At 46.2% G+C, this 72,089-nt stretch overlaps 1 protein-coding gene across 1 annotated transcript; it reads left to right on the top strand.

Moving 5' to 3' along the window:
- The first annotated feature begins 8,612 nt into the window (after positions 1-8,612).
- On the top strand, positions 8,613-36,043 carry LOC101953985 (antigen WC1.1-like). Its single transcript, XM_065553065.1, has 10 exons — positions 8,613-8,694; positions 9,504-9,572; positions 9,669-9,818; positions 10,270-10,581; positions 15,922-16,239; positions 19,195-19,509; positions 22,496-22,810; positions 32,741-32,833; positions 33,872-33,943; positions 36,039-36,043. Exons 1-10 carry the CDS (start codon positions 8,613-8,615, stop codon positions 36,041-36,043), a joined length of 1,731 nt encoding a protein of 576 aa, XP_065409137.1.
- Positions 36,044-72,089: the final 36,046 nt, after the last annotated feature.

A 72,089-nucleotide genomic window follows, 5' to 3' on the forward strand; every position in this document is an offset into this window, starting at 1 on the left:
CTATAAGAGAGCTCACACTTTCCCACATCAATCTTGGGACTCTTTTACTTAGGAGTTTCTTTATTTTCTTCCTTTCTGCAAGCTTTAGCATGGTGTCTTCCCCCCCCCCCTTTTTTTTCTTTTTTTTTTTACTGTATGTTCATTTAGCACTCCTTTTCCCACATTTATCTTATGAATGCATAGACTGGCCACAATACTAACAAATACCATTATCATTTACTGTGCATTTAATGCATATGCTGAAGATTTATTTTATTTATTAAAACAACTGTTAGCTGTGAGCCTGCTCTGTGTAAATGCTCTGATCTGCAGACACAGCAGAAAGAATTCTACATTCTGCCTGCGCTGACTCAGACAGTCCTGCCATTGCTGCTACCATTTTCTATATTTAAACTCAACTGTGATGGCTAGAATTTTTCCCTAAATTATTTATGCTTTTGTGTCTGTCCAAGCCACTCCCCCTTCTCTTACCATCTCTTGCATTTCCTATTAGCCACATACAGCGTGCCATAGTCATCTCCTGCCTGGATCACCTCTGCTGGATACAGGGATTCCCATCCTCACTGCGGGCAGCCTGGCTTCCATCCCATTGGGAACAGTCTTGTGTCTACATGCAAAGGTGACAGGGAAATGGCAGGCATCTTGGCTGAGATCAGCTGGTGGCTTCTGTCCTGCTGAGGAAAATAGGAGATAGTGGCCATTTTTTCATAAAAGCAAAAACTATGAGAGGGCCCCAGATTTTCCTGGGAACATGGCAACTTTAAAAAAAAAAGCATATAGGTTCACGAGACTCATGTGTGATTGGGCTACTTTGAGACTGTCCAGTCATTGCTCTTAATGCAGATCCTGTGCTGCTGGGCACTGACTCTGCTGGTAACAGCAATGGGGGTGGAGCACAGTGCTCTTTGTATTCTGTTCTGTCTCTCATTGTAGGTGCTGATGAGCTGAGGCTGGCGGATGGAGGCAGCCACTGTGCCGGGAGAGTGGAGGTTAAACACCAGGGTCAGTGGGGGACAGTGTGTGATGATGGCTGGAACATGGCAGCTGTTGGAGTTGTCTGTAAGCAGTTGGGATGTGGAGCTGCTGTCAGCGCCCATCGTGATGCTCATTTTGGAGAAGGATCTGGACGGATATGGCTGGATAACATTGTCTGTCGTGGTACTGAGTCTGCTGTCTGGGCATGCGAACACAACAGTTGGGGTGATCATAACTGCAAGCATAAAGAGGATGCTGGCGTGACCTGTTCAGGTAAGGAATTGGCCAATTCAGTCCTAAAGGCAATTCCTCTGAGAGAAAAAGGCTTAAACCCAGAGGTGTCATGGGCCTGTGACCCTAATGAGAAATTAATTAAAACTAGAGTAAGTTCTGTAATTATTATCCATCTTACTGGATAGTTTAAAAACCTTGGGTGATTCCTATCAAACGAGAATTCCTATCTCTGAAGGGTTTTCATTATCCCACTCTTCATAGTTTCAATGCCATGTCTTTCATTTTCCTTTTAATGGTGGCAGAGGGGTGTTTAGCCCAGGTGCACGAGGCTGAACCATGGACCTGCGGGTCCTCACAGGGAGAAGACCCTGATCTGTCCGGCAACTTCTCTGCACTGCAGGGCTGAACATCTTTGTGGTGCAGTTCACTTAGCCAGGTCCAGTGCTGCCTGCTGTACAGGGCACTGTGGCTGATTCCTAGAAACCGAGAGCAGAGACAGGATGAAAGGCAACCACATGATCGTGGGGAGAAGGGGAAAGGGAAGAGGCAACTAATGGCCCTCTCCCTACCCACACAGATTTGTAGCTGCAGGATCAGATTTCCCCCATTTCCCATCCAGCTCCATTGATGGGAACTGGAGGAAGATTATAAGAAAGTAGGACTTCCCTCTATCCCCTTAATAGTGTCCCCCCTGCTCTCCCTTCCCCTTTTATTCTCCCTCCCATTGGAATCCCATCCATACCTTCTTCAACAGATGTCCACCTGGTACTATACTTCCCCTCCCTGCTCTGCTTCCTTAAGCATGTAATTCCTGTTGCAAGGGAAATTACAAAAGTAATAATAAATAATTCTTATTTGGAACAACAATTTAGAATTTCAAAATGTCTGTGTAATGGGAATGCTGAAATTTAATTTCAACCTTATGGAAACATTTTTGTTTCAACTTTATCTGCTCAACTATTATGTATTATATATAAAATAAAAAGTTTAAGTTAAATGTTTTGATAAGGCTGAAATGAAATATTTTGACCTTATCAAATCTTTCTGATAACTTTTCATCTAAAATTTTGACAAAATGTGTCTATTTCTGCAGAAAGTTTTGATTTTGTCAAAACCAGCTTTTTCAGATGGAAATCTGTTCCATCATAAAAACATTGAGCAGCTCTACTCTTTCCCCTAGGTGTCTTAATTTGTGCCTCCCTATTCTGTTCTCTCTCTTCTCCTCTTCCTGTGTATGGGATATATATCTCTGTATCTTCAATTCCCTCCCTCTCCCTGCCCTGAAGGTCTCGTTTTCTCTCCCCCAACCCCATGCGTGGTCTTCATCTCTCTTCAGAGCATAGAGTAATAGAGATGAGGACTCCTTGGTAGAAATTATATCAGACTACTCCCTGCCCCAAGGAGTGAGATTGACGGACACCTCAGGAAGGAAGGAAGTATGAAAGAGGAGGGTACCAAGGGAGCGGGAGAGTGGAAGACAGATGAAAGAGTAGAAAATAGAGGAAAAGTAGAAATGCAGGGAAAGAAGAATGGAGTCAAATCATTCTCCTTTATCTGGATCAGCTGTTAGTCTTGCATTTCCATTTGATTGGCTGAAGTTTAAGCCACTTGGCTCATATTGGGTGTACACAGATAAAACAGTCCATTTGCAGGTTCCATAGGAGGCTTGGACCGTGGAGAGCTCAGCGTTCCTCTGTCAGTGTGAGCAAGTAACTGAACACTTCCTCAGAGTTGGTTCCCTGAGATGTAACTAGCAAGGAAGAGCTCAGCTGCCGCTCAAACAGGCAGAGAGGAAGCACTGAGCAATTGCCCTTTGCTGCCCTGCTGTTCCCCTCAGGGGTTCCCTCCTTGCTAGGGCTGGATTAACCTAATACAGGAGCCTAGGCTCACCAGCCTCTGAAGCAGTATCACTCTGTGTGCGGTGGTGGTAGAAAGAGTCAAGTATGCATGAGCTTTCTGAAGAAATAGTGGGTCCCTGCCATTGCCACTGGGGCATCAGGCTGGCTAGAACCTCCCTTATTCCCCACTCCCTCTCTTCAGGTAGGCTGGGGTCTGGTCCAGGACAAAGGTGGTCTCAGGTCCCCACCAATCCAGGACAGGACCCTGTTTGTGTGGAGGACAGCCACCACACACAGTCACCTGACACAGCCCTTTGCTCTGGGACATGGGGGGTGCCATACACAGGGCCCTCTGCTCCAGTAAGTTGAGGAGCAATGGCAGGCTGGAGGCCCCCTCCATTCTAACCCCTGCCCCTCCCCAAAGAGCTTTAGGGCAGCAGCATCAGAGGCAATGGGCTTGACCCGGTTGAAGAGCAAGAGTGACAGCGCTAACTCACAACTGCTGCAAGGGGGTAGCATAAGTGATCTCTGTGGAGAAGGGAGGTCCCTTGGTACCTTATGATCCAACCACAGAGGACCCTTGAAAAGAGTTTTTTTAACACGGTTTGCTTGAATAAATTTCTGTCAATGGAGCAAGGATTCCTTCAGAGCCCTGCCTCATTCTAAATGCATCAATACATTGAATTAGATGGAGTTTTAAAAAAAATTATTAGTACAGTTCCAAGTTGTTACATATACAGATACAGTGATGATAAAATATTGGAGATTATTATTAAAACATCTTTATCATTATTAAAATATTAGTGTACATGAGCAAAATACATTTCCATGGCCTTATAACTCAGCCAAATCAGAGTGGATCATCACCCTTTATACCAACTATATTCTCTCCAAATTTCAAGTTTTTTGTCCTATTCCACTGAGATGCCAGAACTGTTCTACAAGCTCAAAAGTGTACTTATTTCACTGCTTTCTTTCTCAAAAATACCTTGCTCCATCTTTTTAAAAGATTCACATTTGACAGAGGACAGACCTGGAAAATTTCAGGCCAAAAGGTGGTAGTTTAACAATGCTATAAGCAACAGAAAAGGTGTTTTATGATGCAAAATGCTTAGGCAACATTGAGTAGAGGCACAAGTTATACACACTGCTAAGAATGCCAATGGCTGCTACCCCAGCAATGAAGTCTACCCACTTATAAAGCTGTACCTTCACAGAAAAGCAGGAACTGCCATAACAGATAAAAGGTCTCCTGCCTGTTTGAAAGTATCTCAGTGCTGGTATACAAGAAAGTAAACTTAATTTTAGTCAAGTGTGAGGGAGATTATAGGATGTCAATGTAACTAACACATGGATTTATTCACGGTCTAGGACGCCTTGAGCCCCAGCTGATTGGAGGGAACACTGCCTGCTCAGGACGTGTTGAAATAAGACACGGAGACACATGGACCACAGTCTGTGATTCACACTTGGACCTCCAAGCCGCCAGTGTTATCTGTAATGAATTAGGCTGTGGAACAGTTGTATCCACCCCAGGAGGAGCGCACTTCAGTGAAGGATATGGGTCAATCTGGTCTGAGAAGATCCATTGCTTGGGGAATGAAACACACCTTGTGTACTGTCCCAGAGCACTGCATCCTAATGAGACATGTTCACACTCGAGTGATGCCAGCATTGTATGCTCCGGTAAGGGTTCAAAGTGATGGCTTTAAAATAACTGTAATGTGTCCTACAGCTGGGGTGCTCAGCAGCTCTCTAAACAGATCACATATTCATCCATATTTTTCCCCTGAGAACCCACAAGCCTTTGCATTACTGGTTACAGTGATACTTCAACAGACTCCTGACTGCTAGGAGGGATGACTCCACTCTCTTCCTCTCCCAGTGCTCTAGTTGCCAGGAGAGGATCAAGAAGAGCATTATTGTCTCTATCCCTTGTCCTTCTGTTGAAGTGGAACAGTTCTGCTCTCCTCTTCCCTACTGAGTGTGGTGTTCCAGCAGCGCTCTCACTCACACTCTGTCTCTTCCTGTCCCCTCACCTCTGCCACAAGGTGCATGTTATTCAGGGCTTCTTGGATGCTAAGCATGCCCTACTCTGCCATGTTTATAAAGGGAGTGATATTGTGTAAAGGTCAAAACAGAAAACCAAGAATTGGGAGACCTGATTTATTTCCCGCTCCGACACTGACTCTGTCACTCAATCTTTGTTGCAGTTTACTCATATGGAAAATGGGGCTAATAACACTTCCCCCTCTCCATCCTATTGTGAGGTTTAATCCATTAATTTTTATAAAGAGCTTTGAAATCCTTGGACGTATGGTGCCAGAGAAGCACAAAGTATTATTAATTTAAAAACTTGCACGATAGAGTTGCTAGTTGCAGTCACCTTTATTTGCTACTGCCCTGTAACTGTCTCTACTACCCATTGATACTGATGTAAATGTTATGAATAATTGTGTACAAAAAGTCTACCAAAAATTAAGATTTTGCATCCAAAATTGCAGGAAATGCTAACAGTAAGGTTGCTCATGCAATCTTAACTCTGCCCCCTTATGCTTTATCATATAATATTTAATTACATGATCACATGCTATTGTTTCCCATGCTATCTTGCCTCATCTATTGTGTGTGTTGTCCCTTTGTCTCACACTTTTGTGCTTCATAAACTCACCTGGCTCCTATAACATTCCCATATTATTATTGTTATTTAACAGTTATGTTTAGGGCCCTACCAAAATCACGGCCATAAAAAACACGTCACGGACCATGAAATCTGGTCTCCCACTGTAAAATCTGGTCTTTTGTGTGCTTTTACTCTATATTATACAAATTTCATGGAGGAGACCAGTGTTTCTCAAATTGGGGTCTTGACCCAAAAGGGAGTTGCAAGGGGTGGTTGCAATATTAGTTTAGGAAGGTCATGGTATTGCCTCCCTTCTGCAGTGCCTTCACAGCCAGTTGGCCAGAGAGCAGTGGCTGTTTGCCAGGCACTCAGCTCTGAAGTCAGCGCCCCGCCAGCAGTAGCACAGAAGTAAGGGTGGCAATACTGTACTATGCAACCCTTACTTCTGCACTGCTGCCTTCAGAGCTGGGCAGCTGGAGAGTGACAGCTGCTGACTGAGGGCCAGCTCTTCAGGAAGCAGTGCAGAAGTAAGGGTGGCAATACCACACCATGCCATCCTTACTTCTGCACTGCTACTGGCAGCGGCTCTGCCCTCAGAGCTGGACTCCCAGCCAGCAGCCACTGCTCTCCAGCTGCCCAACTCTGAAGGCAGTGCCGCTGTCAGCAGCAGTGCAAAAGTAAGGGTAGCAGTACCACAACCCCCCTGCTCCCCGACTCCTTTTTGGGTCAGGATTCCTACAATTACAACACTGTGAAATTTCAGCTTTAAATAGCTGAAATCATGAAATTTATGATTTTTAAAATCCTATGATTGTGAAATTGACCAAAATGGACCGTGAATTTGGTAGGGTCCTAGTTATGTTGCAGTAATGTCTAAAAGTTGCAACCAGGTTGAGGCCCCATTGTGCTAGACACTACACAGACATAGAGAAAATAACAATCCCTGACACAAAGAGCTCACAGTCCAAGACATAACAGGGGGATGAGACAAGCAAGATACGAATGGGAGGAGATGGTAATAAAAATAGTGTGCGCACAATTTTGTACCATTATTCATAGGCTGTGGAGCCAGAAGGGCCACCCAGACCATGGTCTGACCACTTTTTGGCCAGGCCAAACCTGAGTGGTGCCATGACCCTGTGTGGCAGGTTGCAATGCTGTTCACTCACATTAGGAGGGTGTGAGTATAGGGGCTCATGGGCCATAGGGGCTGCTGGTAGGTGAGGGGCACCAGAGAGGGGAAGAGAAGGGTCAGGTGGGGGAGGGGGCTAATCTGTGTTTCCTGCACACACACTTTAATGGCACTCTGTAGCCCATGTTACAGGACAGTAATGACAACTCACCAGTTGCCTTACCATTGTCAGGTTGCATGTTGCTCTATGAATTATGGAAAAGGTGAGTTTTGAGGAGGGACTTGAAGGAGGATTAGATGATGGTGTTATGGATTTTGACTGGGAGTTCTTCCTACTCAAGGGAGGATCATGCAGAGATGTTTAAGGGAGAAGCAAGAGATGAAGGCTGCCTTCATTGACAGAGCAACAGTGGGAGTTGTTAGCTTGATAAGTAGAGTTAAGCAGATAATTGATTTTTTCAGTTCAACGACCAAAAATAAACACCTGAAAACTAAACAAAATCAAATTTAAAAACATTGTTTTGGGCCAAATGAAACATTTTGTTCGTCCCAAAATAATTTTATTTCAGTTTTTTGTTTAATTTCATTTTTCAATTTTTTTCACACTTTTGTGGGTTTTTAAAACAAATATAGCTAAATTTCTAAGCAAAATGTCATTTTGAAATGAGAAGTCAAAAAATTTTCTGAAACTATTAAGCAAATGCAAATCAGCAATTTCCTGTGCAGACAGGACTATAAGGCTTTGAGCAGTGAGTCAAAGATAGCAAAATGGTTCCTGGGATTGCAGGTGGGGAATCAATCAAGGTGGAAAAGGAGAGTTGCTTGGCTAAGAAAATGGCGGATTTGAAGGAACAGAACATGAATGTGTAGTGGAGGAAGTCAGCCTGGCTATAGGATTTCCACCAGAGATGCTCCGCTGCAGGAGAATAGGAGTGCTGGGGCTGAGGCAGGGCTGGGGGTTGGCAGGCCGGACCTTGCAGAGGGACAGTGGGCCTAAAGAGTCAAAGGTGCAGGAAGCAACCACCATGTCGCTGGGGGAAAGAAAAGAGAGGAGAGGCTAAGCAGGTCATTGAGATTGATGGACTGGAAATCAAGTAAGGATCAGACAATGAGGCAAGAAGGAGGAGACTGGTGGACAATGCTGGAAGTGACCAGGTGATGGCCAGAGTCAGGGAACAGCAACAGCAATATGCAAATGAGAACTATGCTTGTTGAAGACCAGGTTGAGTGAATGTCCCTTTAGGGGAGGGGGAGAGCTGATCCAGGGCTGTAGGTCAATGCAGAGGGGAGGGCAAGGAGACAGGCAGCTAACAGGTTAGAAATTGAGCTTGTTTCAAATTTTTTAACAAATCCTTCTTTCATTGGAAAATATTAATTTGTCAAAACTCAAACTGCGGGAAAGGTTGGTTTTGGCAAATTTTCTTTTTTAAAACAATTTTGAAGAAAGTTTCAAAATTGTTGAAATGTCCCATTTTGATATTTTTGAAATGGAAAATTCAAGTTTTGGGGTCAAAATGATTTTTTTTGTTTTGAAAGCAAGTGACTTTATAGTACCTTTTTACATTTCAATGTGTAAATCATAACTAAACATTTAGACATTATGAAAACTGATCTAAAAATGTTTCAATTCACCTGATCCAAAAAAAAAATATGGATATTCAGTTTGTGAAAAAATTTGAAATTTCAGCATTTCATTCCAGTTCAGTATGGGAAAATTTATCAAAATCTCAAACATTCGTGAACAGGAAAATTGTTTCCCTTCAAGCTCTAGTCAGATGGGCCATTAACATTGGCGATAAAGTCTCCGGGCATGAATGTGGAAGATTGTGATAAGAGGAAGAGAGAGATCCAGGAGCTGAAATCACAGAGAAAGGCTGATGAGGAGGAGCTGGGTAGGCAGCAGCTGACAGTAACATAGAGGGGGAGAGGAGAGAAGAATAGGTTGGAGTGCTGCTCAAAGGAGAAGAAAATGTGAGAGCAGAGAAGTCCAACACACTCAGCTTGTTTCTTTGCGGATGATTCAGGGCTGGGATTGTGAGAGGCGGAGAGGCCTCTAAAACTGCAGTTGCAAAGGCAATGTCAGATGGAGGGATGCAGGTCTCTGTGAGAGACAGGAGCTGGAGTGAGTGAGTGATGAAAAGGTTGTGGGTGTTTGTGATCTTTTTAGGGATGCAGTGGGCATTCTAGAGACAACAAGAGGAGGAGGGAAGGAAGGGGGCTGGACATGAGGTTAGGAATGGTGGCATGAGAGGGGATGATGGGGATGGGTGTGGAAGGTGGAGACGATGGGAATGAAGGGGGTCCAGGATTGGAGAAGTTGTAACCGGAAACCAAGAGGAGGAAGCAGAGGAGGATGTGGGATCTGGATGGAAGTTGGTGGTCAGGCTCAAGCTCAGGCTTTTCGGAAGAATCACAGCTGGAGGGGTGCACACAGGGGCCCAGTGGCTAACTGGACTTCTTGATCCACATTTATTTTTTTTATTTAAAAAAAATAGCCTCTTCCCCAAAACACACTGTGTTAAAAGAAAGTAACTTAGGTTACAAGTTGAGCACTTGAAAGCTAGGAAATGCCAGAGTTAATGTGACCTGGGCAATCCCCATATGTGTGTAGATTATGATACAGATTTTATTTATGTGATCACTTACTATTTTTCCACAGGAAAACACTGTCTCCTCTGATCTCCCTTCTCCTTGTTCTCAGGGTACGGCGGGTACAGACTGGCAAACGGCAGCACAGGGTGTTCGGGGAGAGTGGAGCTTCTCCACGGAGGTACCTGGGGAACTCTCTGTGACTCCCAGTGGGATTTACAGGCTGCCCACAGCCTCTGCCAGCAGCTTGACTGTGGATTCGCCCTGTCAATTCCAGCAGGGCAGCTCTTTGGCAAAGGAGATGGGCCTGTCTGGAACGGCACATTTGGCTGTGAGAGGAACGAATCCCGCCTGAGGGACTGTCCTGTTACTGCGCTGGGCACAACTGAGTGTCCCCCTGGGAGCGAAGCCAGCGTGGTGTGTTCAGGTGAGCTGCAGTGGGAAAGGAAAGAATTGGGGATTGGGGAACATCCTCAGCCAGATCTTCACAGTGTGTCAATCGGCCAAGCTCCATTGGGCTCAGTGAGGCTATGTTGATTTACACCAGGTGGGGCCCTGGCCCCTAAATTGGCGCCCTGTCCCTGCACCAGCCAAGTCTGCTGGAACTGATCCCTCTGTGAAATGCTTGTGGTGCCTTGAGTATGGACTGTACCAAGGAAACCAAATTCTGGTCCCTTGTCCTCCCTTCGCACTAAGTAAGATGGATCAAGTATCAGTTTGTGAATGTGCTGGTGTGGAATAGCCCCACAGCCCCCACAGAGTAACTGCTAGTATTGAATATGAGCAACAATCCCTTCCTGTTCCCCACTCCCCTCCCAGTCGTTGCCCTTAACTCTGATCACTGCGCCACCTCGACACTCACTTTTCCTCGTGCTCAGGGTGCCCGGGTGGCAAGTTAGTGAATGGCACCGAGTGCTCCGGGAGAGTGGAGATTGGACATGGAGACACATGGGGAAGCCTCTGTGCCTCCCACTGGGATTTGCAAGATGCCAACGTCCTCTGCCATCAGCTGAACTGTGGCTACGCCGAGTCGATCCGGGGAGGAGTCCATTTCGGGGAAGGGAACGGAACCGTATGGAGTGACGCTTTTCATTGTGAAGGGACTGAATCCTGCCTGTGGGATTGTTCTCGCATGGCCCTGGGCAACCCAGCCTGCTCCCCCAGAGACACGGCCGGGGTTATTTGCTCAGGTAAGTTTAACATAGACTGTATATGTTAGTTACAGTGCAGTGTACTGCCCAGATTAGGATCATCATGAGTAGTCCCATTGACTACTGTACTTAAGGTAAGTAGGGGTATCGGTATGTTGCTCTCCTTGTTTAAGTTCCTCAGATCAGAGACTCCTCTGGGTGCAGTGAGGGATGGCAAGGTGGATCCCAGCACTACGCTAGCGTGAACCGGAAAGAATGGCTCTGTGCGATAAACTTGGGGTTTGTGATTCACAGATTCCCTCAGTCCCAGCAGGGCTGACTCAGCCCTTCATCAGGTTGAGGTTGGTGTTGCAGAAGCAACCTATACACAGAGATCTCATCCAAGCTGTGGGGCCATTACAATCCCATTTCACTCTGGAAAAGTAGGTGTTTGCCCTGGTGTTCCTGGCCAAAATGTCCCCCTCCCCGTCCATCCCGGGTTGTGTGCTGGTGGACTGCAGCCCTCAGCTGCAGAGTTTGCTCAGTGGCTGTGTAGGTTGATAGATCATTAATTCCCCACAACACTTCATAGAAATAGTCACTTCTTTTCCAAAGATCCCGGTTTTCAGATGGCTCCAGAGCCAGCTGGGAACTTTCACAAAGATGCTGCTCTTAGTGAGAGCAGCTGGTGCTTTGATGAAGATCCTCCTCTACAATGCAACACAAATACTCAGGGGTCCTTTTTCCTGCAGGCTTCTCCACAGATTTTCCCTCATCCAATGTCAAAAACTTCCTCATAGAATATCACGGTTGGAAGGGGCTTCAGGAGGTCATCTAGTCCAACCCCTTGCTCAAAGTAAGACCAATCCCCAGATAGATTTTTGCCCGAGATCCCTAAATGGATCCCTCAAGGATTGAACTCACAATGCTGGGTTTAAGCCAACCAATGCTCAAACCACTGAGCTATCCCTCCCCAAAAATATATGGAGATATACCTATTGTGATGGGTTGGATCACAGAACCCTCCTTGGGAGCTGCCACCTGATGTACCAAGACTACCCCTGCTCCTGTTTTCCCTGCCAGCTCAGAACTCCAGCACCCTGTCTTGCTGAGCCAGACACTCCCGTCTGCTCCAACACAGACCCAGGGTCTGAATAACTTGCCCCAAAGCTGCAAGTTTACCTGAAAACAGGTCACAGAAGTGTGCTTGTCTTTAGCACTCCGATGCCCAACTCCCAATGGGGTCTAAACCCAAATAAATCCGTTTTACCCTGTATAAAGCTTATGCAGAGTAAACTCATAAATTGTTTGCCCTCTATAACACTGATAGAGAGAGATGCACAGTTGTTTGCTCCCCCAGATATTAATACATACTCTGAGTTAATTAATAAGTAAAACTTGATTTTATTAAATACCGAAAGTAGGATTTAAGTGGTTCCAAGTAGTAACAGACAGAACAAAGTAAGTCACCAAGCAAAATAAAATAAAATGTGCAAATCTATGTCTAATCAAACTGAATACAGATAATCTTACCCTCAGAGATGCTTCAGTAAGTTTTTTTTCTCAGGCTGGACACCTTCCTGGCCTGGGCACAATTCTTCCTCCAGGTACAGCTCTTGTTCCAACTCAGGTGATAGCTAGGGGATTCTTCATGCTGGCTCCTCTCTCTCCTCTCACCTGGTTCTGTTCCACCTCTTTATATATCTTTTGCATAAGGTGGGAACCCTTTGTCCCTCTGGGTTTCCACCCCCCCTTCCTGGAAAAGCACCAGGTTAATGATGGATTCCATTTCAGGTGACATGATCACATGTCACTGCAAGACTTCATTACCCACTTGCCAGCACACACATATACAGGAAGACTCACAGGTAAAAAACCAGCCATCTGCAGACAATGGTCCTGGTTAATGGGAATCATCAAGCTTCCAAACCACCATTAATGGCCCACACTTTGCATAATTACAATAGGCCCTCAGAGTTATATTTTATATTTCTAGTTTTAGATACAAGAATGATACATTTATACAAATAGGATGATCACACTCAGTAGATTATGAGCTTTGTAATGATACCTTACAAGAGACCTTTTGCATGAAGCATATTCCAGTTACATTATATTCACTTATTATCATGTTTTTAATAAAACCATATAGACTGCACAATGTCACACCTGTATTTCATAGAACTGGAAGGGTCATTGAGTCCAGCCCCCTGCCTTCACTAGCAGGACTAAGTACCAATTTATGCCCCAGATGCCTATGTGGCCTCCTCAAGGATTGAGCTCACAACCCTGGGTTTAGCAGGCCAATGCTCAAACCACTGAGCTATCCCTCCCCATCTTAGAAAGCAACACTGGCTGATAGATGGCAAGTTATCTGAGGGCTACCCATAGTGGCATAGGCCCAGATTTTTTAAGGTATTTAGGCATCTCTGCACTGATTTAGGAGCCTAAGTCTCATTTTCTAAAAGGATTTAGGCACTTACCAGCCTTAATCAATAGGATCCATAGGCTTCACATCCCTGAGCATTGTAGCTGTGCCAACCTAACCCCCAGTGTAGACAACAATAGAAGAATTCTTCCATTGACCTAGCTAGCACCACTCAGAGAGGTGAGTTACCTACAGCAATAGTAAAGCCTCTTCTGTCACTCCAAGAAGCATCTACAGTATGGTGATACAGTGTCATAGGTGGAATGCTGTAGCTGTGTCACTGTAGCACCTGTAGTACAGACATGACCTTAGTAAAACAAACGTTTAATGCACACTGAAAACATCGTAAATAGTATTTGGAATACTATGAATAACTTTAAAAAAATCTGTTAGACAGTAAATCTACTGGTTTTCCTTATACAGCCTTCCCCTCTTTTGTTTGTTACAAGAAGAACAGGAGTACTGGTGGCACAAGTACTCCTGTTCTTTTTGCGGATACAGACTAACACGGCTGCTACTCTGAAACTTGTTTGTTACAAACATTCAAATATAAGGTTTCAACTTAACATGTTCTGTACTTCAGCACACACATCAAAACACATTCCCCACTGATCTTCTCTCAGAGATGATTTCTCAGGCTTTGCAGTGCAGTCATAACATGTGGTGTGTGTCACCTGGATTCTTCTGAGTTTGACAAATGGCAGCACCTCAGTCGTTTCAAACACTTCAGAACTTGGTCAGCAACCAACCAGTCTGGGGATCTCAGCTGCTAGCAGTGTTCCAGCCCTTGGGTTAAGAGCTCACTGGCTCTCAGTTGCTGGTGAAACAGAAATCTGTAGCCTATATTTAATGTGGTACAGGGATTGGAAGCAGCCCTCACAGCAGATAGATCTCTCAGTCCTTCATCTATGAGCCACAGAGGCCACAGGGCTGCATTTGATATAAAAAAATTAGGTTGACCAAGCTACATCACTCCGGGGTGTGAAAAATCCAGTCCTCTGAGTGACATAGGTAAACCCACCTAACCCTTGGTATAGAGAGCACTAGGTTGAAAAAAGAATTCTTCCATAAACCTAGCTACTGCCTCTTGGGAAAGTGGATTAACTACAGCGATGGGAGAACCCCTGTCATTGGCCTAGGTAGTGTCTACACTGAAGGACTACAGAGGTGTAGTTGCAGCACTGCAGCTGTGCCGCTGTAGCCTTTCAAGTGCAGACAAGCCCTTTAATTCCACTATTTATAACCCTTCTCCCATTCCACTCTATTGGCTCAGCCCTCAAAGGGTGACTAGGGTGTGACCTGCCAGGTTGGTTGCCCACAATGTAACAGAGGCCCAGAGTATCCAGCTACAATCCATGGCCCCTCCCCACTGCTTTTCTCCCTTCCTGTCGGAGAAACAAAGTCAAATGCTGCAGTGCGAAGAATCTGTGATGTAAGTGAGGGGAGAGTACACTGGGTCCGATTCTCACTAACCCCAGCTACTCAGTGTAAAGGAGCCTTAATGGGAGAATCAGACCATATGTAACTTAGTCTGCAGAAGAGAAGAGTGAGGCGGGATTTGATAGCAGCCTTCAACTACCTGAAGGGAGGTTCCAAAGAGGATGGAGCTCAGCTGTTTTCAATGGTGGCAGATGACAGAACAAGGAGCAATGGTCTCAAGTTGCAGTGGGGGAGGTCCAGGTTGGATATTAGGAAACACAATTTCACTAGGAGGGTGGTGAAGCACTGGAATGGGTTACCTAGGGAGGTGGTGGAATCTCCATTCGTAGAGGTTTTTACAGCCCATCTTGACAAAGACCTGGCTGGGATGATTTAGTTGGTGTTGGTCCTGCTTTGAGCAGGGGGTTAGACTAGATGACCTTCTGAGGTCTCTTCCAGCCCTCATCTTCTATGATTCTGTGTAACTTTTTAATAGAAAAGAGTAGTTGACTCCCTGTCTTATGCACAACGTTAAGCCCATCCTGAGCTATGAATCACTACTAATCTGTGTATGTATATTTATTTAGGAAGTTTTAACTGGTTTACAAATCATGCTTTGGGAGCACATTGGCTCCTTTTAAATGCAAGGTGCCGTATACACTGTATAAAAAAATCTCCAATGGTAGTAAACACATGAAAGGGTTTTGGTTTCTCCCACAAGGAACTCCAACAACTTTGTGCTCACAGTGGACAAACTTTTAAAATGAAATATATATATATATATTGAAACTTTTAAAATGAAACATATATATATATTTGAGGAAAAAATGGGACCTTCTTTCCCATTGACCAGTGGTCACTCACCCCTCCAAGCATCATCTCCAGCCAAGCCAATAGCTAGAGTACATGGGAAAGGAAACTCAAGTGTTCAGAGTTGTAGACCTGGCCTGGAAAAACCCTGCTGGGTGCAGAAAAGCCTTTTTTGTATTAGCTCCTTATGAGTTTGGAGCTGAGGTGGTGATCACAGGTCACCAATGTACATTGAACAGTGAAAACAGGGCAGGGTTTTCTTTAAAGGAGCCACGTGTCCTGGCAGTGCTGGATCTGGGAATTGCAGCAGGGAAGTAGGCCAATACCCAGACTCCTGTTGTAAATCACAGCGATCTCACAGTGCTTCCGCTGTCAGTGCATTGTGTGAGCACGGAGGCCTTTTGTACTGGGACCTGATCTGCCAGGTGTTCCTGAGCACCTTCCACTCACAGTAACTCCAGAGAGAAGTGAGAGCGCTCTGCATCGTACAGGAGGGGCCCAGCTCCTCACAGGATCTGGCCTCAGAGCTGGGGAAGCCTTTCCCACCATCACCCCCTGCATTTCTGAGTAGAGAGATAAATGGAGCCCTTGAGAGAGGTTGTTCCCTGTAGCACTGCACAGCAGTGAGGGTTACCTTCCACTTGCCACAGAAAACTGTGTTTCACATCACACCTGTGCATTATTTCTAATGCAGTACCGGTGGGGAGTTTTATTCAGTGCATTTCCTGTCTCTCCATGCCCAGGTCGTTCTGAGTCGCTCAGGCTGTTGAATGGAGAGAGTCAGTGTGATGGCAGAGTCGAGATTTCCCTCCATGACGTGTGGGGCAGAGTGTTGGATGACCAGTGGGACATGAACGATGCCAGCGTGGTGTGCAGGCAGCTCCAGTGCGGAGTCGCTGAGAAAGCTTATAACCCCCCTATGTCTGAGCGAGGAACGGGCCCTGTGGGGCTGAGAAGGGTCCAGTGTGCAGGAAATGAGACTCGTCTGACTCTCTGTGACAACTCCACGTCTGAGACAGCCCAGGCAGGAATTGCTGAGGACGTCGGTGTGGTTTGCTCAGGTGACTTAGTGTGAAAATCTTATAAATATCCTGTCCTTGTTCAATGGGAACATAACCCACCCCAGGGCCTGCCTCCACCCCACCTTGTGCTGAAATCTCAGCAGTCCTTGAAACAATGTGGATCTGAAGTTCAAACTTTTGCCAATTTACAGTAAAAAATATCATATTATATACAGACCAAGCATAGCCACATTATAGGGTTAATAAAATGCAGCAACCTCCCCCCGTCTTTTCTCTCTCTATCATATATTTTTATGTATTGGAGCTGATAAAAAAAATGATGAAAAATCTTCACAATAAGATTACTGATTTTCACAGAATGTCTGTTTCCATTGAAAATGTTCAGATTTTTGTTGAAGAATCCAAATTTAGTTGCAGAAGAGAAAAAAATATTCATGGTCATCTAAATATTGTGTGGGAAAAAAGAATGAATTTCCTGAACAGTTCTAGTGTATATAGTGGCTTATTTATGTTAAAATCTTAACAAACGTGCTGTCTTGAATCAGAAAACAATAGTAAGAAAAGGAAGTCATATGTAATCTGTTTTGACCAAGACTGCCATGGATAGTGGCTCTTGGCTAGATCCCCGAAGGAACTTGGGCATTGCAAGGCCTGACTCCTAGGTGTCTTGCCATCCAATGAGATCCTCAACCCTGAGTCATGTGCCCAGCTCCCCATACAATGCATTGGGAGAGTTAGACACCTCAGAAGCCTGCAAGCTGAACAGGGAACCAGCTAAACTTGCCAGCAGTGAAATGCCAAGGAAGGGAGTAGGGCGTAGATACACAAAGTTATTTAGATGCCTAACTGTCATTGATCTAAGCGTTAGGCCTCTGACACGCTGGTCAGAGGTAGGCACCTAGCTCTGCTCAGGACTCTCAGCCATGAACTCACTTCTTTAACCCAGTAGTTAAAGCACTCAACTAGGATGTGGGAAATCCATGTTCAAATCCCTGCTCTGTCTGATTTGGAGCAGGGATGTGAAGACAGGTGAGTGCTACAGTTACTATAGGGTATGCTGGGGTGGGTCTCTCCTGCTGGAAATGTTCCACTTTGTACAAATAATTAGTCACTGAATCAGAGAAAAAGCAAGAGACTGACTCTAGCCTACTGGCCAGGGCACTTGTGTGGAATGTGAGAGAGTTAATTCCCTGCTTCAATAAATATGTAATGATTTATATATTATCTATTTATAAAGAGGCAGTTAGGTATCTATGTACCTTTGTGGATCTAACCCTCTGTCACTTAGGAAATACATCAAAGTTGCTGTTGTAATGTGACACTGTTAAATCCTAATCTTATAACTGTGCAATTTTCCTTTATTTAAAAGGGGGGACAGGAATCTGTGATGGGATTTTTTTCATTGTTCTTGGTTGTAGATGACTATTGTACAAGATAATTCTATCATTCTTTTTGATGGTATATTATTTATTTTAAGACCCCAAAGTAAAAGTAAACATAGAACCATAACACTGGTATTCCCGGTATCCTTCAAGTAACATATCCCTATATCATGCACTCTATGTTACTGCACTGAAATTATTTTCCATGCCCATTCCAACTGCAGGGTAACTAAGGCACATTAAGGGTCCATTCCTGCTCCCATTGTGTCAACGGGAGCTTCACAGTTGATTTCAGCAGGGTAGAATTGGGCCCTAAGTGTCCAGGACTTTATTGTAGACACATGGATCAAATTGCCTTTCTTTCCCTATATTTCTGAAATAAATTGCTACCATGTCTGCGTTTCTCTAATCCTCTGGTGTCTACCCTAGTTCTATAACAATTTAAAAGACTATTTCTTTTTTGTTAAATTTATTGTCTAATAATTCCTTGAACAACTTGATGCTTATCCTTTAAGAGCAGTTTGAAAATATTCAGACTTTCCAGTAAGGGGTGATTCTGCATAACCTTAGTCTCACTAGTACCTCTTACCCATGTGATGAGCCCCATAAGATGGGCCCTACCAAATTCACGGCTATGAAAAACATGTTAAGGCCTGTGAAATCTGGTCTACTCCTGTAAAATCTGGTCTTTGGGGTGCGTTTACCCAATACTATACAGCTTTCATGGGGGAGACCAGCATTTTTCAAATTGGGGGTCCTGAACCATAAAGGAGTTGTGGGGGGAGGGGTCACAAGGTTATTTTAGGGTGGTGGTGGTATCGCCACCCTTATTTCTGTGCTGCCTTCAGAGCTGGGCAGCCACAGAGCGGCAGCTGTTGGCCGTGTGCCCAGCTCTGAAGGCAGTGCCCACCCAGCAGCAGTGCAGAAGTAAGGGTGACAATACTATACCATGCCACCCTTACTTCTGTGCTGCTGCCTTCAAAGCTGGGTGGGTGGAGAATGGTGACTGCTAACTGAGGGCTCCGCTCTGCAGGCAGCAGTGCAGATGTAAGGGTGACAATACCGCACCATGCCATCCTTACTTCTGTGCTGCTGCTGGTGGTGGCTCTGCCTTCAAAGTTGGGCTCCCGGCCAGCAGCAGTGCAAAAGGGTAGCAGTACAGCAACCAGGCCCCCTCTCCCCCGTCCCCTACAATAACCTTGCAACCTCCCCAACTCCTTTTTGGGTCAGGACCTCTGTAATTACAACGCTGTGAAATTTCAGATTTAAATAGCTGAAATAATGAAATTTATGATTTTTAAAATCCTATGACCATGGAATTGACCAAAATGGACACTGAATTTGGTAAGTCCCTACCCATAAGGGTTACTCAGATGAATAAGGAGTTCAGAATTAGGCCCTTACACTCACTTGGTGTTTATCAAAGCTGATCTCTAAAAATCTTCCTCATTTCCTTACATTACAGCCTTCTTTTCTTTTCTGTGTTTCTTGCAAAGACAGATTTTTTAAAGTATTTCAGTATCTCAACCATTGCAGTATCATCATTACTTTGCCTGGAAGCTGTTCAGTTATTATTATACTGCATATTAACAACTGGGATTCATCCTTGCAGGAAGCAGGCGGATCAGACTGGTGAATGGGGCAGGTCGCTGTGCCGGGAGAGTGGAGATTTATTACAATGGCAGCTGGGGGACAGTCTGTGATGATTCCTGGGATCTGTCAGACTCCAATGTCGTTTGCAAACAACTGGGATGTGGACACGCCATCAATGCAACTGTCTCTGCTCATTATGGGCAAGGATCCGGGCAGATCTGGCTGGATGACATGAACTGCTCTGGGAACGAATCCAATCTCTGGGCATGTCCTTCCAGGGGCTGGGGCCAGCACAATTGCAAACACAAAGAGGATGTGGGAGTTCTCTGCTCAGGTCTGGTCTGGGAATGCTCTTGTGAGCCTGGTTACCAGGCTATTTAATGGAGGGGGCAGAGATTTGAGGAGAGAGCTGAGAATGATTGAGACTTTCCCTTGCTGTCTCTCCTACCTACTTACAGGGATCATGATTAAAAAGTTACCATTTCCCATCGGTTCCCACCCAGGGGTATTGGAGATATTGAAGCATTTCTCTAGTGTTGGGAGGGCAGTCACTGCTGTACTGCAGGTATCTGTGTGTATAACTGCTGGGAACTGGCGATTTTTCAGAGGTAACCATTGTATTTCTAATGGGCCTGTGACGTCCAGAAGAGTCTCTGCTTCTTGGAGTGATTGTCTCTGGCACTTACGTCTGCAAAATAATGCACAGGATTCATAGATTCATAGATTCTAGGACTGGAAGGGACCTCAAGAGGTCATCGAGTCCAGTCACCTCCCCTTACCAGCTGCTGTAAGGCTGCCAATCACCAGTGGCTAGCAGTGTCTGTATTAACCTTTTGGTTGTTGGGTGAGCGTGGAGTACATACACCCGATGACAGGCATAGATTCATAGATTCATAGATTCTAGGACTGGAAGGGACCTCGAGAGGTCATCGACCCAAGTCCCCTGCCCGCACGGCAGGACCAAATACTGTCTAGACCATCCCTGATAGACATTTATCTAACCTACTCTTAAATATCTCCAGAGATGGAGATTCCACAACCTCCCTAGGCAATTTATTCCAGTGTTTAACCACCCTGACAGTTAGGAACTTTTCCCTAATGTCCAACCTAGACCTCCCTTGCTGCAGTTTAAGCCCATTGCTTCTTGTTCTATCCTTAGAGGCTAAGGTGAACAAATTCTCTCCCTCCTCCTTATGACACCCTTTTAGATACCTGAAAACTGCTATCATGTCCCCTCTCAGTCTTCTCTTTTCCAAACTAAACAAACCCAATTCTTTCAGCCTTCCTTTATAGGTCATGCTCTCAAGACCTTTAATCATTCTTGTTGCTCTTCTCTGAACCCTTTCCAATTTCTCCACATCTTTCTTGAAATGCGGTGCCCAGAACTGGACACAATACTCCAGCTGAGGCCTAACCAGAGCAGAGTAGAGCGGAAGAATGACTTCTCGTGTCTTGCTCACAACACACCTGTTAATACATCCCAGAATCATGTTTGCTTTTTTTGCAACAGCATCACACTGTTGACTCATATTTAGCTTGTAGTCCACTATAACTCATAGATCCCTTTCTGCCGTACTCCTTCCTAGACAGTCTCTTCCCATTCTGTATGTGTGAAACTGATGTTTCCTTCCTAAGTGGAGCACTTTGCATTTGTCTTTGTTAAACTTCATCCTGTTTAACTCAGACCATTTCTCCAATTTGTCCAGATCATTTTGAATTATGACCCCGTCCTCCAAAGCAGTTGCAATCCCTCCCAGTTTGGTATCATCCGCAAACTTAATAAGCTTACTTTCTATGCCAATATCTAAGTCGTTGATGAAGATATTGAACAGAGCCGGTCCCAAAACAGACCCCTGCGGTACCCCACTCGTTACGCCTTTCCAGCAGGATTGGGAACCATTAATAACAACTCTCTGAGTACGGTTATCCAGCCAGTTATGCACCCACCTTATAGTAGCCCCATCTAAATTGTATTTGCGCAGTTTATCGATAAGAATATCATGCGAGACTGTATCAAATGCCTTACTAAAGTCTAGGTATACCACATCCACAGCTTCTCCCTTATCCACAAGACTCGTTATCCTATCAAAGGAAGCTATCAGATTGGTTTGACATGATTTGTTCTTCACAAATCCATGCTGGCTGTTCCCTATCACCTTACCACCTTCCAAGTGTTTGCAGATGATTTCCTTAATTACTTGCTTCATTATCTTCCCTGGCACAGAAGTTAAACTAACTGGTCTGTAGTTTCCTGGGTTGTTTTTATTTCCCTTTTTATAGATGGCCACTATATTTACCCTTTTCCAGTATTCTGGAATCTCACCCGTCTCCCATGATTTTCCAAAGATAATAGCTAGAGGCTCAGATACCTCCTCTATTAGCTCCTTGAGTATTCTAGGATGCATTTCATCAGGCCCGGGTGACTTGCAGGCATCTAACTTTTCTAAGTGATTTTTAACTTGTTCTTTTTTTATTTTATCCGCTAAACCTACCCCCTTCCCATTAGCATTCACTATGTTAGGCATTCCTTCAGACTTCTCGGTGAAGACCAAAACAAAGAAGTCATTAAGCATCTCTGCCATTTCCAAGTTTCCTGTTACTGTTTCTCCCTCTTCACTAAGCAGTGGGCCTACCCTGTCTTTGGTCTTCCTCTTGCTTCTAATGTATTGATAAAAAGTCTTCTAGTTTCCTTTTATTCCTGTAGCTAGTTTGAGCTCATTTTGTGCCTTTGCCTTTCTAATCTTGCCCCTGCATTCCTGTGTTGTTTGCCTATATTCATCCTTTGTAATCTGTCCTAGTTTCCATTTTTTATATGACTCCTTTTTATTTTTTAGATCGTGCAAGATCTCGTGGTTAAGCCAAGGTGGTCTTTTGCCACATTTTCTATCTTTCCTAACCAGCGGAATAGCTTGCTTTTGGGCCCTTAATAGTGTCCCTTTGAAAAACTGCCAACTCTCCTCAGTTGTTTTTCCCCTCAGTCTTGATTCCCCTGGGACCTTACCTATCAGCTCTCTGAGCTTACCAAAATCTGCCTTCCTGAAATCCATTGTCTCTATTTTGCTGTTCTCCCTTCTACCCTTCCTTAGAATTGCAAACTCTATGATTTCATGATCACTTTCACCCAGGCTGCCTTCTACTTTCAAATTCTAAACGAGTTCCTCCCTATTTGTTAAAATCAAGTCTAGAACAGCTTCCCCCCTAGTAGCTTTTTAGCTTTATTTTAGCTATGATTGTTAGCAATCATTGGGATTTCACTCTTTACACCCCAGTTCTTTTCAGAATCAAAGATTTAAATTCCCTTTTTCTGCATTTCCTTCTAGAATTCACAGATCTGAGGCTGGTGAGCGACAGTGACTGTGCAGGGCGGCTGGAGGTTTTCTACAATGGGACGTGGGGCAGTGTTTGCTACAATCGGATGTCTGGAGTCACCCCAGCAATTGTCTGCAAACAGCTGACCTGTGGGGATGGAGGGCAGCTTGCAAAAGACTTTGCATATGGAGAAGGTTCTGGTCCGACGTGGCTGGACCATGTTTCATGCCGTGAGCAGCACAGCTCCCTCTGGCAGTGCCCATCAGGCCAGTGGAAACAGCAGTCCTGTGATAACCGTGCAGAAGAGACCCATATTTTTTGCAGTGGTAATTCTGAAACTGTGTGCTCATGCACACACACACCCTCTACGTGTTTAACTCATTGAAAGGCTGTGATAGAAATTTTGCATGTATTTAATTTTCAGAATAGACAGTCTTACATTCTCAGCAGTGACCCAGACATATTTTCATTGTCCACCCTAGGAATGAGAATGAGGCCCATGGAAAACAAACAGGGGAATTAGTTATTTATGCAAGCTGTGTGGTACACAGTGCAATCACCTAGTGAGAGCTCACAAATGCCTCCCATTAGCTAGCGTCATTTGGGAATCTCTGTGGTTATCCTTTTGGGCTAAACAATCAGAGATGGGCCCAATGTCAGTGACAAGGACATAGGCGGTTGTGGTCAGGGTCGGCTCCAGGCACCAGCTTGGCAAGCAGGTGCTTGGGGCGGCCACTCCGGAGAGGGGCGGCAGGTCCAGCTATTCAGCGGCAATTCGGCGGATGGTCCCTCACTCCCGCTCCGAGCGAAGGACCTTCCGCCGAATTGCCGCTGCAGATCACAATCGTGGCTTTTTTTTTTTTTTTTTTTGGCTGCTTGGGGCTGCCAAAACCCTGGAGTTGGCCCTGGTTGTGGTGAGTGGTTGGAGCAGGAGTCAGGTACAGTGGGTAGAGCAGGAGCTTGTAGTCAGAACTCAGATCCAGGGGTCAGAGCCAAAGTCAGAAATCAGGAATCAGAGGCGAGAGCCAGGATCGGCAAGGCAAGGCTGGGGTAAGTCTGGGGTCAAAGCAAGAGCAAGGTTGGGAACCAGGCAGGAGCACGAGGTATTGCAGCTGTGGGAAATGCTTTGAGCAGTCGCTGAATGGTTGCTAGACTCAAGAGCTACACTGCAGACTCTCCCACCAATCAGGCAGCCTACTACAGGCCAGCTGCCTGGAGACTGCTCTGCTGCAGGTGCTGATTCCCGAAACCCTGCCTGTGAAATCTGGGTCAAGATCAGAATTCCCCAAAAGTGTCTGTGTGATGGGGGTGCTCTATTCACTGCAGTATGGCACCTCCTCCTGGTTGTTCTGCTTCTCCCCATGGTTGCAAACCATCCCTCCATCTCTGTCTCTCTATCTGCAGCTGCTTTCTAGATCCAGGAGCTGCTACGGTTTCTTCGTGACTCAGCCCTCCAGCTAGGTCACTATTGTGGTTTGCACTTCTGGGCGGGGGTGTCTCTTCTCCCAAACAGGCTCAGCCAGTCTTCCTATGGTGCCACTTCCCAAGTGGCTGGTTGGGGAAGCCGGGTCCCCGCTCTACTCTGGGTTCTGGCTCAGGGACTGCATCTAGTCAGCAGTCAAGGTTTGTTCCATCCGGTACTTTGCTGCATTTCCCTAAGCACTTGCCTAACCTTCTTGCTATCTCTTTGTTCTCTGTGTCTACCAGTGTTCCCGCTACCTCCTGCTAGGGATTTAGATTTAAGCTTATGAAATTGCTGTAATTTAGAGGTTTAATATACCGATAACCCTACTCTCTCCTACATCCCACATGCTTCTCAGCCTGTTCATGTCATAATTTTCAATCCATAGGAATAAAAGAAAAACCATCTCAGACCCTGTTTGGTGAATGCCCAAACTCCACAATCTGCACAGGTATCTCTGCTTCTCACTGTCTCCCTCTTGGTCCCTAAGGACTTTCCCAGCTGTCCCAGTAACATGTGAGGTTTCTGCATTTCCAGACCAGGAGAAGTTACGTGTCGTGGAAGGAGAGGACAGATGCTCGGGGAGAGTGGAGGTTTGGTACCGTGGCTCCTGGGGAACAGTTTGTGATGACTCCTGGGACATGGTGGATGCTAACGTTGTGTGTAAACAACTGGGCTGTGGATCTGCTGTATCTGCCCCGGGTGAGGCTGCATTTGGCGAGGGGACTGGTCCCATCTGGGTGGAGACGTTGAATTGCAGAGGGACAGAGTCATCTCTCTGGGACTGTCCTGCCAAGCCCTGGGGTGAGAGTAACTGTGGTCATAAGGAAGATGCTTCTGTAAATTGCTCAGGTGAGTGACAGGAGATGGTTCTGCTACATGCTGTAATTTTCACAGAGGGGATGGATCCAACTGCCTCCCCCCCCTTGGTCCCAGACCAGGCCTTCCCATCTCCTGTGTGCAGGAGCATCATGGATGCTGTGGGGTGGAATCTTTGTGGGGCCAGATTGGCTCAGGCATCAGCCCACATAGCCCCTGCATCCATCACAGACCCCAGTGTGCTGGTTTGTTACTAGTGTTCTCAGCACAGGGGACTTAAGTTGGGCCCACAATCTCTAACATACAGGCCCTATGCTGCTGTGCAGGAGTTTCTGGGAATCAGAACAGGTCACAGCTGGAGACCCCCAGGGACTCTCAGAGGGCCCCTTCTCCTGGTAACAAACACCTCACCCCCCCCCCCACTCCAGACTCCAACTCTCCTCCCTTTCCCTTTGCAGGTGTGACAGAGACAAAAGATTCACTGACTAGAACAGGTAAAACATCTATCTCCTTCCATCCAGGGTTAAATTTACCTGGTGCTGGGTCACAGAGGAGGAGCTGCAGCCTGAGGGAAGGAGCTCCTTTCCATGGTCTATGAAATCTGAGGGTGAATGACACCCGGGTGCTGAGCAGGACTCCAGCTGACAGGGCAGAGCCCATGATTTAAACAGCACCCTGTGAGCTCCCCGCATGGCGCACAGACTGTGTCCCAGCCCATTACCTTGCTGTCTTGGGCTGTGCAATGAGTGACTGGGGAGCTCCCTGGGACCCCCTCGACTCTCACAGGATAATCTCTCTGTTATATGTTCATTTCCATCCAGCTCCCCCACGCCGCCCTCTGACTGACAGTGGGAGACTCACGATGCCCGTGGTCATCTGCATTATCCTGGGGGCCCTGCTCTGCCTGGTCTTAATCATCCTAGGGGCACAGGTGCAAAGTGCCAGGGCACAGCGCAGAGGTGGGTCCTTCTTGGTGCCACTGAGTGAAATGCCTCTGAAATAGCAGGAGGAGCTGTAGCTGAGGAGAGGGGCATTGGCAGTATAATGGAAGACTAAACTGTATTATGCTGTTCGGCTACAAGGTGGTGCTGTATGTTGCAATTTATTTAAACTAACCTCAGCCATGCCATGAAGAGCATTAAAGGGACCTTATAGAGAACACATCTGGCATGAATCTATATAGGAAGGAAGCTCTATAGCTGGTCCATGAGTGGTACAGAAGTCTGACCAGCTAATAGCAGCCCTGCCACCTACTTGTAAAAGGTGTAGATGACATGGTGTCCAAAGTTCAGCAGTGCCAGAGGAGAACAAGAACAGAAGGAAAACAGCAACAGAAGTTACGTGCAGAAGGAACAGCAACAGAAGTTGCAGACAAAAAAAAAAAAAAGAACAGAGGTTGCAGGATCTCATCAATATCCCCCTTTCCATTGCCCCAGAGAACTTCAGCTTAGATAAACCTTCACAATGGACAGACTAGAATCAACATTTTGCAAGATTTCAAATTGCTACAAAATTATGTAAGGAAACTGAAGATATACAAGTATGCTCTTTAATTTATTCTATGAGGAAGCAGGCAGAGCATAACTTTAAATCCTATGATTTTAATCAAGACTGCCATGAAGACAACCACGAAAGGGTTCTGGATGAGTTTAATGCATACTTTATACCTCAGAGAAATGTGGTTTATGAAAGTGAATGTTTTCACCAGAGAATTCAAGGACTAGGGGAAAATGTTGAATGGTTTATTAGAGCTCTGCATGCATTGGCTGAAAACTGTGATTTTGGAACAGAAAAATATGAAAATATCAGAGACAGACTAGTACTGGTTTTTGGGTTAACAAATAAAAATCTTTCACAGCAGCTACAATTAAAAACAGACTTCACCCTACACAGTGCTATTCAAAGAGAAAAGCAATCTGAGCTGATTAGACAGCAAAACCCAAAGCAACTTGCCAAACTTGAAAAACAAGAAACCAGCTTGAAAGAAAGAAGCTGTTAATAAATGCAAGTAATTCCCATAAGACTGCTTAGGTAAGGAGACAGAACTCCCAGGCTAAGAAGGTTGAATTCCAAGCAATTACAAAAGCCTTACAGCCTGAATGCATAAGATGAGGACAAATTCATATCCCAAGAGATGAGGAATGTCCACCCAAAGGCTCAGGATTTAATAAATGCACAAAACATGGACATTTTGCTGCTGTTTGCTGCATCAAAGTAGTCAGGGAGTTGATTCATATTACAGACAATCAAGAGCCATTGTTTCTGAGATCTATAATATGTAGGGCCCTACCAATTTCTCGGCTGTGAAAAATGTGTGTCAGACCGTGAAATAAACCCTTCTCCGTGAAATCCTATCTCCCGCTTGCTGCTGAGAGCACCCCAGTCAGGGGGCTCCTAGCTGCAAGTCTGGGCTGGGCTGGGCGGGAGAGGACTTGTCCTTCCCCTGCATGTCCGCTCTCTCTCTCGGGGGGGATCAGACCCACATCCGAGTGCCTCCCCCTGCTGCAGGAAGCTCCCTGACCAGAAATGGAGGTTTCTGCAGCTGGAGAAGACTTGTGGGGGTGGGTCCAATATCCCTGTTCCTGGAAGTGCTCCTGCCAATGAGCTCCTAGCTGTGAGTTCCTGCTGGATTGGGGAGAGACAGGACTTTTCCTTCCCTTGCATGGCAGCTCTGGGAGGGGGGGGAAAGAGCGAGGGAGATCAGACCCACTTCCAGGTACCTTTTGGGTTTGATCCCCCATGGTTACAATGCCATAAAATTTCAGATGTAAACAGCTGAAAATGAGAAATTGACCCATTTGAAAACCCTATGGCCATGAAATTTATCAAAATAGACCTTGAATATAGTAGAGCCCTAATCATGTGTGAAGATATGGAGCCTGTCTGGAGAGTGAAACTCAATATTCAGAGAAAGGCTATTGACTTTAAAATTGACTCAAGAGAAAATGTCACAGTCATCTCAGAAGGGACTGAAAATAACCTTCAGCCCGTCCCAGAGCTGAAGTCACCTGACACATCTCTGACTAGCCTTGGAGGCATTCTGATTGCATGGGCCAGTTTACCACAGAAACAATTTACCAAGACAAAAGCTTTGCATTCAGAGTACATGTGATCAAAGCATCAAAGATCAACAACCTTCTCTGCCCCACCATTATGGGCCTAGTGAGAAAGGTGGAAGAGCTTCACAAAGGATTTGTTGATACTGGATTTTTGAAAGGCTATCCAGTAAAAATAAACTCAAGAGACAATGCTGAACTATACAGTGTACAAATACCAGACAGAACTTGGAAGAAGCTAGCTGCAGGTTTATGCGAATTCAGAGGATATCATTCTCTGATTGTAGTGGACTATTTTTCCACATATATAGAAATAATATACTTGAAAGACAAAACATTTCACAGTGTTATTGAAAAACTACAATCCACCTTTGTTTATTTCGGTATTCCAGAACAACTAGTGATAAACAATGGACCACAATTCACTGCAGGAGAATGTAATTCTAAACAAAATATGAGTATGGTCATATTACTAACAGTCCACATTACCCATAAGCAAATAGAGAGGCAGAGAGACCTGTACAGACAGCCAAAAAATCCTGCAATAGGAAGAGCCATTCCTTGCTCTTCTGAGTTACAGATCAGCATAAATAGCAGCTACTGGATGTGGTCCAGCACAACTCCTGATGGGAAGACAACTCAGAACTACTGTTCCAACTTTAGAAAGGAATCTATCTCCAAAGTGGCCAGATGTGAAGAGAGTAGCCAATTGGATTAAAAAAGGCAAAAAAAGAGTGTAGGAACACTTTTACAACAGTTGTCACTCAGTAAGAGAACTGCTGTGTCTAGAAACTGGTGACAATTTTGTGCCATAAGAACATAAGAATGGCCATAATGGATCAACCAAAGGTCCATCTAGCCCAGTATCCTGTCTTCCAACAGTGACCAATGCCAGGTGCCCCAGAGGGAATGAACAGAACAGGCAATCACCAAGTGACCGATCCCCTGATGCCCACTCCCAACCTCTGGCAAACAGAGGCTAGGGACACCATGCCTGCCCATCTTGGTTAATAGCCATTGAAGGACCTATCCTCCATGAATTTATCTATTTCTTTTTTGAACCCTGTTATAGACTTGCCCTTCACAACATCCTCTGGCAAAGAGTTCCACAGGTTGACTGTGAGTTGTGTGAAGAAATACTTCCCTTTGTTTTAAACCCGCTGCCTATAAATTTCATTTGGTGACCCCATGTTCTTGAGTTATAAGAAGGACTAAGTAACACTTCCTTATTTACTTTCTCCACACCAGTCATGATTATATAGACCTCAATTATATCTCCCACTTTGTCATCTCTTTTCCAAGCTGAAAAGTCACAGTCTTATTAATCTCTCCTCAAACGGAAGCTGTTCCATAGCCCTAATCATTTTTGTTGCCCTTTTCTGTACCTTTTCCAATTCCAATATATATTTTTTGAGATGGGGCAACCGCATCTGCATATAGTATTCAAGATGTGGGTGTATCATGGATTTATATAGAGGCAATATGATATTTTCTGTCTTATTATCTATCCCTTTCTTAATAATTCCTAACATTCTGTTAGCTTTTTTGACTGCCGCTGCACATTGAGTGGATGTTTTCAGAGAACTATCCACAATGATTCCAAGATCTTTCTTGTGCGGTAACAGCTAATTTAGACCCCATCATTGTATATGTAGAGTGGGGAGTATGTTCTCCAATGTGTATTACTTTGCATTTATCAATATTGAATTTCATCTGTCATTTTGTTGCCCAGGCACCCCGTTTTTGTGAGATCCCTTTGTAACTCTTCGCAGTCTGCTTTGGGCTTAACTATCTTGAGTAGTTTTGTATCCTCTGCAGATTTTGCCACCTCACTGTTTACCCCTTTTTCCAAATCATTTATGATTATGTTGAATAGTACTAGTCCCAGTACAGACCCCTGGGGGACACCACTATTTACCTCTCTTCATTCCATTCTGAAAACTTACCATTTATTCCTACCTTTTGTTTTGTATCTTTTAACCAGTTACCGATCCATGAGAGGTCCTTCCCTCATGTCATTACAGCTTACTTTGCTTATGAGCCTTTGGTGAGCAACCTTGTCAAAGGCTTTCTGAAAATCGAAGTACACTATATCCACTGGATCACTCATGTCCACATGCTTATTGACTCGCTCAAAAAATTCTAGTAGATTGGTGAGGCATGATTTCCCTTTAGAAAAACCATTTTGACTGTTTTCCCCAACAAATCATGTTCATCTATGTGTCTGATGATTCTGTTCTTTACTAACACTTCAACCAGTTTGCCCAGTACTGAAGTTAGGCCTGTAATTGTCTGGATCACCTCTGTAGCCTTTTAAAAAAATTGGTCTCACACTAGCTATCCTTTGGTCATCTGGTACAGAAGCTGATTTAAATGATAGGTTACAGACTACAGTTGGTAGTTCTGCAATTTCACATTTGAGTTCCTTCAGAACTCTTGGGTGAATGCCATCTGGTCCTGGTCACTTATTGCTGTTTAGTTTATCAATTTGTTCCAAAACCTCCTCTAACGACACCTCAATCTGGGACAGTTCCTCAGATTTGTCACCTAAAAAGAATGGGCTCAGGTTTGGGAATCTCCCTCACATCCTCAGCCATGAAGACCAATGCAAAGAATTCATTTAGTTTCTCTGCAATGGTCTTATCATCCTTGAATGCTCCTTTAGCATCTCAATCGTTCAGTGGCCCCACTGGTTGTTTAGCAGACTTTCTGCTTCTAATGTACTTAAAAAAAAAATGTTGCTGTTACTTTTTGAGTCTTTGGCTAGCTGTTCTTCAAATTCTTTTTGGCCTCCTAATTATATTTTTACACTTGACTTACAGAGTTTATGCTCCTTTCTATTTTCATCACTAGGATTTAACTTCTACTTTCTCAAGGATGCCTTTTTGCCTCTCATTGCTTCTTTTACTTTGTTGTTTAGCCATGGTGGCATTTTTTTTGGTTCTCTCACTATGTTTCTTAATTTGGGGTATACATTTAAATTGAGCCTCTATTATGGTGTCTTTAAAAAGTTTCCATGCAGCTTGCAGGGATTTCACTTTTGGTGCTGTACCTTTTAATTTCTGCTTAACTAACTTCCTCATTTTTTGTGAAATTAAATGCTACCGTGTTGGGCTGCTGTGAGGTTTTCTCCACCACAGGGATATTTAATTTAATTATATTATGGTCACTATTACCAAGTGGTCCAGCTATATTCACCTCTTGGACCAGTGCTCCAGTTAGGACTAAATAAAAAATTGCCTCTCCCCTTGTGGGTTCCAGGACTAACTGCTCTAAGGAGCAGTCATGTCAAGTGTCAAGAAACTTTGTCTCTGCCTCCCATCCTACAGTGACATTTACCCAGTCAATATGGGGATAGCAGGTGTTGATGTGGTCCAGTACAACTCCTGATAGGAAGAAAACTCAGAACTACAGTTCCAACTTTAGAAAAGAATCTATATGAAGAGAGTAGCCAAATCGGATAAAAAGGCTGAAAGAGCTCAGGAACACTTTTAAAACAGATGTCACTCAGATAACTTCTGAGTCTAGAATCTGGTGACTGTGTTCACGCCAAATTGGGTGGAGGAAAAGAATGGACAACTCCAGCTGTCTCAAAGAAAAATAATTCGGTACTCAGATCAAATGTGATTGTGACCAACAGTGGAGAGTTCAACAGAAACCATCAACACCTACAGTTTATTCCTCAGAAACAACAATCAACAAACCAAACTCTACAGATGGTGGATGCATAATAAGAAGATGATTCAAGGATTCCAAACCACCTGTAGCCAGTTATTGCAACTAATGTACAGCTGGATGACCATGTTATGTGCTTGGGTCGGGTAATTAGAAAACAAGTACGATTGAGAGACAGACACTTAATAGACTGATTCATACTGAACTACAATGATAGCATGATAGTTTAAATTTTGTAAATGGTAGGAATGTAGAACTTAAAGTGGAATACTTAAAGGAACACTTAACTGTATTATACTGTTCAGACAATAGGTGGCATAAGTTTTTTCAACTAAGGGTACATCTACACTACAGGGGGGAGTCGATTTAAGATACGCAAATTCAGCTACGTGAATAGCGTAGCTGAATTCGACGTATCGCAGCCGACTTACCCCGCTGTGAGGACGGAGGCAAAATCAACTTCTGCAGCTTTCTGTCGACGGCGCTTACTCCCACCTCCACTGGTGGAGTAAGAGCGCCGATTCGGGGATCGATTGTCGTGTCCCCACGGGACGCAATAAATCGATCCCCGAGAGGTCGATTTCTACCCGCCGATTCAGGCGGGTAGTGTAGACCTAGCCTAACATCAGCTATATTTGGCAGAGTATTAAAAGATCTTATGATGTACACATGCAGTGAGTATCTCTCTGGAAGGAAAGCTCTGTAGCCAGTCCGTATCTACTACAGAAGCCTGACATGCTAGTAGGTGAAACCTAGGTGGTATAACAATAGCAGTGAAAGCTAGTTCAGGTGTGTTTACTCATGCAGTGCTGCAATCACACCTCCAGATTGCAGTGTGGATGAACCCTTATGTAGATAGCACTTTCCATTGTTAAAGCACTGCACAAATAGTAGCTAATTCTTCCCCAGATAGTCTCTAGGCAGTACATAGATATGTAAGTACTATTTTGCCCATAGGTGTAAGCACAAGGATGGAAGAGGTATGATTTTGGGTGCTACTAGGAGTTGCAGGACACATTTATCAAGGGACCATAAAGGCTGAACATCAAGATAAACTTAATGACAGTGAAATAGCCAATAGAACAAACATCAAAGGGGCATTGTCCCTGTCACCTGGGACGTTCAAATCTAGATTGGACAGAGCAGTGGGAGTGTGCTGGGCCCAGGGGAAGGGGCTGGATGATCTCATAGGGTTTCCCATCCCTAGTTTCTGACCCTGTGCAAACCTTGTCCTTTGTTTTCAGGCTCCAGAAGATCCTTGGACCCTTTCTCTGAGGCTGTGTATGAGGAGATCGATTATAACCTGATGAGAAAGAAGCAGATGTTTGGTCGCTCAGGTCTGTGTGTCATTCCTAACAGGGAGCAAATCTCCAATGCACTTCCCATCCTAATACTCTGACTCAGAGTTAAATCTCTGCAGCCTTCAGCCCTGAGAGTCCTGGATGGCTGCTGGAGCTGGGTCTGTGGAGAGACCTGCCAGTTACTGGATTCAAATGAATGAGTTTCCTCCCAAGCAGACTCCTCCAGCCCCATTCTGAGGACAGTCAGTCCCATCTGTACATCCTGCAGCCTTGAAGGGTAACTAGTTATGGGTCAGCAACCTGTCTGTTTACACCATTTTGACTCAATGTCAATCAATTGGGAAGATGCTGCTCTCGGTTTAGCACATTGTCAGGCTCTCTGAGCATGGTCAGTGCGTCTCCTTGAGGCTACTTCTTAGATCCCTATTCACTAATGGCAGGAGTAGATAACAGGCTTTGACCCTTGGAGGGATGTGGCCTACTCTGGCAGCAAGGCAGGGGAGGGGAAGTATCTTGCTTAACAAAGCGGGAGTCACATCCATGGCTGAGGAGGTCTGGACCTTTCAAAGACCAGCAGCCTGAGCCATGATTTTCTGCTGGAGAAGGCCATGAAGTAGCAACATTCAGGAGGAGGAGAAAAACATTCCTCTCTAAACCAATTCTTACAGTCTGCGTATGAATGAAAACAGGCTCCCCACTTAATGAGAAGGATTCAAATTAAATCCACAGCAGTCAAGGATCCCATGTTAAAGGGCTCACTCAGTCCCTCCCTCACCTCATGAGGTCAATATGGCTGTTCCCAGTATCTTCCCAATCTGATTTTATCCACCCCAAAGTCACATTTAACACACACACACACACACACATACACACACACACACACACACACACACACACGATATTTCTCTTGGAAAGTCAGTGTCAGTTGCTGTGAATTCAGCATCTTCTCTAGAAGGAGAAAAATACCAAGACCATAAATCCTGCTCCAGGACCTGGATGCATTGCCCATCAGCCAGTTTTGCTGCTGTCACTGTGATAACATCCCATTTACCATCTCTCCAGTCTCCTTTTCAGATGATTCAGTGTCGAAGCTGCAGTATTACACCGGGGATAGTGAGGGGGAAAACGATCCTGCATCAGAACAAGGTAACAAGGGAGGGCGGTGAATACAAAGACAGACACCCACATCTAGATGGGGAATTTAATTTCCACATCAAATTAAAGAAATCGACCTCTCGGGAATCGATTTATCGCGTCCCATCGGGACGCGACAATCGATCCCCGAATCGACGCTCTTACTCCACCAGCGGAGGTGGGAGTAAGCGCCGTCGACGGGAAGCCGCAGAGGTCGATTTTGCCGCCATCCTCACAGCAGGGTAAGTCGGCTGCGATACATCGAATTCAGCTACGCTATTCACGTAGCTGAATTTGCGTATCTTAAATTGACTCCCCCCTGTAGTGTAGATGTAGCCAAAGATGTAAGAGTTTCTTAACGGAAATGTATGATCAAATCCTGACCCTTTCTCTGCATGGCTCATGGTGCCCTCTCCCAGGATAGAAACTGCAGAGAATAGGATACAGAAATATTCACTTAACATGTAAGAATCTGAATTTAACAGCTGGCACCTATCACTAAACAGCCCCGATCTGTGCCTCGTGATCTTAGCCCCCTGCCTCTCCAGCATGAGCATGTAGCCCAAGCCCTTATAAAAGGAAGAGACTTACTCCTGAGGGAATTCTGCACCAAAAAGTTAAAAATTCTTCACACAATATTTTTAAAATTCTGCAAAATTCTGCATATTTTTGTCAAAATAACCCAATATAATCACACCATTATTTGCTGACAAGTATTTTGAAATAAATTATCAAAATAATTGAAAATGGTGTGACTATATTGTTGTTGTGTTACTGTGTTATTTTGACAAATAAAATATGAACTTTGCACAATTTTAAATTTTTTAATTTTTTTGGTGGATAATTCCCTCAAGAGTACCAGGGTTCTGTGTGGCGCAATCTGGGTGCAGGCAGCTTGGCAGGGGGTCTGAGTGCGATCTGGATGCACAGAGGCTCGGTGTGGGGTTCGGAGTGTAGGGGAAATGGGACTCTGCAGGGGAGTCCCAATGAAGATGGTTAGGGCTCAGCGGAGGAGGGTCCAGGTGCAACTGGTTGGGGCTCAGTGGGATGAGAGTCCGGGTGTGGATAGGACAAGAAGGAAGCAATGGGCTCCCAATGCAGGGGATGAGGCTCGGAGAGGGTGGAGATTTAGGTGCAGAGGGGGCTCAGTGGGGGATTCTGGGTGAGGTCTGTGTGAGGGGGGCTCCTGATGCAGGGGGTGAGGCTTGGGAGGGTGTGGAATTGGTTTTGGGGGCTTGGTTGGGGGGTTCTGGGTGCAGGGGTCCCCGCTGCAGGGGAGACTCTGGAAGGGGTTCCAGTTGCAGGGGGGAGGAGTCACTGTACAGGGAGCTGCTCCCCTGTCCTCCCATCCCCCCCCCATCTGTTCATCCCCCCCAATCAATCCCCCCCCCACCAAACCTCATTTCCCCCCTCCCCCCGAACCTGCACCAAGCTTCATCCCCTGCATCTAGACCGCCCCCTCCAATCCCCCTCTTCCTCCCACCGCCCAGCTCAGACTAACATCCCTGATCTGCAATGGAATCCCCAGACACCCCCTGCAAGTGATTTACCTCTCTGACAGCTGACGGAACAGACAAGCCTGGGCTCTGCTGGGGAGAAGTGAATGAACACTGGTGCAGTTTCTCATTGCTTCCCCACAGAAACCATTTTCTGCAGAAAGTAAAGAGAATCTGCAGGGGGTGGGGGTGTTTTTCTGCACTCTTGCAGGAGCACAGAATTCCCCCAGGAGTAGAGACTTTAAAGCATGCCTTTATACAGTTCAGTTTGATTCACAACTGTTGTGTCTGGTGTGGCAGCTTTTATCTTCCAATATGTCCAGGGTTAGTGCCTCACCAGCACAGATCTTGATCCCATTGAAGGGCATGACGAAATTGCTATTGGATACAGTGGGACAGGGCTGGGCCTTTGTTATTTATGAGGAACTAAAGGTGGCAAAATTCTCATACACTGTCCATGACTTTGACCCTGGTTCACCTGTGACTTCTCCTACAAACTCCATGATAAACAGCCCAAACTCCAAGGCAACAGGTCTTTAATGGGGAACTAAAAACCTACTGGGGAAATGGGTGTGTTCAGGAGATGCTGAATGTGCTGTTTGCTGTTCCAGATTGAGCTTTCCCTGGTGGTTCTCAGTTGGATTACAATAATGTGGAGGAACCTGCATCAAGCGACATCCCCCAGACTCCAGATGGTCAAGGTGAGCAGTGAATCCATCTCCTGAAAACATTACTCCATGGCTACTGTTGCTCACCCCCACTTCATTTTCTAGTCTGCCCTTTGATCCTGAGCTTAGGGCTGGGAAGAATTAACCAGACTTGCCTGGTTGGAGCCAGAGAGGGGCATTCCACAATTAACAGCACCCCTCAAAAAAAACAAGTATGTAGGGGCAAAATGTGTAAGTCCAAGGTTCAAAACAAGATTAAACTAACTAGAGACATAAAGGGTAACAAGACAACATTATACAAATATATTAGAAGCAAGAGGAAGACCAAGGACAGGGTAGGCCCATTACTCAATGAGGAGGGAAAAACAATAACAGAAAATGGAGAAATGGCTGAAGTGCTAAATGACTTTTTTGTTTCAGTTTTCACCAAAAAGTTTAGTTGCAAATAGACATCTAACATAGTAAATGCCAGTGAAAATGAGGTAGGATGAGAGGCTACAATAGGGAAAGAATAAGTTAAAAATTACTTAGACAAGTTAGATGTCTTCCAGTCACCAGGGCCTGATGAAATAGTCCCTTGCACTCTTAACTCTATGCAGTCTGGCAGGATAATATCAAACAGGTAAACTGAGGTGTATATTACATTCATAAGAAATAATATACATAAATCCCTCATTCTCCACACCTGGCATGTAGTTTATTTCTCTATTCAGTGGAAAGCCCCTTTTCATTATGATTAATTACCATCTTTATTTCAGAGGTCCCTGTCCTGTCTGCAGGTGCCCCATGGGATGGTTATGATGATGCCAGAGAAGTTTCTAACACTGAAGATGACCCTGCTTCTGGACAGAGTGCCCAGGAAGTCCCTGGAGCCCATGGGGACAGTGACAGGAACAGAGATGATCAGACTGGTGAGTGGGGAAATGTAATGTTGCCAATTGTCACAATTTTTTCATTAGTCCCCTGATATTTGTTTTTCTACGAGTTTCAGTTTCTGGAATTTAACCTAAAGCCTCAAACCACAAGACAAAACTGAGAAATGAACCAAAACAATTGTTTAAATCTCATTATTTGTAAGCCAAACTCAAGATATTTGAGGCCTGACCCCTCATTTCTGAACACTTGGGGTTGGCAATGCTGGAAAGGTCTGTGTTTCCCAATGATTGATCCACAGGAACAATCTACAGTTGGGAATGTGGGTTATGCAGCAAGGAAGCGACCTTGGCCAAAGCAGTGGTTGAGAGGAGTCTCCTCTCCCGGTGAGGGGACACGTTTGAGATAGAAATTCCAGATGGGATTGTTGGGCCTGTGTATTGGGATCTCTGTTGTTGGCAACTCACCTGGAAGAGCCTTTACTGGCCGCTAGAGGTCACTCTCACTGCACTGCAATACAGTCATTGGTAAACTGCCAGGTGTATCCCCACCCTGACCTTTAAATGGAGTTAAATGGACTTAAACCAAGAAAGAGAGATTTCCCAGATAAGGTCCCTGATCCTACAAATACTAGATCCCATCTGTCACTACTCACATTAAAGTCAGCAAGACTATTCGTGGGACTGTCCAAATCAGCAAAGTTGCATGTGACCATTGGCAGGATCAGGGCCAAAGTTCCTTTCCCCAAACCAGGTGTCAGTGCCCTGGATGGTAATGGGAAGAGCAGGGCCCTGCTGTGGAGTTGGTTACTGGCCCAACTTCAGGTTTGAAATCACTCTCTTCTATATGTAAATGTCCCTTTTAGGATAGAATCAGACCTGGGGCCCAGGGATGAAATGTGCATTTCTTTGGTCTTGATGGCAATAACATGCAAACAAGCATTGTGTGGGCAGGTGAGATCTGTGATGCCCAGGCATGTCCCATGGGCTAGGGCCCCCACCCTACTCCAGCCACCAGGAACTATATCAGCTGTCAGGAGTTACAGCAGCCCCTAGTGGCTTATCAGGGAGTCGTCACCAGCTCACTGCCATCCCCACACTTCTGCACCAGGGAGATCTCAGCACAGAGAGAATCTGTTCCCACATGTTTTCTTTGAAGAACAGAAAGAGATAATGGATTAAACTAGTCAGATGCCCACTCAGAGGAACTGTGGGCAGGGGCTGATTCACAGCCCATGCTGTATGTTGCCCACCCATTATGTAAGTGCACATGGGTGGAGAATGGATACATTGACTGCAATGTGACCTCCTTGCTATTTTTAGGCTGGAGTCTGCACTCGCTAAGAAGTGAAGGGGCCTCTGGGGCTGAGAGGGACGCCCTGTCCCCACCTCCTCATGACCTGGGTTATGATGATGTTGATGATGGCGTCTCTGGGACATGAATATAAGAACAGCTGGGTTCAGATCAAATATCCTGTGAGGATGTAGATGCTGTATGGTTAGACTCTTCCTGTCCCAAATGCTCATTCACCCATGGAGGTATCAGAGAAAATCCCTGCCTGGGAACTACTTCAATTAGCTTTTTTTATTGCAGTTTGTTTAGATGCAAGAAATGTAAGTGTGACTGAGACAGGGGCTGTGATTTTCCCCTGTAACTTCCCATTGATCAGACAGTCTGGAACTTCCCTGATATTGTGTTCCTAACATTTCTTCATCGTGAATTTTTGCTTTTTCTTATTAAACCCTTTTTGAAGATCTGTTCCAGGCCTGATGTTTCTCTCATGAGGTCTGTTGGGTGGCTCCATGGGGACCAGCAGGGAGAGAGATGGAGACTGAATCACCCAAAAGTAATAATGTTAAAATGTCATTTCTCAGGTATTGCCGACTCCAGGATGGGCACTGCACTGAGAGTGAATGTTCTATCAGGGGTGTGGTAGCTGGGTTTCTCACTAACGCCAGAGAGGGCCCTAACCCCCAATCCAGACTCCAGACTTACCTCTGAAATCCACAAGGATAAATGGGAGGTTATTTACAGGTACCTTAATACACGCATGCGCACACACACACACGATTAATGAAAAGAGGCTCCTAACCTCTTCTCTGCCCTACAAATTCTGATACTATGGCCCATCACTGTGGGCACCAGAGCATCTTAAAGAGGTGCATTAAGTGGCATGATTTTCTTCCATCACATATGGTTCATTCTCCATCCTTCCCCCCGCGGAAAGTGCATATGGATTCTTATGGAGGGTTATTTGTGGTTTTATTGTATGACCTGCTATGAGCTTACATTAGTGAAGGCAGGTTTTAGAAGGTCATTTTCAATTGAAAACAGAAAGAGGGTTCAGGTGATTTGTGATCCTGTGGAGTTTGGTCCAGAGTCTTAATCAACCAGCAAGAAAACGGTCTCCTGAACAAATGAGCTTCCTCTGGCAGGAGACGGCTCCACTGTGCCTGAGGGACAATCTTTCTTTCCTTTGTCACAGGCCCAAATCTTAAAGGCTCAGATCCTCAGAGGCATTTAGGCCCCCCTAACATCCATTGATTTCAATGGAGCTTAAATACCTCTGTGGAACTGGGTCTAAATACTTTGAAGTTAAGGACTGAGATGATATTCTAAGAGAAGGTTGAAATGCTTTGTTTTAGATAAGGGTTAGATGTGCTCACCTTTGTTTAAAGAAGGCATCTTTGTACCATTTTCACTCTTACGTTGCATGGTGCATTGTGGGTGTGGCACATAGTGGTGGTGTGTGTTTGTATCTGTGTGGTGGTGTTGTGTTATGTGTTTTGTATGGGGTCTGTGATAGTGGGGTGTTGCATGTGATGATGTAGGTGTCTGATGGTGAGGTGTTTGTATGTTGTGTATGTGTTTGGTGCGATGTGGATGATGTGTGGTAAAGGATTGTGTTGGGTGTCTATATGTGACTGTGGATATGATATGTTGTGTGGTGTGATATTGCAATTTAAAAGTAAAAAAAAAGTAAAATGAAACATTTCAATAATTTCCTCTCAGAAATGTTCACAAAATCAATACTTTCTTCAAAGTGTTTCCATTTTGTGGAATAAGCATTTTCTGATGGAAAAAAAAAACATTCAATTGGAAAAAATTGCAGCTCGCTTTCCTGGTTCTCTTTCTAAAAGATATGGCTTTAGTTGGACCAGAAATTATGGGCTTGATGTCAGAATTACTAGGTGAAATCTGTGGTTATTCAAGAAGTCAGACTAGATGATCATAATGGTCCTTTCTAAGCCTTGAAAGTCAAATATGAATCTCTCTTGTGAGATAACCCATCAAGGTACACCCCCCCTCAACAGAAGTATACACAAGTAAATAAGCATCCTGGATGAGTTTTACAATATCGAGCAACTGAACAATCTAGGTACTCATACAGCCACCGTCACTGTAATATTTGAGAATGGTCCCAGGACATTCATCAGTTTTCCCTCACAACAAACCCTGTGAATCACAATAACTATCACTATCCCCTGTGTACAGGTGAGGAGCTGAGCCACAGAGAAGTGGGTAACTTAGCCATGTGTGATGCTTCAGGGTTCACCCAGGCCGGTAAGGGGTTCAATCAACACCTACCTTGCATCTCTGGGTTCCTTAAATGCTTTGCTGCTTTGGCTCACAGCCCTGAAAACCAACAGCCAGCAGACAAGCCTGAAGTTCACATCCTGGCTTGCTCCACCCAGTTACTCTTTGCAGGGTGACTTCAACAATGCTTCCAGCCCCCAGTTCTCCCCACAAAACCTCTGTCTATGCACTGCTCAGTCCCCTCTTACTGGAGCGCCTACAAAACCTTGTCAAGTTTGCTGCTCCTTTTAAGAGGACAGTACACAAGAGCTTATCAAGTTAACTGGGCTTGACAAACTCTCCACTTCAATCAAAGCACTGAGATGGTTTATAGGGCAGAGTAAAATAACAAAAGGACATAGGTTTAAGTGATACCAAGTATAAGGAATAAGGAGAGAAACAGTTACAAGGAAATAAAAGTAGAAAGACAGTTCAAAGACTAAAGTTCAGCTTAAGAAACTTGAGTGTCTTGTTCAAAGAAGTTTCTCTCATCACACCCCTCCAGTATAACTGACTCATTCTTTAGCCAGGGCCCAACATACAGAGCTGAAAGTGCTTGGTTTCTTTGACTCCTCAGATGAGGAATAACTTAGGGGTTCTCTCACCTTCTCTTTATAGTCTAATAAATCTTTGGTATGTATTCATCTGAAGTATATCCCCAAATAGAGTTCCTTTCCTCTGCTGGGTGTAGATGATATACAGTCTTCACCCTGCTGGTTAGCTTGATAGTGCCAGGATCCTGGACAAACATAAGCAAGACTAATGGCAGGAGCTTGGGATCTCAGGACTGAAGCCAGGGGTCAGAGTCAGTATTGGGGTCAAGAGTCAAACTGGAGTCAGAGCCAGGAATCAGGCTGAGGGGCAATACCAGGTATCAGGGCCCATGTTTGGGGACCCAGGGCCGGCTCCAGGCACCAGCCTGCCAAGGCATGTGCTTGGGGCAGCACCTGGAGGGTGGCGGCGCTCACCCAGAGAGAGCGGAAGCCGCAGCGGGCTCGCCGCCCTCCCCCGGCACTCGACCGGCCGGGGAGAGTGGGGCTGTGGCCGGGCTCTCCGCCCTCCTCCAGGTGCTCCGGCCGGCCAGGGAAAGCGGGGCCCCCACCGGGCTCGCCGCCCTCCCCATGGCGCTCCAGCCGGGCCAGGGAGAGCGGGGCCGTGGCCGGGCTCGGCACCCTCCCCTGCCGCGCTCCCCGCTGGAGGGCGGGGGGCGGTGGGAGGCTTTTTTGCCTGGGGCAGCAAAAAAGCCAGAGCCGGCCCTGCCCCTTCTGCAGCATGAGGGAGAACCTGGCGCATGCCTATCTCGAATGCACCAGGTTGCAGCCCGTATTCCGGCTTCTCCAGAACCTCTTGTTGAGGTTTTGACTGCACTTTTCCCCGCACCTGTTCCTTTTTGCACACCCCATCCGTGGCCCCATGAAGTCGCGAGACCTCCTTGTCAACCTCCTCCTGGCCCTGGCCAAACTCTCCATCTACACTACCAGGAGGAGGATGCTGGATTGGGGGGTGCTCTGCGACTATGGGGCCTATTTCCATTCCTCCCTCGTCTCATGTATCCAGGCAGAGTCCCACCTGGCACTGTCCACTGGCTTCCTCGACACCTTCGAGGACCAGTGGGTGCTGTCCGGGGTTCTCTGCTCAGTGTCCCCATCTGGTACCCTCATTTTGAACCTATGACCTTCACTTCGCTCCCTGTTATTTATTAGTTGTCCCCCCATAATCACTTGGTTCCTGGGTCCAGTGGTCCCTCCCGCTAGGCTGGGGAAGGGACCTTTAGACACCTCCCAGGTTTTCCAATAAGTCTACACCATCCATCTCCACCCTGTGACAAACAGAGGTTAGGGACACCATTCCTTACCCATCCTGGCTAATAGCCAGTAATGGACTTAACCTCCATGAATGTATCTAGTTCTCTTTTAAACCCTGTTATAGTTCTAGCCTTCACAACCTCCTCAGGCAAGGAGTTCCACAGGTTGACTGTGTGCTGTGTGAAGAAGAACTTCCTTTTATCTGTTTTAAACCTGCTGACCATTAATTTCATTCAGTGGCCCCTAGTTCTTATATTATGGGAACAAGTAAATAACTTTTCCTTATTCACTTTCTCCACACCACTCATGATTTTATATACCTCTATCATATCCCCCCTTAGTCTCCTCTTTTCCAAGCTGAAAAGTCCTAGCCTCTGTAATCTCTCCTCATATGGGACACGTTCCAAACCCCTAATCATTTTAGTTTCCCTTCTGTGAACCTTTTCTAATGCCAGTATATCTTTTTTGAGATGAGGAGACCACATCTGTATGCAGTATTCAAGATGTAGGCATACGATGGATTTATATAAGGGCAATAAGATATTCTCCATCTTATTTTCTATCCCAGGGGTTTATATAGGATCAATGACCAAATCAGGGTTTGCTAAAACCACTGTCAGTCAGATCACTTAAGGCGGAATTTCCTGTGGTGTTCAGCCTCTGCGAATTGTGGATCACAGGAAGAAGCCCAATTACTGCTGCTGGGTGGGAGCGTGGGTTGTTGGTTGCCTGCTAGCCCTACTGGCCAGGCTTCAAGTCATTCTAACTTTGTTTACCTTACATGTAAGTTTACCTTCATTGTCTCAGCCTGACAACCAGGCTGGTCAGACAAGCAAATACACATTCCTTTGTCTAGGGCAGACTGGGCTTATGTATTGCTTGCCAAACACATGTTAAGAACATAATTCTAGATCACTAGTACATATCCATAACTCTGTGTACGCACCCCGTACATATATCACACAATGATTGTTGGCACCAGGCTATTACCAGCTTGTATATGATATCTTACATGACACCTTCAGATCCAGATTATAACAACAGTGTGTCAGGTGTAGTGAGTGTGTCAGACCTGACAAGAGTTGTTAAAACAGAGACGTGAACCACCAAGGGGCCTCTGTGTCACCCCATATAACTGCAAGCACATTCCCCCAGGGTTGTCTGAGGCATTGGCACAGAATCTGTCGGGGGTGGGGAGGGCAGAAAGAGAAGACATGGCCAAAGTCTGCTAGTAGACAAACACCCCATGATTCCCCCACACAGCAGTGAGGACAGCAGTAATGAACAGACACAACATATTCATGGCTCCCACCCTAGAGTTCTGTTTGCAGGAGCCCAGCAGACATATGACAGGGGCCTACATCTTGCCTAGGATGTAACTGGGGTTCATCCCAAACACTCCTGTTCTGTCCTGCCCAGGTACAATATCCCACCATGACCCACATCACTGCAGGCACTTTCAAAAAGGCAGCTGTGGAGGTCATGTGTCTCTGTAGAACGGCTGAGACTGCTCTGACTGATCAGCTTTTATCTGGATCCTGTGCTTTTCAGATGAAATCCAGCCAAATCACTGCAGACTTGCAATAATATTCATTATTATTAATGTCTAATCAGTGACTGCACTCTACAAATTAGGCACTGACCTACATTCCCCATAGCCACGGGCAGAAAACTTCTTATCATTCCCAACTGAGAGTTGTACAGACTTCTATGGCTGTAGGGAAGTGAGGAACATTTGATACCCTGTTATGCCAAGGCTGGGACTAAGGAGACAAAATCTGTAATTTCTTCCACAACCATTTCTGAGAAGTCCTTGCTTGAGGAATTGCTCAGAGTGGTGGATCCACGTGAACCCAGACTATTTGCCCTCAGCAGCAGATTTGGATGGTTCTCATAAGGGCAATAAGAGAACCATCCATCTACTATTTCAGAGACATGGCTGATGGGCTCCAGACTGGTTTGGCTGAATCCCTGGGAATCTGTGCCATGTCAGCAGGGGGCAAAAGCTCCATCTCCTCACACTGGGTTGATTACTGCAACTCATGATGGCACTGGCTGTTCTGGGGCCCTGTAGCCTGAAACTTCCATGTTAGACCAAAACCTTTTATGCGAGGGTGAGGTCATTGTGTCCACTACTAGCTGAGACTATTAATGCCTTGCTATGGAAGAGCAAAGATCCATCTTCGCTCAAATGGTCCATTGTTAGGTAAATGCACAAGAAGCCATGACTTCAAGCTCTCATTGCCCGGCCTTTACTCTCCATGTTCTGATAATTTCATTGAGCAGGTTGCGAGGAAGCTACTCTTGTGTCACCTGAGGTCTCCTGCTGTACCTGAGTTGTCTTGGTCAGGACAAATCCTGGGCATGGCAAGGAAACTGCTCCAATTTCATTGTTTGATGATCTCCTCCTAGCTGTGCTGGCTCTCTTAGATCTGCCATCAGCTTCTGACATCCCTGACATTTGTTTTGTGGCTGGTCTGCATGCTATGGCTGGGGTGCAGGGTGCTGCCTTGAAACGGCTCCATTCCCTCTTTCCACAGAGATCCCCAAGGGTCAAGGAAGATAGGGCGAGGGGAAATTTTAAAGTTTTCAAATTTTTAACAAAAATAACAAAAATTGAATTCAAAAAGGACAAATGCAAAGTGTTCCATTTAGGAAGGAACAATCAACTGCACACAGCAACTCTGAGCAAGGAAGAAAATATGGCATTTCCCCACCAATTCAATATTCTTGTTTGAATCAATTTATTAAATAACTTTTTCTTTGTCTGACAAGTTTCACATTCACCAAACACACTTTTTTCTCCTTTTTAATGTGATTTTTGGTCACTAGGAACAGAGGACAGTTAATAGGCCAGAGTCAAGTAATGAGAATGGACACAAAACTCAGTGACCGTGACATCCTAATAGGGGATGACCAACATTTCATGGGCAATAAACAAGCTATAAGGCAGAGCTCAGACACCCATAACTCAACTGAAATCCTGGGCAGAGCAATGAGTGGTCAGAGCACTTTCTAAGTCCTTGTCCCAACAACTTTCAATCAGGTTTCTGACCAATATGATGTAAGCTGCTGTAAAACACAGGATCCCATCCGGAGGCTGCGATTCCCATGGAGCCTTGGCTCCTGACCACCACTGGATCCATGAAGAGGCCACTGGCCCTAGGCATGTCTATCTTGTTCACATGGCATGAGCTAAATGTAGGTATCATTTGGGACTCCCTTGTCTAGGGAAAATTCTGGAGCCCCAGGGGCACAGTTTTGGGGTGCCCTTAGCCCAGTTCAGTTTGCCCCATGGACAGTCTGAGTTCATCTTTCTGAGCTCATGTTCAGAAGGAGCGAGACCGGGTTCCTCTGAACCTCAAGGGGGCAGGTTACATTTTGCAATCTTTGGAAGAGTGGGCACATCCAAATGGACTCCAGTAGAATCCCAGATGCCCCTCTGGTAGGGGCCCGGGCAGAGACAGATGCATCATGGAGGTGAATGCCTGGCTGCGAAGATGGTGTCGCCAGGAGGGCTTTGGCTTCCTAGATCACGGGACGCTATTCGAAGAAGGACTGCTAGGCAGAGATGGCGTTCACCTTTTGAGGAGGGGAAAGACCCTATTTGGACACAGACTGGCTAACCTAGTGAGGAGGGCTTTAAACTAGGTTCGACGGGGACAGGTGAGCAAAGCCCACAGGTAAGTGGGGAACATGGAGACCTGGGAGATGAGTCGGAAACGAGGAGGGAGTGTGGGCTATATTGGCAGAGAGAAAGGAGGGTCAGGACAAAACTGGGAGGAAAGATCAAACCAGTATCTTAGATGCCTATATACAAATGCGAGAAGTATGGGTAATAAGCAGGAAGAACTGGAAAGTGCTAATAAATAAATACAACTAATGACATTTTTTGGCATCACTGAAAACTTGGTGGGATAATACACATGATTGGAATGTTGGTGTGGATGGGTACAGCTTGCTCAGGAAGGATAAACAGGGGAAAAAGGGAGGAGGTTGTTGCCTTATATATTAAAAAATGTACACATTTGAACTGAGGTAGAGATGGACATAGGAGATGGAAATGTTGAGAGTCTCTGGGGTTAGGCTAAAAGGAGTAAAAAAACAGGGTGATGTCATGCTAGGAGTCTACTACAGGCCACCTAACCAGGTGGAAGAGGTAGATGAGGCTTTTTTTAAACAACTAACAAAATCATCCAAAGCTCAAGATTTGGTGGTGATGGGGGACTTCAACTATCCGGATATATGTTGGGAAAAGAACACAGCGGGGCACAGACTATCCAAACAAATTCTTGGACTGCATTGCAGACAACTTTTTATTTCAGAAGGTTGAAAAAGTTACCAGGGGGGAAGCTGTTTCTAGACTTGATTTTAACAAAATAGGGAGGAAACTTGTTGAGAATTTGAAAGTAGAAGGCAGCTTGGGTGAAAGTGATCATGAAATTATAGAGTTTTGCAATTCTAAGGAAGGGTAGAAGGGAGAACAGCAAAATAGAGACAATGGATTTCAGGAAGGCAGATTTTGGTAAGCTCAGAGAGCTGAAAGGTAAGGTCCCATGGGAATCAAGACTGAGGGGAAAACAACTGAGGAGAGTTGGCAGTTTTTCAAAGGGACACTATTACGGGCCCAAAAGCAAGCTATTCCGCTGGTTAGGAAAGATAGAAAATGTGGCAAAAGACCCACCTTGGCTTAACCCACGAGATCTTGCATGATCTAAAAAAATAAAAAGGAGTCATATAAAAAATGGAAACTAGGACAGATTACAAAGGATGAATATAGGCAAACAACACAGGAATGCAGGGGCAAGATTAGAAAGGCAAAGGCATAAAATGAGCTCAAACTAGCTACAGGAATAAAGGGAAACAAGAAGACTTTTTATCAATACATTAGAAGCAAGAGGAAGACCAAAGACAGGGTAGGCCCACTGCTTAGTGAAGAGGGAGAAACAGTAACAGGAAACTTGGAAATGGCAGAGATGCTTAATGACTTCTTTGTTTCGGTCTTCACCGAGAAGTCTGAAGGAATGCCTAACATAGTGAATGCTAATGGGAAGGGGGGTAGGTTTAGCGGATAAAATAAAAAAAGAACAAGTTAAAAATCACTTAGAAAAGTTAGATGCCTGCAAGTCACCAGGGCCTGATGAAATGCATCCTAGAATACTCAAGGAGCTAATAGAGGAGGTATCTGAGCCTCTAGCTATTATATTTGAAAAATCGTGGGAGACGGGAGAGATTCCAGAAGACTGGAAAAGGGCAAATATAGTGCCCATCTATAAAAAGGGAAATAAAAACAACCCAGGAAACTACAGACCAGTTAGTTTAACTTCTGTGCCAGGAAAGATAATGGAGCAAGTAATTAAGGAAATCATCTGCAAACACTTGGAAGGTGGTAAGGTGACAGGGAACAGCCAGCATGGATTTGTAAAGAACAAATCATGTCAAACCAATCTGATAGCTTCCTTTGATAGGATAACGAGTCTTGTGGATAAGGGAGAAGCTGTGGATGTGGTATACCTAGACTTTAGTAAGGCATTTGATATGGTCTCGCATGATATTCTTATCGATAAACTAGGCAAATACAATTTAGATGGGGAAACTATAAGGTGGGTGCATAACTGGCTGGATAACCGTATTCAGAGAGTTAATATTAATGGTTCCCAATCCTGCTGGAAAGGCATAACGAGTGGGGTTCCGCAAGGGTCTGTTTTGGGACCGGCTCTGTTCAATATCTTCATTAACGACTTAGATATTGGCATAGAAAGTACGCTTATTAAGGTTGCGGATGATACCAAACTGGGAGGGATTGCAACTGCTTTGGAGGACGGGGTCATAATTCAAAATGATCTGGACAAATTGGAGAAATGGTCTGAGGTAAACAGGATGAAGTTTAACAAAGACAAATGCAAAGTGCTCCGCTTAGGAAGAAAAAATCAGTTTCACACATACAGAATGGGAAGAGACTGTCTAGGAAGGAGTACGGCAGAAAGGGATCTAGGGGTTATAGTGGACCACAAGCTAAATATGAGTCAACAGTGTGATGCTGTTGCAAAAAAAGCAAACATGATTCTGGGATGTATTAACAGGTGTTTTGTGAGCAAGACATGAGAAGTCATTCTTCCGCTCTACTCTGCTCTGGTTAGGCCTCAGCTGGAGTATTGTGTCCAGTTCTGGGCACCGCATTTCAAGAAAGATGTGGAGAAATTGGAAAGGGTCCAGAGAAGAGCAACAAGAATGATTAAAGGTCTTGAGAACATGACCTATGAAGGAAGGCTGAAAGAATTGAGTTTGTTTAGTTTGGAAAAGAGAAGACTGCGAGGGGACATGATACCCTGTTTCCCCGAAAATAAGACAGTGTCTTATATTAATTTTTGCTCCCAAAGATGCGCTAGGTCTTATTTTCAGGGGATGTCTTATTTTTCAGAAATGAAAAATGCCTTATTATCGGTGGATGCCTTATTATCGGGGAGGTCTTATTATCGGGGGGATGCCTTATATTACAACGAGAGGCAAAACTGTAAGTAGGCCTTATTTTCGGAGGATGTCTTATTTTCGGGGAAACAGGGTAGCAGTTTTCAGGTATCTAAAAGGGTGTCATAAGGAGGAGGGAGAAAACTTGTTCACCTTAGCCTCTAAGGATAGAACAAGAAGCAATGGGCTTAAACTGCAGCAAGGGAGGTCTAGGTTGGACATTAGGAAAAAGTTCCTAACTGTCAGGGTGGTTAAATACTGGAATAAATTGCCTAGGGAGGTTGTGGAATCTCCATCTCTGGAGATATTTAAGAGTAGGTTAGATAAATGTCTATCAGGGATGGTCTAGACTGTATTTGGTCCTGTCATGTGGGCAGGGGACTGGACTCGATGACCTCTCAAGGTCCCTTCCAGTCCTAGAATCTATGAATCTATGCCTGTCATCGGGTGTATGTACTCCACGCTCACACAACAACCAAAAGGTTAATACAGACACTGCTGGCCGCTGGTGATTGGCAGCCTCACAGCAGCTGGTAGGATAAAAGGGCTGGGAAGCAGAGGGACAGGCAGGCTCCCAGAGGAGTAAGCAGACTGGAGAAAGGAATTCCTGTCAGCAGACTGGTAAAGAGCCCAGGGACAACACCCCAGAAAGGGACAAAAGGACCAACAGACTGACAAGCCTGCAGAGGCCTTGGAGAAGGTAGGAAGGCGCTCAGAGTCAGCAAACCCTCATCCTGCATGTCTAGCTTAAGGGCCCTGAGTTGGGACCCAGTGGAGTGAGTGGGCCTGGGTTCCCCTACCAACCCACTGACAGACCCGAGTTCAGAGAAGGTGTCACGTTATTGACTTGAACTGGGACCATATAGAACATGGTTGCAACCAAGGTCTTGTAGTGGCACCAAATCTTGTATAAAGGGGGTCAAATAAAGTATCTAAGACAAGGTTACGGTTTGCTGGTTATGATTATGGTGTCTATATGTGTGTATCATTTTTGTAGTTGAAGTTATAAATATTGGCTCTATACTGTCTGTATTTCAAACTTATGCTATGCTTCTGGGTAACATCCCAGACAAGTTGGTGTCAGCTCTGCCTAGCCTGCTATACAATTGACCCATTGAGAGAAGGCAGATACACCTTGTAACTCAGCAAAGTATGCAGGGACTTGCCCATGTGACTCCAGACTCCATTTTGCTGTATTTTTCCACAGTAAGGACAAAGAGGTGTTCTTACACCTGGAAAAGACTATAAAAGGCTGATGCCTCATCTCCATCTGGTCTTCAATCCTGCTTCTTACCTCTGGAGGGACTTTGCTACAAATGGAAGCTCTACACAAAGAACTGATGACCCATCCCAGCTGGGGATGTACTCCAGAGACTTGATTTGAACCTGCAGTTTATTCTATCACTGCTACAAGCCTGAACCAAGAACTTTGCCATTACTGTATGTAATTGATTCCATTTAACCAATTCTTGCTCTCATCTATATCTTTTTCCTTTTATGAATAAACCTTTAATTTTTAGATTCTAAAGGATTGGCAACAGCGTGATTTGTGGGTAAGATCTGATTTGTAGATTGACCTGAGTCTGGGGCTTGGTTTTCTTTTACTGGGGTAATGGTTTTCATAACCATTTGTCCCCATAACGAGTGGTACTGGTGGTGATACTGGGAAACTGGAGTGTCTAAGGGAATTGCTTGTGTGACTTGTGGTTAGCCAAGGGGGTAAAACCAAAGTCCTCTCTGGCTGGCTGGTTTGGTTTGCCTTAGGGGTGGAAAAACCCAGCCTTGGGCTGTAACTGCCCTGCTTTAAGCATTTTGTCCTGAATTGGCACTCTCAGTTGGGTCCCACCAGAACCAGCATCGTTACAGAGGGTTTTTCAGATTCCTGGGTACCAGGAATAGACTGACGGCCCCGCTGAGCTGAGGGAGCCGGCGCCATGCCCTGCTTGGCCAGGAGGGGCACTGTTGGACTGATGCAATGACTCACGTGTGATACTAGAAGTGGGATTTCTCACTGTATCCCAGCCGCACAGAACTGAAACACGTATATTGAAGCCTAATAGGGCCCAAGATGGAGGAAGCTGTATGGTTACTTGGCCAGCAGCAGGCCACTGTCTTAGACCAACAAGCCATTGCCCAGGATCAGCTGTGGCAGATATAAGTCTTGATACTACAGCTGTTGCAGGCCCAGCAACAGCAAAAGGAGTTGCAAGCAGGCTCCCAGCAGCAACAGTAGGAGGTCCAGGCCACAACTCAACAACTGGGCTAGCGAATGCTGGACATCCACCTCATGCCTGTCTTGACTGGGGAGGTGCAAGCCCATTATAGGGCCTTCAACCACCGTCTGCCCTGAACTATCCAACAGTGAAGACAGCCATATTCAACAGACTGCAATTAACCAGAGACTTACCACCATCATTTCAGAGAATGATTCAGCCTGTCTATGTGGCCTCACACCCTGTTGCTGAGGCTCAAGGACATCAGCTGCAAGTGGTTAAGGCCTAAGGCCTGAGGCCAGGACAAGCAGGCAAGTAGCTGACCTGGTCATCCTCGAGTAGTTCCTCTGCCACCCCCTACAAGCCCATGCGTGAATGGGTACAGAGCACCATCCAGAGGCACTGGAAGAAGCAGTGAGACTAGCAGAGACCTACCTCAAGCTGACACCCTACTGATCCAACTTGGGAGGGCAGAGCTTGCCTCCCCAAAGTCAAGTAGGGCAGGAGAGAGAGGGAACAGTCATTTTGAGGCCACAGTGTGGATGGCAGCCTCGCCCCAGTAGATAAGTTCTCATGCCAGAGACTGTCCCCAACTTACTTCCCATCCCATTCTCTGACGGTCAAGACAGGAAAATCAGGGAAGGCCGAAACCCATTACAGAGCCCACCAGTGAGAGTGATCTGTTTCCTATGTGGGCAAGAAGAACATATCAGAAGAGATTGTCAGACCCTGGAGTGTAATTATGGGGGCAGCTTGACCATCCCCAGACTCCATTAAAATGCCAAACAACCCAAAATTGATCACCGTGGTGCACATCAACGACCAGGAGGAGCCAGCCCTGGTGGACTCAGGATGCGAGCAGACCCTAGTGAGAGAAGACCTGCTGAGGGAGGCAAAGATCCATTTGTAAGGCACCGTGCCCCTGACATGCCTCCATGGGGACGTGAAGGGCTATCCCTGTGTGAAGGTCTGTCTGACAGCAGGTGGACAAACAGGCCACATTACAGTAGGTCTAGCATGTGAATGAACAGAACTGGATATGGCAGAGCTGGCCTGGCCCCACTTTAAGACACTGCTGCAGGCCCTGTTGAACAGACCCTAGGCGACCTCTTTCTGTTTGAAGGTCTGTTCTTATCGCAGAGAAATGAGCCACTGGACATGGGAGATGAGATTTACATAGGGGTGGGGGGGGAGTCAGGATTGTTGCCTATGTTAAGCGAATGACCTTGCTGAGACATGTGCCCCTAGGACCCCAAACAAGAGCTTGCAGGTGTGGGGAAGCTATTGGGGTCATCCAACTTGCAGGTCAAACAGCAAAGGGAGGATTCCTTCTGAAGTGTCTCTGAGGAGGACATAGCCATCATAGATGGAGAAATGTTCAGACTCAAGCATGTAAGAAGTTGCTCCTTGCTATCTCCTGCCCTATGTTGCTGCATAAACATCACAGCAGCAGATCACTGGAGGGCTGCACCATACCTTGGTTATGAAACTCAAGCCGCACACTGAGCTTGGCCCCTCAGTCCCACTACCCAGTCCCAGCTGGGGCTCCTGCCCCTGCTTCAGCCAGGCTTCCCCAGCCATGCCCCAAATCAACTCAGTCCACCCCCCTACAAATTCCTCCCCCCCACTCACCCACCCAATAGTGGCATGTACCTTCACTAATCATTTCCTCGATTTCAGAGGTGGAACATGTAAAGTGGAACAGCTTCAACAGGAGGCATTCCCACCTGGAATAGTTCATGGCCTGGTGATTAGTGCACTTGCCTGTGGCATAGGGATGGACTACCTGAATTCAAGTCCCTGCTTCTGAGCAGGGATTCAAAACTCTCATGTCCCAGACAAGTGCCCTAATCACGGGGCTAAAGTTTATAAGGGGGAGCACACACCGTTTCTGTATGACCCACAATGGACTCTTTGGAACTGAACCATTCAGTTTCAGGGCTGAACCAATTTTTTTTTCCTGATTTCTCAGTTTGGTATCTGAACCAAAATAACAATTACTGGCCTGGCTGTAGCTAGGAGTGGTGACAAGAGAGGGATGGAGGTGGTGGTGAGGATGGTGTGGAGGTGGAGAGGGTTGGTGTGACACTAAGAGAATCCCAATGCCAGAGGTCAAGGGGCTCACAGGTAATGAGTTTCAGCTGCCCTGACCATTTCAGTGTACCCCAATTCACATATGTCATAATCTTTGTCTGATAGGTAGTATATACAATATTGAAAAACTAATAATTCACTGATCATTAATATTCTTGCATATATGTTAAGTGTGTACATAGGTATAGGCTGGAATTATGACTAAAATGTATTTAAACCATGCATGAAATAGAGAGCTAGCAAACAGGTCTGCCCCACAAGAAGGAATTTGTTTGCCTCTCTGACCAGTTGGGTCCTGAGGCAGAGACTACCTAATATGTCAATGGACTTTTGTTAATAAAACTATTAATCTAACAAGTGCAGGAGGAGACAGCATGGCATTTACACCCAGCAGGCAAGAGAAGCTTGGTTTGAGTTCTTCTTCTCAAAGATTACATTGCAAAGGTTTACTGGGCTATAAAGACAGGGGAGCTGAATCTCAAGCAATAAGCAAGTGAATGAACTGAGTCTACACAATATTACTGTATTCTGAATGTGTATCGAGGGAAATATTGTATGAAAGTCTATGAAATGTCTGTATTAACATTATAAGGAATTGTAGATTCTCATTGATAACATGGTTTAAAGTGCATGTCCAAACAAAGGGAGAATCAGCTCTTTTCCAAACAGGAGGGAAGGCAGCTATCTACCCGTCCCCAATTAAATTAAACAAGATGTGACCAAAACAATGGAAGCCCCATTTACATGGAAATCAGCAGGGGGATTGAAAATCCACAAGAAGGGAAGAACAGCATAAGGTCATCCTGCCTCTGGTCATTGAACTTTGAAACTTATAAGTAAGGACAGAAGCCATCTTTGACACCCATCACTAGACAGACACAAGAGGCCAGAGCTCTTGCAAGCTGAGAAAGATGGGCCCTTCAAACCAAGGGGGGGGGGGAGGTGAAGTTTCTGGGAACTGAATATAAGTTTGAGAAACCATCTTGAACAAAGCCTGTACCTTGCTAGAGTAAGTTTTAGACTTTAAAATATGTGTTTTCACTTTTATTTGCATGTAACCCTTTCTAACATTATTCCTTTTAGTTGGCATCACTGGTGTCCTATTGTTAATAAATGTGCTTTATTTTTTACTATAAACCAACTCAGTGCTGTGTTTAACTGGAGTTAGCAGTCACTTCAAGTCAAAGTGTTAAGCTATTGGGTATTGACTCTTTTATGAGAGCAACAAACCTCTATACACCTCTGAATGTTCCAGGGGAGAGATGGACATTTCAGGGGAGACAGTTTTGTGGAAATTTGAGCCTGGGAGTGTGTTGGGGTCACTTTGCTGGTTGTAACCAATTCTGGTGGAAGCCAGAGTGGGGCGGTGGGGTTGTACACAGGCTGCTGGGCTCAGAGCTACTGAACCAGGGCTGTCAAGTGCACAGACAGTCAGGGTGTGGCCTATATGCTTGTGGGCTGGTGGAAGAGTCCCAGGCTGGGAGCTACAGCAGCAAAGCATTGTAAGTCACCCCTGGTTGCAGGGCAAGCAGAGACACAACCTCTCACTGGTGTGGATTGCACCCCCACATCACAGTGGGGATGAAGGGAGGGCCAGGGTTGGGGCAAATGTCATCAGAGGTGACAACAGTTGAAATTTGACCCAGGTGAAAACTTGACAATGGTTAAGTTGCAGGTGTGCTCAGACTACAATCTGCCATGCTGACCATGTACTCCCCTGTCTGTCTGTTTGTATCCATCTGTTGTTTCTTGTCTTCTACTTAGATGGTAAGTTTCTTGGGGCAGGAACTGTCTTTCTCTTCTGTGTTTGTACAGCGGCTAGCACAATGGAGTCCTGGACCTGGACCATGAGTAGGGCTCCCAGGTGCTTTTGCAGCAAAAGGTGCTTTATCATAGCTATTTGCCTCTGCATTATCTGCATAAAGTCCCTCCCAAGGGCCATTCACTCCATTTTGACCTTTTTGTGCATGCTCCAGGAAACCTTCCCTCCGCACATCTGCCTTCAGGGCCCTCTCTGGGGATTAACTGTGCACTCCATGGAACAGATCATCTTTAGCTTTTCTTTTTGGCTTGAGATCTGACAGCCTCTCGGCAGGCTACAACTCCCTTCTTCACGCACTTACACATGTGCAGGGAAATAAGAAAAAAAAACCAAATCATTTATTGTCCCACTCCTCATAGTCTCCATGCCAACAATGATAAAATGTCATTCCCATCTTCTCTTACCACTCTGTGGTTTCTTTTGTGACAGTAAGATGTTACACAGTTCACTTTCCCATTGTAATGGACCAAGACATAGGCATTCTTGCCTCCAGTCACACCTAGGCTGAGGTCTGCCCAGCAGGGGAAGGTGGTCATCAGGCAGGAGCTGAAGAAATTGCAAGAGCCAGGCTCTAGAAGCAAGAGTCAGAGTCAAGCCAGCAGGGCTGGCTCTAGGTATTTTGCCGCCCCAAGCAAAAAAAATTTTGGCTGCCCCCCGTCCCAGCCCTGGGCTCCTTGCCGCACCCCCCCTGCCGCCCCAACTCTGGGCTCTCCCCCACCACCCGCACCCCCCTGCTGCCCCAGCCCTGGGCTCTCCCTACCCCCCCACCATTGCCCCACACACACACCTCCTGCCACCCCAGCCCTGGGCTCTCCCCCCCCCCCGCCCTGCACCCTCCTCCCGCCGCAGCCCTGGGTCACTGGTAACTCACTCCCAGGGCAGGTCATTCAGCAGGAATTTTGGGTGTGCACAGAACACAGACAGAATTGGTTCCCATATGGTTACAGAACTGCAATAAAGTGGAACAATTTTCAGCTTGTGTGACTGGAGGATATCTGGATGCATATTATAAGACTGTCCTACATAAATGAGGAAAAGTTGAGGTGCCTTTATTATTCTTTTGTTCCACTTTTTCTTTCTATGGGGAATTTGCCAATGCAATATCACTGTCTTCCTTTTAAACAAACAAATAAAGAAACAAAAGGCAATGGCTGTTGAAAATAGCAATTCCAGTCCTAATAACCACTAGGAAGCATTTCTTGCTCAATTTTATCCTACTTTTTCTACAGCAAGTTACAGTGGATCAGTATATTTGATTTGGGAGAAATGAAGTAACAGCTGCCAAACTGAGCTTGAGCACTCCTGAATTTTGAGGTGTTCAAATCTGGAAGACAGGTGCTGGGGGGGGGGGGGGGGGGGAGGGGCTGTGGCTCCGCAGGGGAGCACGGCAGCATGTATGCAGTAGCGTGTCTGGTGCTGCGCGAAGCCAGACACGCTGGTCTGAGTGGCACAGTAAGGGGACTGGGGGGTTGGAGAAGGGGAAGGAGGTTCCGGGGGGGCAGTCAAGGGACAGGGAGAAGGGGGGGGTTAGATGGGTCAGGGGTTTGGGGGGGCAGTCAGGGGACAGGCAGCAGTTGGATAGGCAAGGGAGTCCCAGGGGTTTGTCAGGGGACAGGTGGGGTTCTAGGGGGGAAAGTGGGGGGGCAGTTGGGGACAAGGAGAAGGGAGGCTTAGATAGGGGGTGGGGTCCCGGGAGGGGGCAATCAGGGGACAAGGACCGTGGGGCTTAGATAGAGGGTGGGGTTCTGGGGGGCAGTTGGGGCAGGGGTCCCGGGAGGGGGTGATCAGGGGACAGAGAGCAGGGGGGTTGGCATTTCTGTGGGGGGCAGTCAGACGGAGTGGATGGGGGCAGGGTGGGGCTACCCTCCCTCCCCGTGGAGTGTCCTATTTTTTGAATGTTAAAACATAGAATCCCTACTCACAGTGTAGTTCCCCATTCAAAGCAGGCTGCAGCATGAGGTCTCAGCTTCCTCCCTCACTCCCTCCCCCCCCCTCTTTCCTGTTGGTAGTGGCCAAGGGAATGCTGGGAAATGTAGTTCTTTCCCTGCTCCAGGGCTGGCTCTATAGGCAGGGAGCTAACAAAGGAACTACAGCTCCCAGGGCCCCCAGTTGGTTCTCAGCTCCCATGCTGGATCCCTGCCTCCCCTGCAAATGGGCTGCCCCAAGCATGTGCTTGCTTTGCTGGTGCCTAGAGCCACCCCTGCAAGCCAGGGTCAAAGACCAGCAATCAGAGGCAGTGCCAGGTTAGAACTGAAAGGCAGGAATCAGGGTCAGAGTCAGGGGCTGGCAATCAAGTAGAGTCTAGCATTGCAGCAGACAAGAGTCTGCCCAGACAACTTCCTGAGGCAACCCCAGGGGATTAAATATGGGGCTTCGACAACCAGAGGCCCACAGGGTACTGTTACTCTTGGTCTCTTGGGCTGCAGTTCCTATGGTGCCTGCTCTCCGTAGTTAGGGTGACCAGACAGCAAGTGTGAAAAATCGGGACAGGTGGTGTGTGTGTGTGGGGGGGTAATAGAAACCTATATAAGAAAAAGACCCAAAAATCGGGACTGTCCCTATAAAATCGGGACATCTGGTCACCCTATCCGTAGTGCTCCCTGGCTGTCCCAGTGAATAGCCTCCTTACAGCACTGTAGGAATATCAGCTGTCGCGGGGTCTGCAGACCTAGGTCCTAGAGCCCAACTCCTTACACCCATACTACAGACCCTTGGTATTTTATCTCTGTGGTGCAGGTTTTGTGGATGTCTGAGTGTTTTTAAAATTTTTCTGGTTTGGAGCTGGAGGAGGGTGGATCAGTGACTTTTCTTTTTTAGGGTGGGTGGAGGAGTGGCAGGAGCAGGTTAGTGACTGCATGTGCCCTTCTGCAGGCTTTCCTGACTACAGCTGAGTGAATAATTAATTGATTTTTCAGTTCAGTGGCCAAACCAACAAAATCTGAAAAGAACTGGTTTATTTAGAGCCAAAACTGAATGTTTTTGTTTTTTCTTGCAGAAACAAAATATAAAAAAAATCTTTCTCCTCTAAGAAAAGATTTGAAATGTGATTTTGAAAAGACATTTCAAAAAGAACCAATTTTGGGCAGGATGGGGAGAAATTTTAGTTATTCACTCAGCTGTAGTCAGGACAGCTTGCACATGCAGTTACTAACCTGCTGGAGTGCCTTCGCTGACTCATCACTAGGACCAGCGCCCCCTCACCTTCATTTTCTCTGACAGTGCTCTGTAGATGTCTGCATTCTGGTGACTCTTATCCAGAGGGAACTGGACATACTTATCTCCAGACAGGCCAGTCAAGTCCTGGGCCTCTAGAGGGGTCCATGTGGAAGCAGAGGGGCCATGTTTGCTATGGGAATGTGAACTCACCACTACCTGGTAAAGACAAGAGCCACTCCATTTAACCAGAGAGGGTTCATCAGGTCAAGATGACCCCAGAGTAGTAGAGCACACACAGGCACAAAGCAGGTTGATGCAGTTATGAAGCAATGCAGTGTGGGACACTAGGTGAAGGACTGTCAGCAGCATTAGCATTAGGAATTATTTCACAGGAATTTTAGAGTGAACAAACTGATTGTGAAGTGGAGCTACTCCTTCTCCAATGAGGATTAATTATGGTTATGGTAACCTAAGACACCAAATAAGTTGCTCTGAGAACAGGGTTCATGTGGACACTAAGTATTTAAGGTGAACTAATTACGGTTAAAAGAACAGGAGTACTTGTGGCACCTTAGAGACTAACAAATTTATTTGAGCATAAGCTTTCGTGGGCTACAGCCCACTTCTTCGGATGCATATAGAGTGGAACATATATTGAGGAGATATATATACACACATACAGAGAGCATGAACAGGTGGGAGTTGTCTTACCAACTCTGAGAGGCCAATTAAGTAAGAGAAAAAAACTTTTGAAGTGATAATCAAGATAGCCCAGTACAGACAGTTTGATAAGTGCTGTAGCCCACGAAAGCTTATGCTCTAATAAATTTGTTAGTCTCTAAGGTGCCACAAGTACTCCTGTTCTTTTTGCGGATACAGACTAACACGCTGCTACTCTGAAACCTGTAATTACGGTTAATGTGATGTAACATCCCCTGTAGACAAGCCATAAGAGTAACTGAGAAGGGCTTCACACTGAAACTGGTGTTCCATGTGTCAGGCTTTGTTGGCGTGAGGCCGACACACTAGGTCCTAATTCCAAGCAGTCCGAGCATCTCTGCTCTCTGGCATTGTACAGAATATTCCCCTGCTTCATTCCCACTAGTATTGTATCTAGTCTGTTCTAGACTATCTTCAATCACAGTGACTCGGTCACTTCCCCTTTTGTCTCTATCCCACTCTCTACTCCTTCCACTGCTGGGGAATTATTCCTTCTCTCTGCCCTTTGCTTTTCCCTTCTGAACTCTCAACCATAATTTTTGTATTTTCAGATTATATAAATAAGCGCCTCCCCTCCTGGTTCTCACCCCTGTGGAAACACCTGCCCTTGCTGTCCCTTGCCCCTTATTCTCCTTTACGCCCCAGTCTCATGTCCAAGCCTGCAGGCCTCATCACTGAATAGTTTCCTTTCTTTGAACTTTATCCAGTTTTTCAATATCCTTCCTATAATGAAGGGACAGAAATACAACATTCCAGCTCAGGATGTACTAAGACCATGTAAACATCCATCAGTCCCATCCAGTCCCACCTACAGACACAGTCACTCATTCTGCTTGGTGTCAACCTGTTCACCCCTGAGAATTATGTTGTTGGCTACCCCCATGCCCCAACAGTGTCACACTTTGCCCTCTTATTCAAACTCTGTCTTGTTAATGGAACACAGGAACTGGCATACGGGGTAAAGGGCTACTCCTTATTTAACAAGGTCTTTGCTGTTGGGAGTGTAACCAACACTCTCTGGTGGATGTATTGACTCTCTAGGTCACATTGATCTGGTTAGAGGGGACACTGCCTGCTCAGGAGGTGTTGAAAGTTAAACATGGAAATACATGGGAGACAGTCTGTGATTCACACTTGGATTTCAACACTGCTTCTGTTATCTGCACTGAATTAGGGTGTGGACAGGCTGTAGCCACCTTGGGAGCAGCTCATTTTGGAGAAGGTCATGATCTGATCTGGAAGGAAAAGTTCCAGTGTGTGGGAAATGAGTCTCTCCTTCAGAAATGTCCCAGGATGTCCCGTCCTGACGACACATGCTCTCACGCTAATGATGTCGGTGTATTGTGAGAACTCAAACTGATGAACCACTAACATAAGCCCTACAGCTGGGCCCCTCAGTTTCTTTTCTCTCACATCCATGTATTCCACCTGTGAACCCGCATCCCAGAAGACTTCACATGTTTCCATGTTGCTCCAAAGGATTCCTGTCTGTTAGAAAGGGTGGCTCCACTTTCCCACCACCCGGGGGAGCCAAGAAAAGATAGTGGGAAATCCCATTATCTCTCTCACATTCCTCACTCTATTTCAAGTGTCTCCAATAAATGGGGACACTTCTATTTACCTTTCTCCTGCTATAAGGATAGGATCCCAGCAGAGCTCTGATTCCCCTTATCCTCTGCTACGGATGCATGTTCTCCACTGCTGAGCACTCTCCTCCCTACTCAGATACATCTGTAAGGGGAGGGAACAGAATCTAGTGGTCAGAGCACAGAAGTAGAAATCACAAGACCTGGTCTTTATTTCCAGTTCTAGTTCTGTATTCAGTAGAGCCCCATGTCTTAGTTTCCCCATCTGTAAAAAGGAGATAACAATAAACTACCTACCTCAGCGAGTGGGTGTGAGGCTTAACTTCATTAGTGTAAAATGCTTTCAGGCACTTGAATGCATACTGTTATGTAGGGACTAGGTGGTGTTATTTTAAAACTTACTTGACAGAATTGGAGCTTTTGTGGCTACTTTTACGTTATTGCCCTGCAATGGGGGGTTGCCTTTGTACCACACATTCATACAGATCTGATTATTAGAGACTAGCTGAAAGCCTATGCTATTGCATGGGTATAATTTGTAAAGTCCAGTGAAGCAATAGTGACTACTGGAAGCAAATATTAAGCAAACAAACCCAGAAAGAATATGAATGCAAACATTGTCAAACTCCACATGAGAGCTTTGGCTCATATAATCTAACTCAGATATACCCACCTCCTTCCCAGTTGTTTTTTTAATTGCTTTGTCAATGTTTTCACAAAATTTGGAACCCCACTTTTCATTAATGTTGAAAGACAAATGCTTGACAACTTGAATGCCTGTCACCTTGTTTTATCTGAATGTAAAACTTACTTATTACGAAGGTGCCTTTAATCACGCTGAGTACATCACTGAACCAATACTGTATTTATTACTAAAGTATGTTTTCACCTTAGTCTGTTTTGGGACTTTTTAACTGCCCTCTATTCCCCTGCCAATGTGTGTATGATAATTTCAGGTCGAAATGTCAACCTTGTAATGGACAAAGCACTCCTCTCCCTGGCTGCTGAGCTGGAGACTGCACTGGCCCTCTCCTCACCCCTGAGATGGGGAACTGCCCTTCATTCCCTATTACAGTCTTCACCCACAGCAAAACTTCCCTGCCTCCTGCTGCTCTGGGACTTCTCTGCCTGGGACACAGCTACATCACTTCCCTTACTCCCCACTCCCCTGCCTCCTGGTGCCCAGGGACTTGTCTTCTGCCTGGCTCCCAGCAGGAACACTTTCCCAACGTTGCCCTTCCCTGCCTCTTGCTGCCCCGGGACCTCTCTCTGCTCTAGGGACATACATGAAGGCAGGGCTCAGTGGCAGGGAAGGTCTGTGTCCTCAGCCCCAAGGCTCTTGCACAGAGCTCAGTCCAGCCCTGAAAACTGGAGGATCAGAGGAGCTTCTTGTGTCATCACACCTGCTCCTCCTGTAGGCACCAAAATCCCGTGACATATGATCAGCTTGCAACAACTGGAAATGTCAGAACACTGCCTTTCTGTGCTGCTTGGAGGGGACCGCCATCCCACACCGTCACCTCCAGGTTGGGGAGATGCCACCTGATCCCATACCTCGCCCACCCCCATCACTGTCCTCTGCACCCCCACCCCCCCTCAGCCTCCCTTTTGGACCCCACATCCTCCTACACCTCATTCCCCTGAAACTCTTAAATCTGCCTCTTGCCCCCAGTATCCTGCTCACTGCACTCTCCCCATCATCCTTTGACAGGGACTCTGCTGCCACTCAGACTCCCTGGGTCCTGTCCAGCCCCCTCAGCCATACAGGAGCAGCCATCTTCCCTGTGGACTTCAGTGGGAGGTGCAAGCCAACTTTACTCAGGGCGGCCTCACTCCCACATGCTGACAGACTGTAGGGAGATGGTAGCATCTTGCTGGCTTCAGCCCCAGTGACAGTGACAGGGACAGGAGATGGCGCCATTTGGAATAAGGCAATCTCCGAGAGTTGGAAGTGGCTTATAATTTAAAAGTTGGATGGTAAATGACCATGAATCCCAGTGATGATTGAACCTGGTGATATTGTGAACCAAAGGAGCTCTCAGCCATGCTTGTAGCTTGTTCCAGCATTTCACGCTGACTCAGCACACATCCTAGGCTTCAGAGTGACTCACAGTGTGACTTTCCTGGGATCTTCTTATATGGGTAACAAAGGTCGCCTTTTTGTCAGGACACAAATCTAAATGGATGAGATAAAATCAGGCCAGGGACAGCTAGCGAGGTGCCTTTCCCAACAGCACCGCTAATGACAAAGCTTGCAAAGGATCTGCACTGCCGACTGCGGAACCAACTCGTAATGGGGGTCCTTTGAGGGCAGAGGTGCCTAGTGGTTACTGTCTGTTCATTATAGGGGCAATAGTAGGGGAGCCCCAGCCCACCCACTCCACCAGGCTCTGACCTAGAGTGACCACATAAAAATATAAGGACGACCATACAGGGTCAGACCAAAGGTCCATCTAGCCTGGTATCCTGTTTTCTGACAGTGGACAATGCCAGGTGATTCAGAGGGAATGAACAGAACACATAATCATCAAGTGACCATCTTTGACCATGGGATGGTGTTCTTAGACCAAGAGGAAGGATTCTTAGACAGAGATGGGCTCCACCTAATGAAGAGAGGGAAGAGCATCTTCACAAGCAGGCTGCTAACCTAGTGAGAAGGGCTTTAAACTAGGTTCACCGAGGGAAGGAGACCAAAGCCCAGAGATAAGTGGGGAATGGGATACCAGGAGGAAGCACGAGCAGGAGAGCCCAAGAGGGGAAGACTCCTGCCTCATACTGAGAAATCAGGACGATCAGCGAGTTATCATAAGTTCCTATACACAAATGCAAGAAGCCTGGGAAACAAGCAAGGAGAACTGGAAGTCCTGGCACAGTCAAGGAATTATGATGTGATTGGAATAACAGAGACTTGGTGGGATAACTCACATGACTGGAGTACTGTCATGGATGGATATAAACTGTTCAGGATGGACAGGCAGGGCAGAAAAGGTGGGGGAGTTGCATTGTATGTAAGAGAGCAGTGTGACTGCTCAGAGCTCCAGTATGAAACTGCAGAAAAACCTGAGAGTCTCTGGATTAAGTTTAGAAGTGTGAGCAACAAGGGTGATGTCATGGTGGGAGTCTGCTATAGACCACCAGACTAGGGGGATGAGGTGGATGAGGCTTTCTTCAGGCAACTAACAGAAGTTACTAGATCACAGGCCCTGGTTCTCATGGGACCCCGATATCTGCTAGGAGACCAATACAGCAATGCACAAACAATCCAGAAAGTTTTTGGAAAGTGTAGGGGACAATTTCCTGGTGCAAGTGCTGGAGGAACCAACTAGGGGCAGAGCAATGCTTGACCTGCTGCTCACAAACGAAAAGAATTAGTAGGGGAAGCAAAAGTGGATGGGAATCTGGGAGGCAGTGACCATGAGATGGTCGAGTTCAGGATCCTGACAAAAAGAAGAAAGGAAAGCAGCAGAATACGGACCTTGGACTTCAGAAAAGCAGACTTTGACTTCCTCAGGGAACTGATGGGCAGGATTCCCTAGTAAAATAACATCAGGGGGAAAGGAGTCCAGGAGGGCTGGCAGTATTTTAAGGAATCCTACTTGAGGTTGCAGAAACAAACCATCCCGTTGTGTAGAAAGACTAGTAAATATGGCAGGCGACCAGCTTGGCTTAACAGTGAAATCTCTGCTGATCTTAAACACAAAAAAGAAGCTTACAAGAGTGGAAGCTTGGACAAATGACCAGGGAGGAGGATAAAAATATTGCTCAGGCATGCAGGAGTGAAATCAGGAAGGCCAAATCACAATTGGAGTTGCAGCTAGCAAGGATGTTAAGAGTAACAAGGAGGGTTTCTACAGGTATGTTAGCAACAAGAAGAAGGTCAGGGAAAGTGTGAGTCCCTTACTGAATGGGGGAGGTAACCTAGTGACAGAGGATGTGGAAAAAGCTAATGTACTCAATGCTTTTATTGCCTCTATCTTCAAGAACAAGGTCAGCTCCCAGACTACTGCACTGGGCAGCACAGCATGGGGAGGAGGTGACAGCCCTCTGTGGAGAAAGAAATGGTTCGGGACTATTTAGAAAAGCTGGATGAGCACAAATCCATGGGGCCGGATGCGCTGCATCCGAGGGTGCTAAAGGAGTTGGCGGATGTGATTGCAGAGCCATTGGCCATTATCTTTGAAAACTCATGGTGATCGGGGGAGGTCCCGGATGACTGGGAAAAGGCTACTGTAGTGAAAAAGAGAAGAAGGAGGATCCGGGAAACTACATGCCAGTCAGCCTCACCTCAGTCCCTGCAAAAATCATGGAGCAGGTCCTCAAGGAATCAATTTTGAAGCACTTCAAGGAGAGAAAAGTGATCAGGAACAGTCAGTAAGGATTCACCAAGGGCAAGTCATGCCTGACTAACCTAATTGCATTCTATGATGAGATAACTGGCTCTGTGGATGAGGGAAAAGCAGTGAATGTGTTATTCCTTGACTTTAGCAAAGCTTTTGATACGGTCTACCACAGTATTCTTGCCAATAAGTTAAAGACGTATGGGCTGGATGAATGGAGTATAAGGTGTATAGAAAACTGGCTAGATCATCGGGCTCAACAGGTAGTGATCGATGGCTCCATGTCTAGTTGGCAGCCGGTATCAAGCGGAGTGCCCCAAGGGTCGGTCCTGCGGCCGGTTTTATTCAATATCTTCATTAATGATCTGGAGCATGGCGTGGATTGCACCCTCAGCAAGTTTGGAGATTACACTAAACTGGGAGGAGTGTTAGATACACTGGAGAGTAGTAATAGGATACAGAGGAACCTGGACAAATTAGAGGATTGTGCCAAAAGAAATCTGATGAGGTTCAACAAAGACAAGTGCAGAGTCCTGCACTTAGGACGGAAGAATCCCATGCACTGCTACAGACTAGGAACCGAGTGGCTAGGCAGCAGTTCTGCAGAAAAGGATTTAGGGGTTACAGTGGATGAGAAGCTGGATATGAGTCAACAGTGTGCCCTTGTTGCCAAGAAGGCTAACAGCATTTTGGGCTGTATAAGTAGAAGCATTGCCAGCAGATCGAGGGACGTGATCATTCCCTTCTATTCGGCATTCGTGAGGCCTCATCTGGAGTACTGTGTCCAGTTTTGGGCCCCACACTACAAGAAGGATGTGGAAAAATTGCAAAGAGTCCAGCAGAGGGCAACAAAAATGATTAGGGGGCTGGAGCACATGATTTATGAGGAGAGGCTGAGGGAACTGGGATTATTTAGTCTGGAGAGAAGAAGAATGACGGGAGATTTGATAGCCTCCTCCTCCTCTTTCCCCCAAGACCCTCACCCCTGGCCAGGCTGGAAGCCAGAGCTTTGTAAAGAGCCACCCAGGGAGCCTGAGCCATGGTGGAGAGCCCTGGACCCTCCACCTGCCCTGGGCGGGGTGCCCAAGAGCAGCCCTGGCTTGTCTCCCCACCCCCCGGGGACAAATGCTGTCTCAGAGTCATTCAGCCTGGGACTGGAAATGTACATTTCAGGACTGTCTTGCATGATTAGGGACAGGGGTTAACCTTCCCCAACTGAGGGCCTTACAAAGGTCAGCAGCGTTTGGGCTCCAGGGCGTGGCAAGGTCCTCTGAGCTACATTCCCTGGATCACTTTCTATCACTTCTTCTCGATTCAGATAAGAAAAAAGAAAATAATAAAAGAAGGTAACCCAAACCTGCTGGCCCTGTCTGGGCTCTGTATACAATCTTGTCCCCTCTGGGAGGCTTCTCCAGCTCCTTTTGGTGCTAGATGACCTTCTGGATAGTCTGCACTCCTCCCCAGTCTCTCCCTTCTGAGCTGGGTTGTTCCATTTTTATCCCTGTCTCCATTTGGAGCATGTTGTGCATAATTGGAGGGTTGGGCCTAGCTGGGCCCAGTATAGTCCTTTAGCCACTTCCGTCCCAGTATAGGGTTTGTACCCCATCACAAATCCATTGGATGAAAGCTCAATCCATTGCAGCCAGCTAGTTTGCCTGTTGCTATGTGAATTAGGATCCGGACTGTCTAGCCATGGTTAAACTGCCAGGTTGGTATCAGGATGGGCAGGGGAAATTGGAAAAAGAAGGGTCTTCTTCCTAAAAGGTAAAGTCCTGAAGAGAGAAGGTCAAGATTGGAGAGAGGGCACACTTCTGGCCAGTCCATGCACAGGGCCAAGTCCTAGGGAAAGTGCAGCTGGTGTGTTTGACTCACTTTGGTCCCGATCCAGCAGTGGTAGCTGAGGGTGCTCAGCCCCTCACAGGATCCTCTCAACGCCTTGTGGGATTGTGTCCTTATTTGGGGGACCCTCCCTTGCTGAGCTCAATGTTCTGGAATGGCCCAGACTATCCACAGGCAACCTGAACTCTTCATTTATGACGTGTTCTTTTGCCATTTAATTCTACTCAAAGTCTGCTCTGACAAAGCCTTGGCTGGGATGATTTTGTTGGCATTGGTCCTGCTTTGAGCAGGGGGTTGGACTAGATGACCTCCTGAGATTTCTTCCAACCCTAATATTCTATGATTTTACCTACAATCTCAGAACAGCGCTACAACTTGGGGCAGGGAGATAGTCACCTGTGTTTGCTTTTTAATTGTCATCAGAAAGCCCCAGACTGAGCACTGCTGGATTGACTGAGGCAGTTCACAACTCTTGCAGCTACTGTTTCACTGACATCAACGGACGCCTCAAGCAGCATCAAGAGAAATGATCCCCCGGGAGCCAGCAATAATCACTAGGGCTTATCTGCTCTCCAACTGCATTCACTGAATTAGGTGTAGCTGTACTGAATGGTGGAGAAATACATGGGAGCAGCTTGGGAGAGCTGTGGTTGTAATATGAGGAGATCTGGGGATTAGTTTGAGGAGCATCAGAGAGCTGTGATATGAGGAGATCTGGACCTGAACGCCCCCATGTGTGTTATCAGAGGAAAGATGTGCATATGGACCTTGAGGTTGCAGTCGGCATCACTTGTGTAGGCTGTGTCAGGACCAGGGCACTGGGTTCATCTTGTCATGTGTTCTATGATTCTGTGCCTTGCTCAATATCACAAAGCAGGTCAATGACAGAACTCTGACTCACTACTCCATCTTTAAATAGGGAACAGAGTCTTGGATAAGACCCCTAGGATCTTTGCAGGGAATGCCATTCTGGAAGTCACCTTTCCAGCCTTCACCCCAACTTGGACTATACAAGGAGGCTTGGGACAGATCACAGGAAACATGTCCCTCCAATTTCTCTAACTAGCCAGTGGACACAGCTGACTTTCCAACAGGGAAAAAAAGTTACAATCAGTGTAATACAAGCTACTTCCTGATGGGCAGAATGGTGGCCCCCCAATCCTCTCAAGTCTATGACATCAACAATTTGTTTAAAGGACAAAAAAAAAAAAAAAAAAAAAAAAAAAAAAGGCAGGAAACCATTTTTGATTTTCAACAGCCAGGTTGCTTTCAGTGTTCTCCCAAGGCTGCTAATAGCATCTGCAACAAGAAGGCAAGGAAAAGCGCCTCAAAAAGATATTGATCTTAATTATAAATTTCCATGGTTTATTCTATTTGGAATGTCAACCATAATGTATCATGTCCAATTTGTAGTTTTGGGTTTTTTTTTAATTTTGTGTTCCAAAACTACAACATTGTTTTGTGTTTTTTTAAAAACCTCTGAATTCCCTACTTTTCTAATTTAAAAAAAAAGAGCAATTCCAGCATCCTGGCAAGGGATTTAACATTCTGATCATTGATATGAACCTTCAGCTCTACCTCCAGCTTAACAACATTTTCTGAATATGGAGGGTGTCCTTAACACGTCTACTCCTCTCTGGTGTGCCTAGACAGAGATGTCACTGGACAGCCTTGTAGGGCTGGCTATGGCTGCATCAGCCGTTAGCGGACTCTGCACCAGTCCCAGACAGACTGGATTTGCTGCTATCTCTCTTCTCTCCATGCCAGGGCAAAGTGAGCATGTGCCAAGGGATGTCTCTGGAGCAGCCCAGTAGGTACGGAGAGAGGCAACAGCAAAATAAATAGTTGGTTTTGGAGGTCAGTGGATCCAGGTTGGATGTGGAAAGACAAAGAGGCAGGGAGGGGGTTCTCCACTGAGGAGAAAGTAGGAAGGAACTGGGGGTTGCTTGAGCCCCACCACTTCATATTGGTGTAGTCTGTTACTCTCCAAGCACTGATGCTATCCACTAGTTGTCCCCCTAGCCAGGCTGTTCTTGGGGCTTGCTGCGCTCCCGCCGTCATTCCAATCAGGGGAGCAGAGCTGGGAGTAATTGGCAGGAGCCTTTCTATTGTTGGTTTGTGGATGGGCCATCATTCATTCATCATTCATTCAGCTGGGTGTGTCCATGTCTGTGTAAGTGCTGTGCCAATCAGAGGTTTGTAGCTTGACAACAGCATCAGTGTGAGAGGGATCAATGTGAGAGACCAGTGGGACAGAGGGCTCAGCAGTCACACAGTTCAGGTTACACTTCGGGGATCTTGTCACAGATAGTCTTCCCTAAAAAGTGGTGGGAGCATCACTTAATACTTTCAAACCTCAACTTGACAAACACTGCAGAATAGAGTGTGAAGCAGAGTCCTGCACTTAGCTGCAGAGGCAGCAAATAGAAGGTAGAACTGGGTTAGATTACATAGTTCTGACTTGATCAATACTCAAGTAAGGTTAAAAACAAAGAGGCTTTCAAGAAAGCAGAGCAGCCACCCAACATTTACCACATAGTAGAAGTTCACACTGGTGGCATCCTTGTATCCCTTTTTGTTCAAAATGTAATGCACCATGATCCTCCTCTGCTGGCCACAGCTCAGCATCTCTGGGACCTGCTCGAGCTTCACAAAGCTATTAGTGCGGGAGTAGAAGCTCCGTACGGTCGTCTCAGGTTCCTAAGTGTCCATCCAGACAAGGTCTCTACAGTCATTTATTGCATATGTGGCTTGACAAGAGACATAGAGAAAAAAGCAGACCGAAGATTTCATGAAGAGGAAATTCAAATGTCAAAGGGCAGCTGGGGCAGAAATGTTTACTCACAGCTCTTTCTAAGGCTAGGTCTACACTACCCGTCTGAATCGGCAGGTAGAAATCAATCTCTCGGGGATCGAATTATCGCGTCTCGTCGGGACGTGACAATCGATCCCTGAATCGACGCGCTTACTCCACTAGCGGAGGTAGGAGTAAGCGCCGTCGACGGGGAGCCGCGGAGGTCGATTTTGCCGCCGTCCTCACAGCGGGGTAAGTCAGCTATTCGCGTAGCTGAATTTGCCTATCTTAAATCGACCCCTCCCCCTCCACCCCCCCCCTAGTGAAGACCTGCCCTAAGATAATCTGTGTAAAGCAGTGGGAAATGGTCTTTAGGGGCTATTTACTCTAATAGCTCTACCAATATTTTGTGTATGAGCTTGTGTGAACATTCCTGCACAGCAAGCCCAGTCCAGCTAGGCTGCATGCTGTGCTTGCCCCCTGGCGTCCTTAACACGTTCACTCCTCTCTGGTGTGCCTAGACAGAGAGGTCACTGGACATCCTTGTGGGGCCTCCAAGCACTGATGCTGTCCGCTAGTTGTCCCCCTAGCCAGGCCGTTCTTGGGGCTTGCACGCTCTGGCCGTCACTCCGGCCGGGGGAACGGGGCCGCGAGCTCGCTGCGCTCCGGCTGGGGGAGCGCAGGATGGACCACAGCAAGCCCCCAGCCCCGCTCCCCGAGGTCCCGCTCCCCCCGCCGGAGCGCGGCAAGCACGCGGCCCCGTTTCCCCACTCGGCACTCCGGCTGCAGGAACGGGGCCGCATGCTTGCCGCGCTCCGGCCCGGGGAGCAGAGTCGCGGGACTTGCCGTGCTCGGGCCCGGGGAGTGGGCGCGAGCACCTCGGGGAGCGGGGCTGGGGGCAGTCAGAACCGGACACACTGATTGGCCAATTCATTCTACACAGGGGACACTATTGAGGTGCAGCCAGATTGGAACTGGTGACTTGGAAGTGAAAAGACCAAACCCCATTTCTCAAGCCATCCAGGGGAGTGGGGCCGCGGGACTTGCCTGCTCCGGCCCGGGGAGCGCAGGACTGAGCGCGGCAAGCCCCCCGTCCCCGCTCCCCCGGCTGGAGCGCGGCGATCCTCCGGCCCTGCTTCCCCAGCCGGAGCACGGCAAGCCACCATCCCCGCTCCCCGAGGTGCCCGCGGTCCCGTTCCCACGGCCGGAGCGGGGCAAGTCCCGCGGCTCCGCTCCCCCGGCTAGCGTGACGCTAACAATTTATGCAGCCGTAGCCAGCCCCACAAGGCTGTCCAGTGACGTCTCTGTCTAGGCACACCGGAGAGGAGTGGACGTGTTAAGGACACCCTCCATATTCAGAAAATGTTGTTAAGCTGGAGGTAGAGCTGAAGGTTCATATCAATGATCAGAATGTTAAATCCCTTGCCAGGATGTTGGAATTGCTCTCTCTCTCTTTTTTTAAATTAGAAAAGTAGGGAATTCAGAGGTTTAAAAAAACCACAAAACAATGTTGTAGTTTTGTAAAACAAAATTTAAAAAAATCCAAACCCACAAAATGGACATGATACATTATGGTTGACATTCCAAAAAGATTAAACCATGGAAATTCATAATTAAGATCAGTATCTTTTTGAGGTGCTTTTCCTTGCCTTCTTGTTGCAGATGCTATTGGCAGCCTTGGGAGAATACTGAAAGCAACCTGGCTGTTGAAAATCAAAAATGGTTTCCTGCCTTTTTTTTTTTTTTTTGTCCTTTAAACAAACTTTTGATGTCATAGACTTGAGAGGACTGCGGGGGGGGGGGGGGGGGGGGGGGCACCGTTCTGCCCAGCAGGAAGTAGCTTGCATTACATTTATTGTAACTTTTTTCCCTGTTGGAAAGTCAGCTGTGTCCACTGGCTAGTTAGAGAAATTGGAGGGACATGTTTCCTGTGATCTGTCCCAAGCCCCCTTCTATAGTCCAAGGTGGGGCAAAGGCTGGAAAGGTGACTTCCAGAATGACATTCCCTGCAAAGATCCTAGGGGTCCTATCCAAGACTCTGGTCCCTATTTAAAGATGGAGTAGTGAGTCAGAGTTCTGTCATTGACCTGCTTTGTGATATTGAGCAAGGCACAGAATCATAGAACCCGGGGGTTAGAAGGGACCGCAAGGGTCACCTAGTCTCACCCACTGCCAAGATGCCGGATTTGTTGTGTCATTTAATTTGTCAGTACGTCAGCTTTCCCATCTGCAATATGAGGCTCAACTGGGTACTTCTACCTCTCCCTGAGCTACAGAGAAGGATAATTGTAATACCTATCATCCGCTGTAAAATGCTTTGAGATCCAGGGCTATAAAATGCCACATGAGTGCTAAGTACTACAGGATATGGCATCTAAACCATTAGTAGCCCCATTATATTTTCTGATACTTCCTTGTTTAGATTTTAAGTCAGCTGTGAGCTTGTGAAAGGCTCTGGAACAATGAACCCTGGAGAATTAAATCATTATCATCCTCTGAAAAGAGGCAGCATTGCAACCTTTCCCTCATTTTCCCCTATACACAAGCTGAGTCAGACTCCAATCAGTCCTTTGGCCATTCTGCAGAAACTACGAAGGAAGCACTAACAGAGGCAAACCATGATGTGGAAACTTGCCCCACTAGGAACTGGACACACTGACTGGCCAGTTCATTCGACACAGGGGACACTTTTGAGGTGCAGCCAGATTGGA

This window comes from Chrysemys picta, chromosome 1, assembly GCF_011386835.1.
Source record: "Chrysemys picta bellii isolate R12L10 chromosome 1, ASM1138683v2, whole genome shotgun sequence".
Classification (NCBI taxonomy): Eukaryota; Metazoa; Chordata; order Testudines; family Emydidae; genus Chrysemys; species Chrysemys picta.

Coding starts and splice junctions, on each gene's coding strand:
- LOC101953985 (XM_065553065.1), top strand. CDS start 8,613: ATGAATGTGGAAGATTGTGATAAGAGGAAGAGAGAGATCCAGGAGCTG. Junction 10,582..15,921: donor GGCCGGGGTTATTTGCTCAG/GTAAGTTTAACA, acceptor CTCCATGCCCAG/GTCGTTCTGAGTCGCTCAGG. Junction 32,834..33,871: donor GCAGATGTTTGGTCGCTCAG/GTCTGTGTGTCA, acceptor TCTCCTTTTCAG/ATGATTCAGTGTCGAAGCTG.